Genomic DNA, 72,089 nt, shown 5'->3' on the forward strand with positions numbered 1-72,089 from the left:
CCCACTTTATTCCCCCCAGCGTTGGGAACCCAAGCCGAGGGGAAACAAACTAAGAAATATGACAGAATGACAGAAAGAGAAGACGTGGGAAGAGGCTGACGTTTTCCTTGAGTGTGAGAGAGAGAGAGAGAGAGAGAGAGAGAGAGAGAGAGAGAGAGAGAGAGAGAGAGAGAGAGAGAGAGAGAGAGAGATTTATGCTTATTTGTGCTTTGTCGTACGATGGTGTCACGCTGAAGATATGTGAGCCAGTATAGCTTGTAGATTGGCTATTTGTTTGGAGAGCCTGCTGTTTTCTGTGTCTGTTTTCTACGTTATAGTTAGCAGGGGAACAGAACAGTGTGTAACCAGAAACACCGGCGAGCAAGTGATGTTCTTTTCTCTCTTCACCGCTGGGGATCCACTCAGCACGAATGTTTGGTTTAGACATCTCCTATGTATACTGTATCTCCTCCTATCTCCTCAAGTCCTCATGCAATGATTTGTCAAGCTTTGCATCACTGATTTTGATGTTTAGACCTGAGTAATCAAGTGTGTTCGATCGCAGCACACCTAAAAGCAGCATTGCTGAGGAAAGTCTCATTAAATGTGCAGCAGGTGGCTTACTGACAGCTTATGCCTGATGTATTGGTGTGCACCGAAAATAGCCCATCTTCAAGCTCACAAGGTATTGCATTGCAACACGCAGTGAGCTTGTAGATCGGCTACTTCTGATGTGCAATATCAGGATAGTATATAGGTTGGTACATCAGGCTTTAGTGTATGTAGGCTACTGCATGAGTTTTTCTGAAGGCAAACGTGTGTGGCCCAGTGACAGCAAGTGTGTCTTTGATTGGGAAAATCATGTAATTCAGGCCACACTGATGAGAGTGAAATTTACTAATAATAATAATTAACTGTAGTGCTTTTCGAGTGCTCTACAAAAGCATAACATGGAAGAGATAAACCCAGACACACTGTCCTCTTCTAGAGTGCACTGTTTTCAAGGTCTGAATGCAACTATCGTTTTATTATAGTCTATAATTGTCTCCACCAGCCGAAGGCTTGGGGGAGAGTATGTTTTCCCCTTCGTCCGTCCGTCCGTCCGTCCGTCCGTGCGTCCGTCCGTCCGTCCGTCCGTCCGTCCGTGTGTCTGTCCGTGTGTCCTCACAGTTTGTGTGCAGCTAATCTCAGTCGCCGTTGGCCCGGTCGCTGCCAAAGTGAGCACACACATTCCCTGGATGCCAATCTAGAACCTCTGCCCTAAATTTTTCAAATGGGCCTTTTCTAGCGCCACCTAGTGGCCGATGTTCACAAAACACATTTCTGTGCACTACTCTTACAGATTTTGTCAAAAAATCCTACAAATCGGTAGGCAGCATCTCGATAGTCATGTGATCGACACAGATCTGTCCGATTTTGCATATTCCATCCGGATTGGCTAAGATTGGCTTCCAAATTTTGTAGGATTGAGCCGTTTTGAACAAAATGCCTCAAATCCCAAACGCAAAGTGCAATTATCATGAAATCGCGCACACACGTTCCCACTAGGCCGAGGAAGAAAAGCCACTTATTTTTTTTTAAATCAGCCTCATGGTGGCGCTATAACAGGCCGATTTGTGGTTTTACCTATAACTCCACCGATTAGTTTCAAACTTTGTAAGCGCACTCCCTAGAGGCTAAGGATAAACCTTTGCCCTGCATTTTTCACACCAGCCTTTTATAGCGCCACCTTTGGACCGACTTATGTAAAACACATTTTTGGATATTACTCCTTGAGATTTTATCCCTGCATTTTTCACACCAGCCTTTTATAGCGCCACCTTTGGACCGACTTATGTAAAACACATTTTTGGATATTACTCCTTGAGATTTTATCCAAAAATCACGCAAATCGGTACACAGTATCTCTATAGTCATGTGATCAAGTCCGATCCGTCTGATATTTCATATTCCATCCTGATTGGCTAATATTAGCTTCCAAAGTTTGCAGGATTGCTCCGTTTTTGAACAAAATGCTTCAAATCATCAACGCAGCTTGCGATTACCGTGAAATTTGCCACACATATTCCCACTAGGTCAAGGAACAAAAGCTACCTTTTTCACATTGGCCTGTTATAGCGCCACCAGCAGGTAGCCTTTAGCAAAACAAATTTTTGGAACACAATGCTTCAAATCATGCATGCAGCGTCCGATTTCCATGAAAGATCTATGGTGAAGAACATATGCCACCCTTTTTACATTGGCCTATTATACAGCACCACCAGGACACACAGCCTGGTGGAGACCTGTGCTCGGAAGAGCACTGCTTCTAGTTTTATTTGTTTCCATCTTCATGCATTAAAACATTTGGAACTGAGGTTTTGTTCAAATAAGAACCTGTAGGCTATAGGCTGAAACATGGAACTTGAAGTGTCTTGAAGGTAAACATTTGACAGGTCATGATGAAACTATAATGCACTGAATACTTTTGGTCATACTGCATTTGAACTGAAATAAATTGCTTTTTAACTTTTTCTTGATATGGGTTTTAATCCCCCGTGCAATGAGAAGCTCTGTTGCATGCAATAAATCATCATTCAAGCAAATGTTTTCCCCTCGCAGCCTGCCTCAGTAATGTCTGCATGCTCCCTGAGGAGAACACATGTGGAATTCTGTTGCACAGGGAACACTCCTGCAGCAGCAGTTAAGTGGCTAATCTCAGCACACTTTTAGCCAATGTGCATTTGCTGCCATCTAGTGGGCAGCAGAATCATTGCTCCTTTGGATTAAATGTATGTTCTGTACTATAGGGGTCACTATAGGGTCATTTTTCACTCTTCCACAAGCTTTGTTTATTCATCCTTGAAAGGTCTCTTTCTATTACTGTGGGAACTAAACTGCCGTTACCAACACAACCACCAGATGTCAGTAGTTGCACATATACATAGTAAAATGCAGTGTCACAGTTCAAATGTATCTACAACCAAGTACATTATCCCATTGTTGTTGTTTACAGTTTACAGTTTAGGCATTTAGCAGACGCTTTTAATCCAAAGCGACTGACAATGCTTTCTAGCAGCAAGAAAGGGGATAATGACAGTCAACAACAATGATGCAATAAATCAAAAAATCTTCTTTCCAAAAAGGGTTCTATATCCACTTTCTTTACCCCATTAAATGTACAGTGTTTATGCACGCTTCCAGTAGTAGCTGTCTCATTCCTTAGTTCCTTAGTCAACGTTGTTGTATAAATATTGTCGAGGTACATTTAATTTGCACTGGCATGCTATTGTCAACCTCAGGCTGATAGTAAACAGAACACACATGTGAAGACAGAGAAGGGGGAGGCATTTAGGCCCGAGTCAGACGTGAGAGACCTGGAAATTGGCTTTCCACTCTTCATCCACTCGATCAGCAGCAGTAGGAGGAGACAGGTAACGGCTGACTCATGAAAATCTGTATTGAACTGGATTATTCATAAGGCAGTAGGTATGTGCGTCCTATCAGATTGTAAGATCGTGCATCTTGCATGCACAGTAGTCTATGATCCATGCCCCTTTAGATTCAGAAGTATTCGTCTGAGGTGCGTGTGTGTGTGTGTGTGTGTGTGTGTGTGTGTGTGTGTGTGTGTGTGTGTGTGTGTGTGTGTGTGTGTGTGTGTGTGTGTGTGTGTGTGTGTGTGTGTGTGTGTGTGTGTGTGTGCGTGTGCCCTCTTGTATTAGTATACTTTGTGAAGGCCAAATGTCCCCACAAGTATAGTATTATCATACAAGAAAGATTGTTGTTTTATGTTAAAAGAACAAATAGGTGTACAAGTAGAACAAGATTCAAGTTAGGATTAAGCACTCAGGGGCTGGGGTAAGAGTTATGGCCTGTTTATACTTAGTTGGTGTATGGCTGATCTACAGACATGGAGATCTGCAATTTTTGGCTATTTTTGATGCTGTCCTAAAATTGTGATGTCTTCACAAGTATAGTAAAACAAAAGTGTGTGTGCGTGCGACCGTGCGTGCATGCATGTGTGCGTGCGTGCGTGTGTGTGTGTGAGAGAGAGATGGAAGTGCATATGTGCGCGTGCACATGCTTGTGTATGTGCGCGTGCACATGCTTGTGTATGTGCGCGTGCACGCATGTGGGGGAGCTCCTCAGGACTCAGGAGCTCCTGTGTTCTCATGGGCCGTCCGTTGCACGGGTTACACCTCTCCGTCTCTCTCTCTCTCTCTCTCTCTCTCTCTCTCTCTCTCGTTTCACTGCCCTCCCCTCCACCCCTCCCTCCTTCCTCCACACACAGAGTGGATTCCTCTTGGTCAGTGCACAGAGCCCCCCATCCATCCATCCATCCCTCCATCCATCCTTCCTTCCCCCACCCTCCTTTCGGGACAGCTTCACCCCACAGTCCCGCTCCACACCGGCCGGGAGAGGAGCAGAGGATCGGGCAGAAGGAGGTGAAGAGAGAAAAGAGGATTTTTTTGTGCACCGAGGAGAGAGGTAGAGGAGAGAGAGAGAGACCATGGCTGCGCTCTCTGCCTTGTTGAAGAGCTGGGTGATTCTGCAGACCCTCTGCCTGGCCCTGGCCCAAGTGGTGAGTGGAGACGCCTAGGTTTGGGGACAGGTCTAGTCGCTCTTAGCTGCTGTTTTCTGGGGTTCTGTGGTGATGGTGAGGCCCCTGGAGTGAGTCAGCAGATACTGGATGTTGTATTAGTGGGAGAGTTGTCCAGTGAGAGTGATATCCTACTGTTTGATTCAGGTGTTGAATTAGCATTACAGGTGTTGTACGAGAGGTGGCTTGATTGTGTGCATGTCTAGAGAAAGGATGATCTGTTTTGTTGTTATGGATTGAAGATGCAACAAAACTGTCTTGCTGGAGGACAAACTCGCATCGTGTGAGGAGTACCTTGATGAATATCTTGTGAAGTTTTGACTGAGGATCGCCTGTTCTTTCCTGGATTACTTTGTGCCTTGAAGACTGAATTAAAGTTATGGATGTTCCTCCTTTTTTCTTGGATTTAATCAAGACATCGGCCATGACAGAGTTGGATATGGGCCAGCCAACACACGTGCACGTGTAAGCGCATGCATGTGTGTGTTACACGCGAGCGCGCACGCACACACGCACGCACGCACGCACGCACGCACGCACGCACGCACGCACGCACACACACACACACACACACACACACACACACACACACACAAACAAACTTTTCTCCTGCCTGTGAAAGGCCTTATTCAAAGAGAAGCACACAAAGAATGTCTGCCCTAGCTGGAGAGTCGAGCATCACACCTAACTGCTACCCAGTGGAGTCCACCAGTTTCTGCCCTATCAAGGATTACTTTTTATTTTTTATTTTTTGGCCTAATTGAAGAGCAGATTGAGGATTCTTTATTTAGGCCGGACGGACGGACGGACTGGCTGATCAACTCATACGGGTCATATTTCCCTCCTAGGGGGTTGATGTGGGTTGAAAGGCCCATGGAGGAAGTGGGGCAGGGTGGGTAAACACTGTCAGTCCCATGACATCCCCCACCCCCACCCCTCCACAGTCCTCTGCCTTCACTCCTCCAAAACCTGCTCTCTTTGTGGGATTATGTATTAAAGCCCTCGGTTTACATGTTATCATCTTTTTCCCCATTTCCAGTGCTTGCAATGCTTTCATGGACCTTCAAGGATGTTTTATGACAAAACCTGAACTCTCACACAGTCAAATAATGGATTCAAACCATGCTGCATTCCTTTGATGTGGATACTTTAAATAAAAGAACTACTAGCTTCTTACCATCTCATTTATTAATTTTATTGCTTTCTAGGTCTATTGATATCCAGGTATCCCCCTCATGTTTCTGTGGAAATAAACATGAGTTTATTAGTGTACATGTTCTTAGTTCCAATTTATCATTTACCATCATGCTAGATACAAAATAAATTGCCATTCAGCGTATTCAGAAGCCAAAATTATTATTTTGTCTCTGTCCGGTGTCCAAAATTGTTAGTATTCAGGATTCACATTCAAAAGTTGCAGATCTACAAGATCAAAACGCACTGCTTCGTGCTGCTTTTCGAGCTTGCAGATCTGCTACTTTTGTGTGACGCTATAGTTTGATCAAGTAGCATGTTCATTTACAAAAAAAAAAAAAGAAAGTTTGAATAAGAGGTTTCTTCCCGACAGCAACGATTTGTTATGTATTTAATCCTTTACATTAATATTCTTTCTTTCTTTCTTTCTTTCTTTCTTTCTTTCTTTCTTTAGAGGGGTCCACCTGGACCACAGGGCCAGCCCGGTCCATCAGGCCCTTCAGGTACCCCCGGGTCCGACGGCATTGATGTGAGTGCACACACACACACACACACACACACACACGCTCCACCAGGCTCCAACAGGTTGTCACAAAGACCATCATTGTACAACAGAAATAGCAAAGCAGCGGTGCTCTGCAGTACCGCAGTCTTGCCACCAGAGGGCAATGTGCATGAAAACATGCTGGCACAAAAGAGCACTTGTTCCCAGCTAAGAGAGGGGGCTTTGAGGAAAGGGGCTTCTGCTCCTTCCTGAGAGGCGCTGGGGCTAATGTCGCAGTAATGTGATACATTTAAGATATTCTTAGGTTAACCAGAGGCAGGTTTTATAAACATGCTGGGCACAGAGTCTGCAGTGCTGGGCCAGTGTAGGAAACAAACTGCATAGCAAAATCCTCAGCTTTGACTTAAAGTTATACTATGTAACTTTTTTTATAAAACATATCTTAAAATTGTCCTAACTATTAAATCGCTAAAGTTTTAGAACCCCCACTCTGTTAATTTCAGCTCCCAAAGCCTTTTCTTTGTATGTGTTCTACTGAGCCCTGGTGGCCGTGACCGGGGCTGTTTTTCCCGGCAAAATTACGTCATATGCATCATTCTGTACACGTGTCTCCCTACCGGCCAATCAAAGCCCAGATCATACACTGCTGAGCTCTTTAGGAAGTACACTGCAGTGTTTACACTGGGCTAGGAGTCTAGCATGTAACTCCCCAACCGAGGCTCGTAGAGGGAAACGAAAGACCTCTATGGATAGGTCTCGGCGAGGCGAGGCGGACGCGGTGGTCTGAATGCCCGGTCCGCGGCGAAAAACGGCCGAAAAAAGCAGACGCGACCGCGGTTTGCTCTACTGCTACTGACCACTAGTTGAGCAACTTACACAGTATAGCTTTAACTCTGAACAGTGTAAACATTGACCCTCATCGGTCAATGTATTTCACTCTTAAAGTTAAATTAACACTGCAGAATTTGCAGTGTGACATAGCAGGGAAAAAAAGTTTTTTCTTTTAGACTTATGTCAATTTTAGTTACAGTAGGCCCATTACATTTGATCATCTTTTTTGGCGACTTCAAACATGGCATGGAGTTCTACCCGAGGCTCAGAACTTCACTCAAATATCTAACCATTTGCAATTAAATGATCAATCAATCAATCAATCAATCAATCAATCAATCAATCAAAAATGATATCGCATTTACAGTAACTATGTGATTACATCATGATAAATGACTGTAGGCCTATATACACTCCTTTGCCATCTCACTGGCACTGTCACTATATGACTGAATTCATGGGTTGCATTTGTAGTCCTAAACCGGCCATATTGAGGACCAACACAGGTGTTCAATTTGTCTGATTGGCATAGAACCAATGTCAAAACACCTGTGTTGGTCCTCAAAATGGCTGGTATAGGACTACAAATGCAACCCATGACTATATACAGTATGTTACAGTTAGATTGGGTAACTCCATTAGATCGTGGTAAGAGCACTCGTTTTGTCGTTCACCACACACCCCTAACACCACCTGGATCAATTCACTTTGATGGTCTCTTATCAGCGCACCTGTGTAATTCTGCGTATTCACCATGAGATGGCGACAACAGCCATTCACTTGTGTAGTCGCTGACGTCACTCGTTTGCGACCACTCTTTCTTTGTTTATCTACTAGCCTAGCTCAGCTGTGTTTAGCCATTAGCTTACTATGCCTAACTCTAACCCTAACCCTAACCTTAATCTCAGTAAAACTATGCCTAACCCTAACCCTAACCTCCGTGGGGTGAGGCGCTATCATTCCTGCCGACGCTACTTTGTCGTTGTCGTTGTTGTGGATCAAAGCGACCGCTTGTTTCGCCGCGCCGCACGACGAGCACTCCGGTTCTCGATCTAACTGTTTCTCGATCTAGCGGTGACATATATATCTGTGAATATATTCCCACACATGGATTGGGGCCATCCTATGAATGTTCTTCATAGGGGGAGGGGTTTCAAGGCCCTCCCCCAGTATCTCAGTCTCACCCCCCTGTGATGCCCCTGCCTGCTTGCCACTCTTCCCTACACCAGTTCGCTCCCCCCTTCCCTCGCCTCCCCATTCGTCTTCCCCGTCTGTCACCATACAAAAACATGACACCGTCACGATGCAAGATGTAATTGTAAAGTAAATCATTGTGATTAACAAATTAAATGTGTTTTTGCCATTGAACATTGGAACAACATTCATAAGAATTTAACTTTTACAGAGTGAAAAGCATGAACCAAATGGACCCGTAAGGTGGTCTTTGCAAATGGAGAATGGGGGGAGCTAAGCTAACTGGTGTAGGGAAGAGTGGCAAGCCCCCTGCCCACCATGCTCCACTAAGATATTCTTCCTTTACCCACCTGCTATAGCATAGCATGCTTTCCAAAGTCTACCCGTGATGGAATCATATATGTAGGCTGAATAACACACTGTATCTGCTTTATGCTGCTGGGAATCACTATTTATTACTTGCGCCAGCAGAGCGTGCAAGTACTGCGTTCGGCTGCATATGTACAGTATGTCGGTGTCTGTCAGGACCAGCATTTCTAGCAACGTCATTATTAACAGCCAATGAGGGACCAGCATTCCTGGTGATGCCAGTGGTGATGTCTCTGGCATCGCCAGTGGTGATGCCAGTGGTGAGCGCATCTCGTGGTGCACTCTGCTGGCTACTTGTGCACAAGGCGAAGTTGGCACCTCGACAGAGTGCAGTTCTAGTTACTTGCGCAAGCAGAGCGCGCAAGTACTGTAATCGGCTGCGTATGTATGTAGGTATCCGACTTTTTTGAAGACTGTAGCCCTGAAATGGCTGGGATTCTGAGAATGTATGTTGCCTATGTATGTATAGGTGTCTCCCTACAGCCATTGAGGAACCAGTATTCCTGGTGATGATGTCAGCAGAGTTTGGTATATAAGAGTGTTCTTGGTAATGTCTTCATTAACAGCCAATGAGGCCAGCAGGGCACACCTTGTGGCACGCTCTGCTTGTGCACAAATTGGCCATGGCCATGTGTGGCCTACTTGTGCGTGAGGCGCAAGTTGGCACCTCGATAGTTGTTTCAGTTCTAGTTATTATTTGTATTGTTTTCTATGAGAACATAAAATGGAATCCAGCCAATCTAATTAATGTCCAAAATCCACCTACCGCCTTGTCAGAACTATATTCACTGATTTCTTTTTTATCTGTAAAGGTGCTATAAATTATATATTTTTCTTAAAACAAAACATTGTTGTTTTTTTGCTAAAAAGTTAAAGCTATGTATTCTGAGATAGTAATAATTGCTGTGTTTGTTCAGTAACAGGGGTCTCTTCGCTTCTTTCTCCAGCTCTTTAATACACAGACAATACTTATTCAGTTGGGTCATCAGTTTAATCTAATGAGGAGAGTAACCATTTATCAGCTTAAATGTTATAGTGTTTCAATTGTATTTTTATCTGCTCATCTTTTTTGTTTTTCATTGCTTCCAATTTCACTAGTTTATCATATAAACTTTATAAAGTATATGTTTTTCCTCATGATTGGTTGTATTTGTATTTGTAAAATGTATTTGCTGTTTACTTAAGAGCTGGAGAGACAGAGAGACCCCATGCTCGTGAACAACAACTAGCAATGGTTACAGTGGGAATACAAGAGCTATTTTAAACTTATTTTAACAAAGAAAATATCACTTACACCCCCCCTAGAGGGAAAGAGGGGGAAATAAATAATACTTTTTATATTTAATTGGAATGCACTAACCTCACCAACTCATATTCAGATTCTGATTGTTTGCATTTGGAGAGTTGATCTTTGAACGTCTCAAGCTTCAGATAACCTTGAACAGTGTTTAATTTATTTATAGAGCTCATTTAAAAAAACATCCAAGGTCAACCAAAGTGCAGATCAGAACACAAGGCAACAATAATAAAATAAAACAGAATAAAATACAAGCAAAACATTACACTGGGCAAGGGCATAGAGAGCCAGGCATGTAGCTGTAATCAAAGGCCAGCGAAGCGAAATAGATCTTTAAAGATTTGTTTTTTGGGGCTTGTATGCCTTTATTTGATATGACAGTAGACTAACAGGAAATGGGGGGAGAGGTGGGGAGTGACACCGGGCAAAGGTCGTTCGGATCGGGAATCGAACCGGCATCACTGTCAAGCATCAATGCCTATGTGGCAATGCCTATGTGGTATGCGCCTGGACCAGTAGGCCAGCAGGCGCCCCACGAAATAGATCTTTAATAAAGATTTAAAAACTTCTATGGACTGGGAAGCTCTGATATGGAGAGGCAGGCTTTTCCAGAGCCTGGGGGCAGCCACCGCAAGGCTCGGTCACCTCTGCTTTCTAACAGACTTACGTACCACCAGCAGCAGCTGTTGGCAGAGCTCTGGATGGGGTATGGTTTGTGTAGAAAAAACGGAATGCGGGGAAGCCAGCCCATTAATGGTTACAGCTCTGCAACTTTGTGGTGAAAACAACTGACCGTGTGTGTATGTCTGTCCGTATCAGTACAGCCTCAACAGCTGCAATACCGCTGGGTGACCAACCTTCAAGTGGCGCTGTAGAGCATCCTTGAAGTGTTTGAAGTGATGCTGTGTACTATGGTATAGGCCAAGGTATTGCTCTCTCCCACTAGGTGGGATTTTAGTTGAGCCAACTATTTTACCCGCTGTTTTTCCCTGCCCAATTTAGCCGTTGTGCGAATTAATTCCTACCCACATATTTCTGTGTTGCCCCCTACTGACTGACTTGCCATTGAGGAGCCCCCACCGGGAGGACATAGCGCCTCCCTCCATCCTATGCTTCCTATTCAACACCCCCCACTGACAGGCAACGCACCAGAGACTGCCTCCCTGCCCGACATACCTAGCCTGGAAACCAGACGAATCTGCCAGTGCAAAATATTTGCAGATTTGGTGGCCCTGCTCGGTTATGATTGGATTTCCCTGCCCCCTAAGTTGTGGTGCATCAATCAGGGCCCAGTATGCAAATATGTGGCCAACCTTCATATGGTTTATCACCAGAGGCATTTTTTTTATTCGCCTCTTGGAAATGCAGGTTCCACACAGAGAATCCAGACTAATACAGTACACAGTGATATTAGTCTGGCTATGCCAGGTTACGACATGCGTTTACCTCATCCGAACACAGTCAATTGTGTTCCTATAGACACTTGGCCAAACTGGATGAACCTGGACTGGGCTGGCACATTACCTCTGGGCCACACAAGCACACCTCAACTTCATGGATTTTATATTAACCACTTTCAACCTGGTATCCCATATTTTGCAAACATTTTACTTTTATTTGATGGTGTGCCTTCTCAGAGTCTAGAGCAGTGTCTGTCTGTCTGTGTATACTACATGCAAACATTATAAAGAAGATTAGGTGAATGAACATTTAGTAAGCCATTTGAGTTCACTATTAACTGCCTCGATCTAATGTTTACATCTGTACCTGTTTCTTCTTAGGGAGAGAAAGGGCCTCCCGGATCGCCTGGCCCCCCCGTAAGTCCTTTCTGAACTGTGTGTGGACTGGAGTATGAAATATTGTTTGGTACTGTATAAGAACTTACATTTCCTATACCTGTGTGTGTTGTGTTGTTTATGACCACAGCATATGTTTGACTGCAGGGAGCAAAAGGAGATGCTGGAGAAGCAGGTCCCGATGGTGCTCCAGGAGAGAACGGCATTGATGTATGTCCCTCGACAGTGTGTGTGTGTGTGTGTGTGTGTGTGGAAGGTTTCATATAGTAGAAGTGTAGAACTGACAGGTGTGTGTGCGAGCGAGCGCGCGCGCACGTGTGTGTGTGTGTGTGTGCGTGCATGCATTTGTACCGTGCCAATTTGCTGAGCTGTGGAAGGTACTGCAGATAGACGTAGGTGTAGAAGTGACAGCTGGGATGTTCACTATGTCAGCATCTCAGCCTTTTCTTTGGGTCTTCCAATAACACATAGCCCATATCAGATTCTCAGAACAGCCTTCACCCAGCCTGGACAGAGACAAACCTACTGCACGTTGCTGAGGAGATTACAGAAACGCTAGAGAGAAATTATTTACAAGAGGAAAGATAAATTGTGACACATAGACGGAGGCTTGGTAGGATACACAAGGAAAGGTTATAGACACTGTGCGTGCACGCGAGCGTGTGTGCGCACGTGCATGCATGCATGCATGGTATGCAGCATAATATGGAGATAATGGATACCCAGTTAATGATACCCAACACAGTGCTTGATCCTCAGCAACTTTAATATGGCAGAAATGCTATTGTAACTTGCTTCAGCACTGACCATAATGGGTTCAAGTCTCAGAGTGTCACAATCACATGCCCACACGCACACACACACAGACGCGCGCACACAGAAATTCTTGAGGGATTTAAAGTGTAAATCCGTCCTGGAATTTCAATCTCTTTTTCCCCCCTAATTACTTGCAAGAAATGTGTCTGCTTCAATTAAGGGCTTATTAGCCATATTGTACTCTGAATTCAGGTCATACAGAGCTTGTACTGTAGCTGCAGCTGATATCTTGTTTTGTTTTCTGTGGCATCTTTTATAGTGACTCTAACTCTGTTCTTTGCCTGTTTCCCTCTGTCTCTAGGGTTTAATTGGAGCAAAGGGTGATATCGGTCCTATCGGGAGCGCTGGGCCTAAGGCAAGTGTCTTATATGACTATGTGATCCAAACCCCGGTCCATCTAATGCAGTGGTTCTCAAAACCTTTTCATTTCAAGGATCCCCATCACTTTGAGAGCATACAAATTGAACCTTAAATGTTACCATGGACTCTTACGGGGTCCATTAAATGGACATTTGTACACTTTATATTTGGAACCTCTTCAAGGAACCCTAATGAGAACCACTGATCTCGTCTGTCTGTCTGTCCATCCGTCTAGTCCTAACACTTATCTTTTATATATCTAAAATATATCTAAATATCTAAACTTATCTTTTATCTAAAATATGAACCCTTGTTGTAAAAAAAAACAAAGTTGTCCTTTAATGTGCAACACAGTTTTCTCACTCAACAGTAAACAAAGCAACATAAAGTTTAAGTGTATAGCACATTTCTAACGTGACAATTTAAGGACTTTTTAATACCTCTGAAATGATAAATAAAACACATCAAATATTAGAGGCAGACATAGTGAAAATAGCCGATCTGCATGCTCACAACGCCTCGCAACGCAAGGCGTTGTGAGCATGTAGATCTGCTATTTTCACAATAGAACAAAATGAAATGAGGGGTGGGGGGTCCCTAGTAAAAATATGATTATTTTTGGGGTCGCTGCCTGAAAAGGTTGAGAACCACTGGTCTAGTCTACATTCTTGTTAATTGGTCAATTGGAATTGAACTCTCACCTTTGCCACAGGCCTGTTAATCACATGAACCCTAGTGTCCTCATCCTGGGCATGTCATAATTGAACATTTGACAAAATAGGCAATCATTCGAAAATAGGTGAACAAAATAGCAGATCTACAGGCTTGTAGACACGCTAATTTGGCTATTTGGTGGGCAACAAAGTTTATAGGGTTTATAGTTAAACCCATAATCACACTAAATAAACAAGGCTGCTACAATATTTGCCATGAGCAGTTCCGTCACCACAATGGCTGGCACTTATATCTTATATACAGTAAGTGTCCTTGAATGCTATTCTCCTGGTATTACCATAGTTAGAACTGTCTGTTTCCATTTACAGGGCGGGCCTGGACCAACTGGAGAGCCTGGGCCTCCTGTGAGTACACAAAGCATGATTTAATATGTGACATGTTATTTTATGTACAGTATATGTTGTACAAACTCCTAGCCAGGCACCATGATGTTTTAGCCATTACGAGACCTAGATAGATAGATAGATAGATAGATAGATAGATACCTTTATTATCCCAAGGGGGAAATTTAGTTGTCCAGTAGTAGCACAGCAGTATACAGTTATTTAGAAAGTTACAGAGACGTAAGAAAGATAGATAAGAGGGAAAAAAACAAAAAAAACAAAGACAAGAGCAGTACAGTACCAATAAGGAGAAGGTGCATCAATAGAGGGGGGCGAATAATATATAAGTATATATACATAAAGTGTCTTGCAAAAGAGACCATAGCAGTCAATGCTAGTTAGTGCAAACAAGTATCTCACTGTCATTGTTAAACAAAGCAAAAATACTCAGAAACTACCAACACTAACAACCTAATAGTGCAGTGTCAAAAATCAGTGCGAAAAAACGAAGAAACTAGGAAGCGTGTCACCGCAAGGCGCACCTGAGCACTCTTCCTGGAAGGTCCTTAGAGTTCAAAGTCAATACAGCAATTGTTCCTTAGAGTCAATACAGCAATGGTTCCGAAGTCTAAGTTAGGAAGGGAGACCTTTTCAAGCGTCCGTTATGTGTCTCGTTGTACAGCTTAAGGGCAGCCGGTACAAAAGATTTTCCTAATCTCTCACATCTCCGTACTGGGTAGGTAAAGCGGTCGTTTCCTCTCTTACTCCAGTAACTGGTGATCTCTAGATGGAGGGGGTGGGAGGAGTTCTCCAAGATGGAATCTAGCTTCTTCCCAGTGCGCACCCTGGTTACTTCCTCCACCCCCTGCAGAGAGGACCCAACGACAGAGCCAGCTTTCTTCACCAGTCTGTTTAGGTTAAACGTGTCACCTGCTCTGTTGTTGCCACCCCAGCATGTTATGCCAAAAAAGAGGACACTTGCCATGACAGACTGATAGAACATCTGTAGCATCCTATTGCACACCCCAAACGATCTCAGTCTTCTCAGGAGGAACAGCCTGCTTTTCCCCTTGCTGTGAATCGCCTGCGCGTTGTCCGACCAGTCCAGTGAACTATTCAGGTGTACTCCGAGGAATTTGTAGTTATCCACGAGCTCAACCACCTCACCGTTAATGGTGCTTGGCACCGGGGGGACTCTCTTGGAGGTGCGGAAGTCCACCACCATCTCCTTAGTCTTGCTTGCGTTGAGCTTGAGATGGTTGTCCTCGCTCCACTGCACAAAGTCCCTAACCACACCATCGTGCTCAGCCGTGTTGTCACCGGAGATCTTGCTGATCACTACGGTATCATCTGAGAACTTCTGCAGATGACAGGTCTTGGAGTTGAAGCGGAAGTCCGATGTATAGAGAGTGAACAGGAAGGGTGAGAGCACAGTTCCTTGAGGGGCCCCCGTGTTGCTCACCAGCACATCGGACCGACAGCCCTGCAGTCTCACAGACTGTGGTCTTTCTGAAAGGTAGTCTGTGATCCATGCCACAAAGCCCTTGTCCACCCCCATCAGCGTAAGCTTCTCCGCAAGCAGAGACGGTTGGATAGTGTTGAAAGCACTGGAGAAGTCAAAAAACATAATTCTGACTGTGCTGCCCAGATCTTCCAGATGGGTGAGAGACTTATGGAGCATGTAGGTGATGGCGTCATCAACCCCAATATCAGCCTGGTAGGCAAACTGAAGGGGGTCCAGGTGATCACTGACCGCCGGTCTCAGTAGGTTCAGAACCAGCCGTTCAAAGACCTTCATGACCTGTGATGTCAGGGCGACTGGTCTGTAATCATTGAGGACCGAGGGACGGGTCTTCTTAGGCACTGGGACAATGCAGGAGGACTTCCACAGCTGTGGTATCTTCCCCGTCCTCAGGGAGAGGTTGAAGAGATGCGTGAGGGGGACAGCAAGCTGCTCCGCGCAAGCCTTAAGCACCTTAGAGTTGATGTTATCAGGTCCCACTGCTTTCCTGGTGTTGACTTTTCCGAGTTGGCGCCTCACTTGCTCGGTGGTGAGAAACAGGACCTAACAGTATTGACATGATATTGTTTCAATCTTATGTTATTGACTACGAACCTGACCTGAAGAGCAACTGCAGATACATACAAGATTCATCAGAGGTGTTTTAGACATTCAAAATGAATTTTGAATATCGAAAACATTACCTGGCCATTATTTGAAAATGTGGAAACATGTGAACCATGTTCTATTTCTGTTGAATGGGAAGACCCATTCATGGGAAGAATCCCATTCAACAGACAGAATCAGAATCATCTTTATTGTTACATCACATGTTTACAGGTGTAAAACACAGTTTTGTGCAAGCTCCATAGTTTGTGATTGTTTCCAGAAAGAGAAAGACCATTGCGACTATTTACACATAGCATATCCATCCAAACATTATGTACCCAGCCTCTCCATTCTCCATATAGGATTCTGTAGAAATGAAATGAAATCAGACCATTTTGTTGCCAACACCTGGAACACAGAATATGAAATAATAAGGCACAAAACAGATGAAAATGGTACAATACAGAATAGATGAATTCGTTTTAGCCAATCTAATCTTTCATTGTCACGAGCATAGCCTGGTTCCCTAACAAATATGCTGCAAGGACAGCTGTTCTCTGAACTAAACTCCTTCCCTGAGTTCCAATTCTCCATGCTTGAATGGATGACCAGCTGTGCCCTCTATTGGTTTGAGTCTGGCATACATTTTATAGTGACAAACACAAGCCATTGTCTGTTCATCCTATAGAAGCAAGAACAATTGCGGTTGTCATCTGCTTCTTTGAAATTTAGCTTTAGTTTAGTTTAATTTCATAGCTTTAAATGGGGCTGTTATATTTGTGCATTATCATGCTGACGGCATCACACTTGTGCTAACAATGCTGCCTTTGCCACCGGTCAACTGCAGTTCATCCCCTTTAGCACTAGGTGGTGCTGTGTGTTCATTTATGGGACACCGACCAAACTGCTCAGCCATTATGATTGAAGCCACCCAATGACACGGTTGAGTGAAACACTATTAGTTAAAGCCTTTTAACAGGCGGTCTGTCTGTTGGGTGTACTTATTCATCAAGCTGCCTCACAGCACAGAAACAGGAGAGAGGCTCTTGTCTTGTATCGTGCTACGGTGACTTCCGAGGAGGCTTACTGACTTAATGACTTTGTGGAATATAAATTCAAAGCAGATACCCATCAAACATCAAATGATGACTTGTTCTGTGTCGCTGTTTGACTTGCATGAACATGTTTGTCTTTGTCATGAATATGTGTGCACACAGTGCACACATATTACCGAAGTTCCTCTGAGCTACTTTTGTCCCATATATTAGCCATCCCAATCTGGGATTTTGTAATTGTTTTATCCTTATTATCATGGGTTTTAAGTAGGCCTATATGTGGATTATAAGCCTATTCACATTTTGCCAATTTTACCACATTTCATAGTGTTGTCTATAGCATTTTCTTTCTTTCTTTCTTTCTTTCTTTCTTTCTTTCTTTCTTTCTTTCTTTCTTTCTTTCTATTAATTTATTAATTCATTAATTTGTTCCCTTTTTTTGGGTGGGCATGTCTACATTTGTACACACAATGTACCAAAAGAAGGAGAATTCAACCAGTCTGCAGTCTGGCAATGAGCCATTATACTGAACCTGAATCTAGTTATTATTGTGTTTACAAAAATTACAATTGATAATTCATTAGACTGGTTTCAGTTACAGTTTAGGTCCGTATCTGACACATTTAATATCCAGAGAGACTCGCAATAGAAATGCAACCAAAGCACAACAAGCTTCAATTTGCAAACAGTAATAAGAAATGCACGGTCAAAAAATATTATGATCCCTTGCGACTATGATTCCTGTAATCATAGAGAATCACAGGAATACTTTATTTCAGTTTTCTACGGAGACGAGGGTATAGGGCAGCATTTGATAAAGGGAGGAATAAGTTTCAATATTTGAGGAATAAAGCAATGTAACCTCTCTGACCTTGTGCTCTTTACACAGGGACCTGGGCTTCCTGGACTGGCTGTAAGTGGTTTGTATGCTATAATTCCTTTATCATTTGATGACTTTCCTTGGAGATATTAGAATAACTTGATGGAATATGTGCGGGTAGGGATTAAGGATGCAGTATGAAAATACCTAGATGACATTCTCTCTCTCTCTCTCTCTCTCTCTCTCTCTCTCTCTCTCTCTCTCTCTCTCTCTCTCTCTCTCTCTCTCTCTCTCTCTTTCTCTTTTTAGGGTGCTCCTGGTCCGATCGGTCTACCTGGTGAGATTGGAGCAATAGGGGCCAAGGTACTGTAAAAATATTGTTTAAATTGTCTCCACACTGTAGTTTTTGATAATTAATCATAATAATGAATTGGAAACAGTTACAGCTAATACACTTCCAAACTTCATCATGAATAACATGTTTTTCCCCTGCTTCTTCCAGGGTGATATGGGATCACATGGAGCTGCAGGACTTCCTGGGCCCCCTGGCAAGCCAGTAAGTGTCAACCCAACACTACACTTAATTTCTGATCCCTGACATCTGATTCTTGTGATAAAAGCATAATGTCGTTGTCGGGTGGAAACCGTGTATGTCCAAAACCATTGCCTTTATCATTTTAAATAGAATAGTGATTGTAGCCGATCTACAAGCACAACGCCTCGCGGTGCGAGGCATTGTGTGCTTGTAGATCTGCTATTTCACTACCTTCGTCTTGTGTGATGAAGACTGAAGCAGGGCTTTACTTTACGAAAAAACCTACACATTTGAAACTTGGAGATACAAGTTATCTCCAAGAGCGACAATATCTCACTAGAGCCCATGGCGCACAGGTCCATCACCTCTAGATTTGAAATGCAACCTGTGTTAGATGAATACTGTAAGCATGCATTTCATGGAAGATCTTTCAGCCCAGGGGTCATGCATATTAGTAGGCCAAAAATAAAATAGGGCTGGGCGGCCACCAAGTGGAGAGAGCGCAGTGGCACCGCACCACAGAGCAGAGAGACATCACATGATTGGCCCACTGGCTTGTCGATCATATGAGTGCCGGCCTAGCAGCCCTATCACAGGCTACTGTGGCCCAGGAGTCCCACCCAAACATATAACAGCTGATACAACAAGCCCAAGACATGTCGCTGCCTCGGTGTGTTGTGGGCTTGTAGATGTTCAGTTCGCGCCAGTCTGGGCCAAGATGCCAGGGCCGATTTGAAGTCCCAGTCCAGCCCTCAGCCGATCAGATCTAGTATATTATGTTAAACTTGCCATAAGCTTCACATATTACCTTGTACAGATGCATAGAATATGCCCACTTTCAAACTACTATAACAGTGCAGGATAGCGGGGGGAAAGCCAGCCGGCATAGTGGATGCTCTCCCTCTTCCTCTCGCAACTGGGTTAAGGTTAACACTGGTGAATGCTAACCTGGTGAAATGCCAACCTGCTGGTGAATGCTAACCTGGTGAATGTTAAAACTGGTTGGACCAACGGTGCTTAACCCAGTTGCTTTTTTGATACTCTCGGACTGAAAGACCTGCAAAAAATACTCTCCCCTCCAGCCACAGGGGAAGGAGTGGTGGTGGAATATCACATCACACTTCTGAACCGTACACCATCTAAGTCTATTTTCAATGCTGTATGTTGTGTACACATCCTGTGTGCATCCCTGCCTCCCTCCAGGAAAGGATGGGTTAGGGGTGAGGGAGGGGGGGTGGGGGTCGACTTCATTGAGAGTGATGCTCCCTGCCCAGGGGAGTGTATTTGTTTAGCTTTAGTGCTGTCCTTGGGTAAATAAACTCCCATTAGATCACTGGGCTGTCTCAACTGACTGTGGCTGGGATACATCAGCTTGCATACACATACTTTACTTTCTAACTCAATCTATAAACAGAGGAGATAGCGGCGGAGAGAGAGAGAGAGAGAGAGAGAGAGAGAGAGAGAGAGAGAGAGAGAGAGAGAGAGAGATAGAGAGATGGAGGGAGAGATAAAGGGTGTGCCTCTGTGTATGAGAGAGAGAGAGAGAGATTGCTGTCTCAGCTACGCAGTACAGCCTATGTGTTTACTAACTCTGACAATGTAACTCCATGTACCCAGTCAGAATGCTATCTATCTATCTATCTATCTATCTATCTATCTATCTATCTGTCTATCTGTCTATCCGTCTGTCTGTCTGTCAATCGATAATGTCTGTCTATGCGCATAGATTTCTGTCTGAGTATCTACTGTAGGCTACATACCCTGTCGAAGTATCTCCTAGACATGTCTGTCTGTCTGTCTGTCTATCTATATGTGGCCGTCTGTCAATACTGTCTATGTACAGTATCTGTATGCCTATACAGTATTACATACAGTATGTCTGTCCTTACAGTATGTCTTTCCAGCTTCCTGTCTGTACAAGTATCTACTGCAGGGTTCCCCAATTAGTTTTCCCCAAGGGCCGCATTATGTCTAGGGTACCAAGCCGAGGGCCACAGCATTGCGGAGGGCGATGGCGGCGTTCCCGCTACTCCAGCGACAGTTCAGATATACTAGTGTTTTTGCTGCTCTTATACCAAGATTATTATAATTATTATTGGTTGTGGCACTAATAATTTAGCCCTGGGATTCTTAAATCCTGTGTTGAGTGTCACACCACTGCACTTCTTAAAGTTGAAACAAAATAATTATTAGCCAGTCTGCTTGAAAAGTAGGCCTAGGCATCTGTATAACAGCAGCCAGTTGACAGTGCAAAGACATAATTGCACTCCTTTGATGCGTTAACGAGCGGCCGTCAACTTCTTATTAGCATCAGCTGGACACAGACGCACACAAACCTTCCCTCTGCAGTGCTCTAAAAGTGACTGTAGTCCGTCTCATTTCTCTCCAAAAGCCCTTGAATATTGAAAATGATTAAGGATTACTGTGATTATGGTAAGCTTACGTTTCATATCGCACTGACCATACCTGTAACTTTCACTAGTCCCCCCAAAAAATGTATATATATATTTTGACGGGTTGGTGGGGGCCAGACAGAACCCTGCCCCCGTGGGCCGCAAATGGCCCGCAGGCCGCCTATTGGGGAACCCTGATCTACTGTATAATGTTTATCTTTCTATCTACTGTAATGTATATCTGTCTGTCTGACTCTGTCTATACTATCTATCTCTATTTACTATTTATGTCTGTTAATCTGTGTCTGTCTGTCTGTCTGTCTGTCTGTCTGTCTGTCTGTATATGTATGTATGTATCTCTATGTCTGTAGAGAGTCTATAGTGATATATAGACACTGTCTACTGATAGACAGCGTGGGGTTGTCTGCATACCCACCCCTGTCTCTTTGATTTCTAGGGTCCCCCTGGCAAGTTCCTGGGCGGTGAAGAGGGCAGTGCCGACTTCCAGGTAACACAAGCATCCCCTCTCTCCTTGCCCGTCTGATCTGACATCATTGGAAGTTCTGCGCAGTTTATTGCTTTCTGATCTGACATCCATTTCCCTTCACAGTGTCCATTAAACTGTCCAGCGGGAGCCAAGGGCCCTCAGGGAATACAGGGAGTCAAGGTGAGCGGTCTAGTTTCGTTGTGAAGTCAGTTTCTGGACAAATGAACAGGCCAACGATTTATCGTTGTCTGATGTATTGTTTATTGTTATGACAAAGCTTTATTGTCTCGGTGGTTGTTCTTTTCCTTCCAGGGACACAAAGGACGTGCTGGCATTCTGGGAGACTCCGGTAGCATTGGATCAACTGTGAGTGGAACAGTCTCACCATTTATTCCTATGTATCTTTAACCACATGAGTACTAACATCCCTGTGCGGGGCAGGTCATCATAGGTGAATGTTCTGCAAAGATAGGCAAAAAGCCAGCTTACAGCACATTGAGACATGTTTTTTCTTTAGATTTGTTTTGGGGCTTTTATGCCTTTATTGATAGGACAGTAGACTGACAGAAAATGGGGAGAGAGATGGGGAGTGACACGCAGCAAAGGTCGTTGGGATCGGGACTCGAACCCGTGACACGCTGTCTGGCATCATAGCCTATGGGGTATGTGCCTGGACCGGTAGGCTAGCGGGGCACCCCATTGCGACGTGTTTTGGTCATGTAGATCGGCTTCTTTCAGCAAAAAGATTTGGTGTGGAGTGAAAAAGGAGGGGGCCAAATACAGTATCATCAGTACATTTCGAGATAAACAAATGAATGCATGCAATAAGTAGTCTGCATGCGCACAAGTTTTCGCATACACACATGCATTCGCACACACACAATACACACACACACACACACACACACACACACACACACACACATGTGCGCGCTCGCGTACACGCAGGGATTAGCGCTAATGAACCACCCGCCTCCCGAGGCACATGACTGGCACTAATCTGGCTGTGATTAGTCAGGCCCGGGCCTGACCTACAAACAGCGTGCGGGGAGCCAGATCAAAGCGGCAGTGAAGTGTCAGGTACATGAAGGGCACATGAGAGAGTGAGGGTTAGCGCTGGCCCCTCACCTTACTGTACTGCGGACAGATAATGAGCACACAGTGGCCTCTGAGAGAGCACTTCCTTAAAGGAGTGATGACACCGGCCGAAATGTAACATTATGGTACAGTGGGTCACGTGGTCTTTGTTGAAACGGTTTGGAAAGGGGGTGGAGCCAGCTGTTGCTGCCGACAGGCCCATCAACAGTAGCTGTATGGGCCTGTCGGCAGCAACACAGAGCCCCCAGTGATAGGCTGTTGATTGTACTGCATCATTTGATTGGATAATTTAACATGGGGGTACATGACATCATTAAAAAAAATGCTAATTTGATAGCCATAATTAGCTGTTTTGGCCGTGTCACGCCCCCTTTAAGCAAGGAGCTGGTCTCTGATCTCTGATAGCCATACACTGACTCTACATGGACAAACACAGATAAACACTGAATGCACCAAATTAAATTAATCTCTCCTCCAAGCCAGTGTTTCAGAGGAACGGCTTGGCTTAAAGTCTCTCTCTCTCTCTCTCTCTCTCTCTCTCTCTCTCTCTCTCTCTCTCTCTCTCTCTCTCTCTTTCTCTCTCTCTCTCTCTCTCTCTCTCTCTCTTTATCTCTCTCGTTATTATCTTTCCCCTCGTCTCAGCTGGTTGTTTTGAGGTGTTCATCGTCTTGCAAGCTGTTCAAGTTAAAACACAGATAATTATAGCCCATTCATTCATTTGATGAACATACTTACCTGCTACCTCTTTTTATGTGAGCCATCATGAGTGTATTCCACCAATAGCACGCGCTACATCTCCATTATGTCATGGTCATACATGCGCTTAAACAGAACCTGCACTGAATGATGTTTTGCCTTGTTGCACAGCAACACAGCAGCCTCCTATACATTGCTCATACTGTACTGAATGTTATATAGCTCCACTAGGCTGCACCTGCTCTACAGCCACGGGCGCACAATGAGAATGACTGATCAACCTGCTTTTGTCTCTCCCTTCCGCAGGGCGTCAAGGGAGAAACCGGCATCTCTGGGGAGCAGGGCATCCCAGGACCTCCGGTATGCTGATGATGAATCTCCAGGAAGTTTTGCAGACAGTAGAACCTAGCTCACTACTAGTAGCAACGGCTGGAAAATGCAGAAAGCCAATATTGTGTTGTTTCGCCTATATAGCTTTTACTGACGGAATTGACTTGTTAAACCTTCGCAGCCCCAGGCTGCTGAACCTGCAGTTTGTAACTTTGTTTTCCTTTACCTTCTCTGACCTCCATCTCAGGGGCCAATGGGCTTGAGGGGCTACCCGGGAATGATGGGACCCAAGGGGGAGGCGGTGAGTGCCATCAGTCTGTTTTGTACTTGTTTTTTTTATCACATTTTCTCCATCCCTAGCACACCTTCCAAATGCTCCTCCATTCCTCTTTTGGAAATGAAGAACAGCCGTTGCTCTCCTCCCTCCTAGGTGAATGCCAAGAAGGGCTGAGCTAGGCCTGGCCCCTCTATACAAACATTATCCATTACCAGCAATGGGGACATATGGAAATGATGCTAACACAAATCTCTCCCCCACCCTAATGAGTCGGGGGTTGTCTGGGTGCACGGTGCCTCCATCTGTAGTTAATGATCCGCGGTAGCCATCCGTCTTACTGTTAACATTAGCCGCGTTAGCCAAGTTAGCAGCCAGGCTCGGCGCCAACGCAAGAGTAGCTGGCTCTTTGTGTACCTCCCATTAGCAAAGTGAGTTAAGCGCTAATTACCCCTTTATCACAGTGAATTGTGGCCCCACCGTGAGTTAGCATCCTCCTTAGATCCCAAGTGATTGATTTGACTTTTTTGTTGTTGTTGTTGTTGTTTCCCCTTAGGGGCCCCGTGGTTACAAGGGCATTGGAGGACCTGTTGGCATTCCCGGGCCACCAGTAAGTACTGGCACACGCACACACACACTAGGGCATTAACAAAAAAGTTGACAAGTCGACTCAGTCGACTTCATTACACAAGTTGACTCCCACCAGAGAAAGTTGAAAAAAATAAAAAAAACTTTCTATTGTGACAATAGCCGATCTACATGCTCACAACGCCTCGCGTTGCAAGGCGTTGTGAGCATATAGATCGGTTATTTTCACAATTTCTGCCTCTATATATTTGACAATTTGGACAATGTTTAATTTGTCATTTTAGAGGTATTAAAAAGTCAATTAGCACTTTAGAAATGTGCAGATACCCTCTATACACTTAAACTTTATCTTTGTTTGTTTACATTTGAGTGAGAAAACAATGTTTCGCATTAAGTTAATCATCTGGGGACCTCCAAAAATAATTGGGGGGTCGTGTGTGATGTGATGACGTCATCAAACGATAAAGTCGACTTTAACTCAACTGAGTCGAGTCGACTTGCAAAAATCACAAGTCGTTAATGCCCTAACACACACACACACACACACACACACACACACACACACACACACACACACACACACACACACGCACACACACACACACACACACACACACACACACGCACACACACACACACACACACACACACACACACACACACACACAATGGCTGCTCTAATTGTCTCTCTCTCGTCTACAGGGTGAGGAGGGTCCTCAGGGACCACCGGGAGAAGCGGGAGATAAGGGAGATCTCGTAAGTACAAGACAAATAAAAAACCCTCTTTCAAGTACTATACAGCCAATATATATATTCTTCAAGGTTATTCTGTATGAAGTGGGCTAGGCAGCAGCAAACCCTAACAATAACTTATGTCTCGGCACTTGAAACGATGATGATAATGATCACGATGATGACCGTGCTCATGATGGCGATAACGATGATGAGTTGTCTGGTGTTTCCGCAGGGCAACAGAGGTATCCAGGGCCCTCAGGGTGCTGTTGGCAAGAAGGGAGAGAACGTAAGTCAACACACACACTTAGGGCAAAACACAAACTCCTGGCAAATACGCACTCGCCGCAAATACACACTTACTGCAAATTGTCACTGTCAGGTGGAAACCTTGTATCGCCGAAACCGTTACGTTTCAGGAAAAGGGGAGGGGAAGTGCCTACCGTATGTTCCAATGGATTTAATGTAGCTTTAGTCACCAATATTATGTTAATATTTGTTCAGTATACTGTATATAAAACCCACAGACACACCTAATCACTTTTCACTTAATATAAAAATATATAAAACAATACAAATGGTAATGGTCTAAACGCTAGGAGCTTGTAGACGGGCTGTTTTTGATGCTTTTGTTTTTCTACTTTATTAAAGCCCCTTTTCGACTGCAGCTTTAGCACCACACCACACCACACCACACCACACCACACCACACCACAACACAACGCACCACATACAAATATCTACATTTTCTATTACACAAAGGTACCCCTATCGGTAACAAACAAATTGACCCTTTTAACTGTGATTATAATACAATATAATTTGTATTACAACTATCCTAATTATAATTCACTATAATGGATTATAACTGTGATTATAATACACTATAAAGTATTACTATATTACTATGATAATAATACACTATACAAGATTATAACAGTGATTATAACACAATAGAATCTTTTATCATGTAATGCAACTAGTATATCCTGGTGGTCTAAATGAAAAGTCAGTGAGTGATCAGTCATTATGAAGTGTTTGCCCCTGTTGGGCCTAGCTCAGACCTACTCTTGATTGAATACCTTTTAGTACCACGTTTAGTACCACTTTCACACCACTCTACCCAGGTCCTTGTAGTGGAAAACCTGGCACAAGTGGGCAGTGTGGAGTGGTGTGGTGTTGGGCCATGTCAGTGGAAAAGGGGCTTAAGTGTAGGGCATTCATTTATGAAAAGAACAATATGGAGATGCAAGGTTTCTGCCCGACGGCAATGAAATGCACACTCATTGCTCGCAGCAAAGGTTTGGCAAATACGGCCCATTGCATCCATCTGCCTGTTTTTGTTCCTCAGGGCCTGCCTGGTATTGATGGAAAAGATGGTACTCCTGGCGTCCCAGGGATCAAGGCAAGTCTGTTTTATTTTTCCAACTCGATGACAGTGACGGTAACAATGATGAGTTGCTTTCATCCCGGCTAAATGACTGTGTTGTTCTTCCTGCAGGGAGCCCCTGGGCAGTCTGGAAGGCCTGGTCCTGCCGGTCACCAGGGAGCAGCAGTGAGTATTAATTAGTTTATTTTTTCCTAATTATTTTCATTTCAAAAGATAATAAAAAAATCGCAAAAAAACTAAAAACATTCTTGCATTAAAAAAAAGAAGATTTCCAAAAACGATTTCAAGAATAAAATTAAGATAAATTCCATAAATTCCACAAGTAACCTTTAAGCTGAAGTTCATGGAGCAACGCGTTGTGAGCTTGTAGATCTATTTTCACTTGTTGGGTCCTAGGGAGACAACAAATTTCTCTTTTTGAGGTCACAGGCTAAAAAGTTTGGGAACCACTGCTTTAGACCTAACACTCGCATGACTGAGCCTGATTTTGAGATTTAGATTTGTTCAGTCATGCGTGTGATTTATTAAGCCCACTTGGTAAATTGGGAGCAGTAGGGGTCTATGTGCCTCCCTTGCTCAGAGACACATAGACCGGGGCTGGGAGGCGAACCAGTGACCTTTGGTTTACTGTACCAGATGACCCCTCTATAGCGTGTGTGTCTGTGTGTGTGCACACACGGCCCATGTGGTTGTGCATGCGTGCATTCGTTCCCGTGTGTATGCATGCATACACATGTGTTCCCAGACGATACATGGACGATATTTGTTCATTCATGGCAATACCATACGTTTCAATTCAATGATTTTAAATCGATATACTGTATTAGGGGTGTAACGATACATTTAATAGCTATACGATACGCATCACGATACATGGTTGACGATACGATACATGGACGATATTGGTTCATTCATGGCAATACCATACGTTTCAATTCAATGATTTAAAATCGATATAGTAACTATTAAGTATTTAGCAAAGAAATTAAATATGTGTGAAACGTGTCAATAGTGCAGGTTTTTTAAGGCCATTCATTTTTACCATAGGGTTTTTCATTATCAGCCACAAAGTCGTAGCAATTCAATGTACACTTACCACTAGGCTGGTGGTTGTAAAATGGTTCTATATGCTCCTGTAGAACCCCTGAGTGTGTATGCAATCACTCTAGTTTTGGTAAAAACATGTTTTAATAAAGATCGCACAGAGAAGAACTGCATTACCCATGCTGCTAAAACTATACATCCGGTGAAATCGACGTCTGTGATTGGTGGAGATTCTTCTTCTTTTGTATATCTTGCGGTTGCCGCGAAAATAGCTACTGCCCCCTGTCTGCCCGGCAGATTATTGCACTTCAGCAGAACTCCGTGGGCGAGTGTCTTTCTTTTACAAATATGATGCACTGTGTTAAAGATGACGATAAGAGCGTCCACAGAGATGACAATCACTACATGTCAGGCCATATGCTGGCCTGGATAACTAAACTGAGGGTGATTTAAGGGATATATTTCAGGAAACAAGTGTCATTCGCAATGCATTCTGGGAGTGTAGTTTCAGCAATTTTGAAAATAATGATGTACACAGTCTTGTACCCTGCCCTTTTTTCAGCTTTCTAATTAATTGTTGCATTCAAAAACATTTGAATATTATCATGATTCCTCACCAGCCGAGGTGGCTTTGTCCAAGGCTTAAAAACGTTTAAATAAATACTTTATGAAATGTCTATGGAAGAAATGAATGGGGAAAACGCTTCCGACACCAGAGTGAAGACGGGGTGGGGCTTCAACTGCGATGCTCTATTATTATGGATATAAATAAGTAAACACTGTGATTCTCTAGCAAATACATGGACATTATGGACACATATGGACAAACCTGCACCTATGAACACAGAGATTACACACATTCATTGTTAGACCAAGAGTAGCTATATGGAATGGAATTAGAAAAAAATGTAACTTTTTTATTTTCCCTCTTAAAATGGCTAAATACAAGGCAAAATACTTAGTTTCCATAAAATCGATTATTTGCATTGCAAAACGATTCGATACCGATTATCTGCATTGTAAAACGATATGATACAAAACTGTACAAAATTTGGCTTTTGCTTTTTGGATCATTAAAATTAAAATAGATTTTTCGATTCAGTTACTATATCGTTACACCCCTATACTGTATATATAGATCACCCCTAGAGGTTGTTTGTTGTGACGATTGTTTAACCAGCATCTCCGTCCCCACATGCAAACAAGCCTCGTCTGCATGGTCTCATTGTCACCCAGACCACGTAAGAGGTCAGACTGCAGAGCGCCACTATTCACCAGAGCCAGCAGAGAGAGAGAGAGAGAGAGAGAGAGAGAGAGAGAGAGAGAGAGAGAGAGAGAGAGAGAGAGAGAGAGGGGCAGGGAGAACACAGCCAACAGAGCCTGTACATTTTTGCCTGGGTTTGGGTTTGTTTTCTGGGCACTCATCCAGCTTAACAATGACCTCCTCACCCGAGCTGTTTTAGAATTTAAACCACCTTGAAATAGCTCTCTCCCTCCCACCGCGAGCCATTTATCACCATCAAACCAGGTTGTATATGAGAGTATATAGGTACGTGTGCTTGTGCGCACACTTCCTGTGTGTGTGTGTGTGTGTCTGTGTCTGTGTGCGTGTGCATGTGTGTGTTTACGTGCCGTTGACCAAGGGGTAATGGAGCATGACTAGCACACTCGTGCACACTCATGCTCCATGATTGTCACTGCAGTGACACGGCTGCAGACTCACAACACCGTAACTTAGCATGCTATTTATCCTGCTGCCCTGTGGCAAAGCTCTTAGACACACACACACACACACACACACACACACACACACACACACACACACACACACACACACACACACACACACACACACACACGTACAGTAAATACATACATTCAGGCTTCAGTCTACCACTGTAAGGTAATATTTCAAGCTACAGTATATGACAAGGTCTGCCACATTAAACCTGTTATCCTCCTTTAGGTGTAATTGATATATACTGTGCTCATGCACACGCACGCACGCACGCACGCACACACACACGTACGCACACCAACACACACACACACACACACACACACACACACACACACACACACACACACACACACACACACACACACACACACACACACAGTAATTGCCATGCATGCACATCCATTTTCTTAATATTTTCGCATTAGTTTAGTTAGTAGTAGTTAATAAATAGTGAATTGCACTTTAAACACTGAATACAATACAGGATTAAAAGTTCAATACTGAGAGCATTTCAACATTCTGTTTATTCTCTTCTTAATTCTTATTCTGCTCATTCTGTCTTTAGGGTTTGCCTGGAAGCCCGGGAACAAAGGGTGGACCTGGAGCTACGGTGAGCCTTTGGCCGACTCCTTAGACCATGAGGTGGCATTACAGCTTTTATTGCTTTTTCACTGGGTTTACAACATCTTGTTCTTCCCTCTTAACTCTTCAGGGAGAGGGTGGACCTAGAGGTCATGTTGGCTCAGCCGGTGCCCCAGGACCTTTGGTAAGAGACTCAAAGAGGCAGAGAAATGTACGAGTTACGGCTCCATACTCCAGAGAAGGTGAACAGCAGTTCGCCGCGTGTTGTTTTCTAAAGCCAGAAAACTACAACATTATGCCATTAGCCGTGGTGAAGAGCGCTTCGCCGCAAACGCCGACACTTGTTCCTGCTTTTACTTTCCAACATCACCCCATCACCCCCATCACCTAAAAAAGAGAGGAGCGACTCACTTCACCCCTAGTATGACTGAGCTGGATGGATGGAGAGCCAGACCACTGATACTTTCAACATTTCCTAAGCAATTTCATAAACTTACATTAAAGGAGTAATTCACCCCCTAAATTACTTTTTTTTCCTATTGATTACTCATGCCATGGAGACTTGAGTTCAATAATATATTTTTAGTCTTTTTGTTGCATTCCTAAAACAATAATATACCCCCATTGATTCCGGATGGGGACCCAAATGCATTTGGGTCCCCATCCGGAATCAATGGGGGAAAATTTATTGTAATAAATGTTTTGTCTTAAAGAGGTGGTGCCATGATTCCCCCCCCCCCCCCCCTCTAAAACATGATTATCAGGTATTATGATTATACTAGGAGGAAGATTTTTTCCAAAAAAGTATACAGAAAGAGTTCAAATTGGGTTTTTATGTGGCCACGGTCATTTTGGGGGTGAACTACTCCTTTAAGATTACGATTAAAGTTTATAGTTGAAAGCAAAACAGAAAATAAATCAAATAAAAAATAATAACCGCTGTCCTGTTTCTCCTAGGGCGAGCCCGGTCTTCCTGGTGAGGCTGGTATGGAGGGTGTTCCTGGACCCAAGGTAGGGCATCTAAAATGCTCCGCAGGTTGCAGATTTGACCAAATATTGTCATATATAACATGAATCGACATCTCGTGTCATCAACAATGGCAAAGCTGCAAAACAAGGATAGTCATTTTGACGTTGTTTCTCTCTCTTCCCTGTAGGGTGACAGAGGTCAGAGAGGACCAGTTGGGCCACAGGGAATCGTGGGCAAGGCTGTAAGTTATTTGACATATTATTTGTACACTAATTTGCATGTGTGTGTGACTGTGTATCTACTGTATATGTATTATATAAACTTGTATACCAGAATCAGAACCTGTTGCATACATAATAATTCCTTTTCCACCTGGCGTCGTAACAAACTTATATAGGGCTTACTTTAAGTGCTTAATAATGGGTATACTGTGACAAAACGGTTACCGGGTAGAGCATTACAACATTACAACATGGTTCATTATTGTGCATAATCTGTTCTCAGTGTCCATTCTTCCTGATTTCTCCTGACAGGGAATCAAGGGAGAGAGAGGACCCATGGGTGTTCCAGGTGCTCAGGGCCTCACCGGAACCAAGGGTGACAAGGTTGGTGTGTGTGTGTGTGTGTGTGTGTGTGTGTGTGTGTGTGTGTGTGTGTCTTCCTGATAACTAGAGCAGGGGTCTTCAAGGACCCCTTAGCTGAGAGAGAGATTTTAGAGCTGTGTGTGTGTGTGTGTGTGTGTGTGTGTGTGTGTGTGTGTGTGTGTGTGTGTGTGTGTGTGTGTGTGTGTGTGTGTGTGTGTGTGTGTGTGTGTGTGTGTGTGTGTGTGTGTGTGTGTGTGTATTCATTTATATGTATGTTGCGGGCATGTCCATTCCTATTGATTGCAGGTATTGACTCAGTTTCATACCTTTATCCATTGGGGGCAGTGTTTACCCATAAATATATCCCCCATAAATTCACAGAGCATCACTGAATGTGCATGGGGGCAGCATAAGCAATATAAATGATAATCTTACAGTCATCATCTCTCATGTTTTAGAGACGAAAGTGCATCTTTCTCACTTTGTGGTCTCTGGCAACACAGGCTTTGAATCAATATTGTGTCCTTGCCTTTTCGTGTGACTTTGTATTATAGATTACAGATTATTTCTGACTCTCAACCCATCTCTCTTCCCAGGGCTTCCAAGGAAAAGTCGGTGGAAAGGGCGACTTTGTGAGTAGCGACATTTCATGCATCTCAATTCTGTTTAAGTCGGTCAGGTGTTGTTGTTAAGGTCAACACACCTGTCCTTAACCGACCACACGTGTGTCCTTATCTGACCAGACCACACCTGTCTTTAACGGGATATTTCACTTTCAAAAAAACTTTTGGTAATTTTATCATCTAATCAGGCTTTTATGAATACCCTGAACAGTTTTTAATTAGCTTGATTGAATATTTAGATATTTGATGTAAATGTTACCAGGCCCTCCAGGCCCAGGGCCTCTCCCCACGCACACCCATTGTAACTTCAAACTTCATTTTAACCATGATACATTCATTAAAAACACCCATTCTTTTTTCTGGTGACTCATACTACCCTCCTAATACGTGTTTTTTCAATAACTTTTTTCATTTATTTTTAATAATAGTTTTTTTGTATTTCATTTTTTTCCATTTTTCCAAATAATTATTAAAAATAAATGGGTGTTTTTAATGAATCTATCATGGTTAAAATGGAGTTTGAAGTTACAATGGGTGTGTATGTGGAGAGAAGCTCTTCCACTGCTCCCTGTTGAAAGTGGAATATCCCTTTAACTTAAAGGAGAATACCACCCATTTTCAACTTTGAACTGTCATTAATATACCTTAGAGTTGTTGTGTGGAAATTAGAACTCCCTCCCTCCCTTCTGTGTTGCCTAGAATTAGAGGATTGATTGTCGGGGTCATGTGATCAGTGACATCATGAAGATGTACTCTTTGGCTTGCAGAGTTGGTACTTAAAGTACATTTTGATACCAAAACTTTTGTACTTTTACTCAAGTAAATTCCAGACTCCTACATTGATCTGCAATGTAGGTGTGTGGTCAGTTAAAGACAGTTCCGTGGTCAGTTAAAGGGGAATACCACTAATTTTCAACTTTGAACTATGTCATTAATTTTCATAACTCGTTATGCAAAGTCTTTTGAAAATAAACGATCTACAAGCTCATAAGATGCGACGCATTGTGTGCTTGTGGATTGGCTATTTTCAAATGGCCGAAATGTATATAAGGCTCAAGTGGTTAATGTAATGTTTTCTTGAAATAATAATAAAAATCTACAAAGTAATTATTAACCAAAGTTTTCAAGTAATTTTAGTGGAGTAAAAGTATAATAATATTTGTACTGAAAATTGGAAATACTCAAGTAAAGTAAAATAAATAAAACTTAAAGGAGTAGTTCACCTCTTTTCAACATCATTCATATAATAGGTCCTCACTAATGTTCATGATAAAATGTCAATTTTTTTTTCTACTCAGTCCAAGTCTCCTAGGAGAGCTGTGGGAAGTTCAGAATCCATCGTCTTGTGACATCATCATTTTCCAAAAAATAAATAAATTAATCAATATTTTTGAAAAAAATATTTAGATTTGTATTATCGCGAGAACAATGGCTTCCACTTTAAAATTGCAACTTTTCAGGAATAGAAAGCCTGCAGTTTCTATAAGCTGGATTGGCAATCGATGATGTCACAAGACGATGGGTTTCTGACCTGCCCACAGCCCTCCTCTGAGAAAAAATAAAAAAATATATAAAAAAAAGCTATTTTTGAGTGAGGACCAATCATATGAACATAGGTTGAAAAGTGGTGGAGTACCCCTTTAAGTACAGTACTGAGTACTTTCCACCACTGCTGATCTGCCCTTAAATGACCACACACCTGTCTTTAACCCTTCTCTTTCCCTGTCTGTGCATTAGGGTGATCCCGGTGTTGAGGGATTGGCTGGGGAGAAAGGTGAACTGGTGAGACACACAGGACACTTTTAATTCATTCTTACAGTATATATGTACAACTGTAGTCAACTGGAAATCAATCGCTGCGCAATTCATCTGCATCCAATTACGGCAATGCAGTTACAATGATTTAACAGAACAGAACAGAACATCCTGTACAGTGTATATCGCCACTGTCGGGCAGAAACCTTGTATCTCCAAGTTTCAAATTTGTACATTTTTTTGCAAAGTAAAACACTACTTCATCATACAAGGCCATCGCACAAAAGTAGTGAAAACAGCAGATCTACAAGCACACAACGCCTCGCGGTGCGAGGCGTTGTGTGCTTGTAGATCGGCTGTTTTCACTAGTTTAAATCATTTTTAAAATGATACATACAAAACAAACGGTTTTGGACATACAAGGTTTCCACCCGACAACGACGATATGCAAGGCAGTGAAAAGGTGTCCTCATCATAACCCAGATGGTGAATGGACCTTTTAGAGTACAGTAAGATCAGTGATACATGGTGGGTCTTTGATGTACAGTAGCTGTGAGACACTTGTCTCACTGTGTATAATATTGTATAATATTCAGTGTATAATATTCCCCTTTTTATGATGTTGAAGCGAATTCCAAATCAACGAGTAAAGTTGGTTTGGCACTTTGGCAGTAAATGATTGAATGTTGAAAGTGCCCGTGATAAAAGTACAAATGTTTCTCCTCCCTCTTTTTCAGGGTTTGGGTGGTGAACCCGGTCCCAAAGGACAGGTGAGCACAGTTTGAAAGATGTTGAGAAGTACCTTTCAAAAGAAAAAGCATGGCGTTGTCTTGCCTTAGATAAAGCAAGGATGGGTACAAGAACTATGGATCCTTCCTTATGCCCGTCCTTGCACTATTAGTCCCTCCTTTCCTCCTGTTCTTTCTTCCTCCCTTCTCTATTCCTTCCTTCCCTTGGATGTTCTACACAGTATTATAATGGCTTTCCTTAATTACAGTAGATGAGCCGTGACGTGATTGAAGCGAAACCTTTGGAATGAGGCTTACTGTTTGTCTGTGTACTGCATGTGTTTATGTCACTCTGTCTGCAATGAGTTACTATACTCCATATCAGTGGTTTTCAACCTATTTCATATCAAGGTCCATTATTCATTCCGCATTTTTTGAGCAACGGACCACCGTTTGATGAGATTTTGCCTCTCAGACCCAAAACGTACAGTATTCTGTTATTGTTGGATAATATTTTGTCCGCAAAAAATGTTTGTTATTGTTGTAGGACAGACAACAGGCAAACGTTGATCAAAATAACAATTCTTCTACATTATCTAGTGTAGACCTTTTGTTTATTTAATATTAATTTAACTCTTGAGTGCGTAAAATGACGTCGTTCTTACCCTCTATTTTCTTTTCAGTACACCCTTCTCTCTATCGCCTTATCTCTAAATGTACTTTTCCTTTATGGTCTCAAAAGTCCATCAAACTGTTATCCCTCTTTCTCTGTCTCTCTCTCCTCCTCTGTCTCTCTCTGAATCTCTCTCTCTCTCTCTCTCTGGCCGCTTCTCCACAGCAAGGAGTGCGGGGTGATCCTGGACACAACGGCCCCACGGGAGACTCTGGTAAACCAGGAGACCAGGGGCCAGCCGGTCTACCCGGCCCAAGAGGACTCAACGGAGAGAGAGGCGTACCAGGCATGCCAGGCATCCAGGGATCAGCGGTGAGTTTGGACGACCTCTACCCCCATACGCCCATATATAGGCAGGATCATGGCCGCGTCATTCTTGACGCAGAAATAACCATAAACAAACCCCATATGCCCATATATAGGCAGGACCATGGCCACGTCACTCTGACTCAGACATAACCATAAACAAACCCCATTAGTTCGGCTGTTCGATGCTGCAGAGATTTTGTGACTCCCCGAACCAAACCGAAATAAATTCGGCTCTAATGTGGAGTATGCATCGGTCCTTTGGCAGGGCCACTCTGACTCAGACATAATCATAAACAAACCTCATACGCCCATATATAGGCATGTGGAGATCCAGCTGTCCAGAGCCACAGATCTGACCGTTATGCACAAAATATGGTCATGCAAATATACACAGGGTATGGGCATATACTAATTACATCAGATCTTTATATTTGGGCACAAAAGGGACATATAGGTACTCTGACAAAGCACCCGACCCTATGACTAAGACATATCGGTCGTGTCGGCATAAGTAGGTGTGAGGGAACGCGTAGTAGCCTGCACTCTAGATGATACTGTTCTAGCAAACCCCCAGAACGTACAATGGTGTTGCCTGCCGTAAATAGCCGATCTGCAAGCTCATAAGTTGTCACGGATGCAATACATTGTGAGCTTGTAGATATGTTACTTCCAGCGGTGGACCAAGTGGTGGACAAAGAACTTAACCCCAGTACTTGAGTCAAAGCAATATTCAACAAATTCAATAATAGATTAGAACAGAACAGAATAGAATAGGCTTTTTCACTTAAATATGTCTCAAGCCCAGAAATGTAATGCCGTCAAAAGTACAATATTTGTCATTGAAATGTAGTCGAGTAAAAGTCGTGAGTATTCAAAAATACTCAAATAAAGTATTTATTGTTAATTTGCTTATTTAAAAACAACAAATTAGTAACAACAGCATAATGATGGGTTGTGCAGGTGAGATTTAGAAAACCCTGGGGTTGTTATACTCACCTCATTTAACAACAACAATACACTAGAAATGTAATCAGAAAAAATAAAAAGCAAAACGAAATTATTTGGTAACATAACACCATTCATATCCATGTATCAACATGGATATGAATGGTATGAATGAAAAAAGTTGAAATAGTTGAAAAGGTGTACATGTATGTGCAAGTACAGTCCTTGAGTTAATGTAAATGTCCTTGCTATCTACCACTGGTGACACCGTTGTATGATGTAGCGTAAATTAAATGTTCGAAAAATGACAGCGTTCCAGTCTGTTCGAGATGCTCATCCCTGTTATCTTCTCTCCTCAGGGCCGAGATGCGTCAGACCAGCATATTATAGAAGTGGTGCTGAAGATGCTGCAGGGTGAGCAACACGACCATCCCAATATCCATCTTTGATGTCAATTAGTCAGATTTGATGAGCTCATCAAACCCACTTTAATCTTCCCAAGCAATCACGTTGGCCCTCATCAAAAGCCATTTCCTCCAAATCATTTTCCCACTGTAAAATAATGTGCCCGCCGTCTCTTCCTTTTTCTCAGAGAGGCTAGCGTTAGTGGCAGTGAGCGCCAAGAGGGCAGCTCTCGGAGGAGCGGGTGTCATGGGACCTCCTGGACCCCCTGGGCCACCGGGGGCCCCTGGCGCCCAGGGACCGCACGGCCTCACCGGAGCTCGTGGCATCCCCGGGATGTTCGGAGGACCAGGGCAGATCGGAAACACCGGACTCAAAGGTAGATATGTGCGTGCTTGACGAAGATACTAGAGCATTGACATGACATTGGCAGCTGGAGTGGAGTGGTGGGTAGCAAGGCTGTTTTGGAATCGGACAAAAAATAAAAGTACTCATTATGCATAATGTCCCATTTCAAGTTTTCAGATGTGTAAAAAAGTTTTGAAAATAGCAGATCTACAAGCTCACAATGTAGAACGGCTATTTTCAAATTGCCGAAATGTATAGAGGGTTGAAGTGGGTAATGTATGTTTTGTAAAAAAAAAAAAAAAGAATGTAGGGGAGTAAAAGTACAATATTTGGATCCGAGATGTAGAGGAGTAGAAGTAAAAGTATTTAAAATTAGAAATACTCAAGTAAAGTACAAATACCTCAAAATGTTATTAAGTACAGTACTTAAGTAAATGTACTTAGTTACTTGACACTACTGGCGGCCATCAGCTGAGTACTGCCTTTCCCCTCTCCTGTCTTGCGTGTGAGAGGTCATAAATTGTCAGGTTTAAGCATGCATGTCCTTTCCCCCTCCCCAGGAAAGAGAGGACTGAAGGGTGACAGAGGAGATCCTGGCAAACCACACCCAGGAGCACCTGGACCTCCAGGAATACCAGGTAAGATCTATGCACTCCCACAACTCTATGATTCAAATCATCAAATCCGAATAAAAAGTCAAATTAATTGGATCTCGGCTTGGGATCCACATAGGAACGGCGTGGATCTCAGACTTTAGACTGGTGTGACTGTGACCTCTGTCATTTTTTATATTGTCAAGACGTACGATTCCAGATTCCGTTATAAAGTTAAATTTGATATTTCAGAAAGTTTGAACATTTAATAACAAACACCACTGAAGCAGTTGCCTGGCGTTGCCAGCCTCTATCACACACTTCGTTTTGGGAAGAGTCTGGGATTTCAGGAAGAGTTTTCATTTCTGGGGTTTGCCCCAAACCACGTGCCCCAAGCTTACAGAAACCACGTGCCCCAAGCATACAACCCTGATTGGCCAACCCTTGAAGCTGTTTGAGGAAATAGAATCTCAATGGATTGGTGCCAGACCGTACTACAACACCACTACTGCCAGGGGGTGTTGTTGTATTTGGTCTGGTTTATTAACCAGGTAACTGAAGCAGCAGTTTGCCAGATTAGTTCCAACAAGCAACACAGATACACACACACAAACTCGTAGACAAGTAGACAAGTAGCCACTTGCAGAGCCACGCCGTAAAAAGGAAATGGCAGGTTCATGAGACAATATACCACAGAGGGCAGGACAAAAACAGAAACTACGAAATTTGTCTTTTTCAGCGACAATAAACCGCCATACTAATGCCACAGGGGGTGGGCGGAGCTGCTCAAAGGCATTTTAATAGCATCATTAACTTCAGTCAACAGATGGCCATGGTGCTTGAGCATATAGGAAGCAAATGTAATAGATAGTACACACAAAGCTGCATGGGCGCAGATATGTGTGTAGGCATGTGAGGCATGCATCATTCCAATCCAGAATGGCATTTTTACAATTTGCTCTGTCATCTTCTCTGGCCATGATTGATCTTAAATTAATACTCCGTAATATGAATATTGCTGTTATTAGCTTTCTGAAGGCCAATGAACTTACATAGTAATTAGTCATACAGTGAGTGGAAATACCAAATCCCATACACACTCCATACTAAAAATCATTACATTAAATCGCTGTGTCTTAACGTCGGGTCTGGGGACCTCCACTGGACCAAATCAACTCTTACTGTAACTCCCAGACTGGGGATCCCACACATGAAAAAGTTTGAGAAACACAGCATTAAAACCTTTTTCCCTCTGCAGGTCCAGCTGGCATCGACGGCGTGGCTCGCAATGGCAGACACGGTGAGGGGGGACCTCAGGGCTCGGCCGGAGAGGCCGGTCTCCCGGGTAAGGCGGGTCCAACAGGTCTCCCCGGGTTCTGCGAGGCGGCAATGTGTCTGGCCGCATCGGCCTACACCTCCCCGAGACTACAGGAGGCTGGGAGGATCAAAGGATAAAGGGGAGGACCTTCCCTTTATCCGACACCTGCGGACAAGAGAGCGAGAAAGAGAGAGAAATAGAGAGATCAAGGGAGTTATGGAGAGAGAGAGAGAGAGAGAGAGAGAGAGACACCACTCTTTTTGGTTGGACAACATCGAGAGTGAGGGGTGGGGGTCATTAACGATGACTGACGTTGCCCCCCCCCCATCCCCGAAAAACAGACATTCTGATTCTTACTGGTTCTGTTGACCGGTGGGACATACTCTGATATTAAAAATCTCCACATCACCATGACAACAGCAGCCCACAGCCACCTGCATTCACGAGCCCTGCTATCGGATTGGATCATGTCAGTGTCAGTCACCTCTAAAACCCCCACCCCTCCCAGAGGATTGAGAAAGGGGGGCAGGACTTACCATATAATTGCATTCCCTTTTCAATAACGGCAATAGTATTTATGGGCTGAGAGGAACAGAAAACTAACTTTGTACTAAGGTACCCATTCTTTTACCATGGTCACTTGGAATGATATGGTTTTATATTTGAAATGTGTTGAAGTTAAAATGTCCCTGCCTATCTTGTGACATCGCACCAGCTGCCTTAAAAGTGTACAAAAAGGAACAATAAATGATTGCAAACCAACTTTCCACCCAGTACTGTACTGTACCTCTATAAGACGTACTATTGAATGCAATGGCTTCTTCTGTAAGCTTAAGTGAAATCCCTGTTATTACCTCATGTGTGTACATTACTCCCCTCTTTCTACCCAAGTCTGATTTTAGAAACTAACGACTAGCTTTTTATCTTTTCCTCTTGTTGCCTGGCAACAGCATATCCCGATGGGCACTCCCATCTCCCACAATGCAGTGCTGTAAATCTTTTTGTAAATGTGTGTTGATTATTATGTAGAGGAAGGAATGGGTTATGATATGCACCGACAAAAACCCCGTGTTAATGAATTCAATCAGTAATAAAAAAAGGTCTCTAAAGAAGTTGCTTCCAAAACCAATCAGTCACAGTAAGAATGTGTGTCCTATGCCACTGTCAACTTTCCACAGGGTTTCAACTCTTTTATACGATAATTACGGATTGTATTCATTAACAGAAGTTATTTATTGTTCTTTATATGATTCATCTGTAAAGATTTTTTTCTTTTTTTTTTGTCATTGTTTTTTTTTTTCTTTTTTTTTTCCTGGTTGTTCAGGTCAACCCAAATCAATAAAGAGGAACCTTTTGTAAAATCTAATGTTCTTCTGTATCATATGGGGAATGGAAGAAAAAAAAACTCTGGCTCGCAATAATTTCATTTCTCCTGTCCAAACTCTTTGGCCATATCCATCCTATTATCTTCTGCTGCCTGTAATAAAATCTCCTACTCCCAAAGCTGCAGAGGCTCAGCTTTTGTCCGACTTTCTTTCTCTGCCAGGGCCAAAAGTTCCAACAGTAGACTTTGGTTCCTGAGATTTTCCATCATAATGTCTGCTCAAACGAGAATAGATATGGCTCTCTAATTGCGATTATTACATTTCGTAATGACGGAACACATGTCATGCCATTGAGGAGTATGTTCGGATATTGATTAATTCGCGGTTCTATGCCATTGAGGAGTATGTTCGGACATTATACTTTTTATATTAATATTTTATATCATATCGCGGTCTACTGTACCCGCTGGTGTGCAGGAACTTCATTTTCCATGTTGCTTTGGGCGATGGTGACGTCATTAAGCCACGCCGGCGTCATTGCTTCCCAGTCCAGCCCGCGTGATATCTAAATGTAGCGACAATCGGGCAAGTCCCGGAAAAGACGTGCTGTGATTGGCCAGGTGTCATTTGAATGGCAGCCTCGCGAGACCCCTCCCCTACACGAGGCTTTTCCTTTTCTACTTATACAGACTGAAAGCCATTCCCAGCAGTGGCCTAGTGGAGTAGTCACTTTGTTTCCAATCCATGCACCCCGGGCAAAAAAAGTTGATGCAAAAAAAGTTAGACCAAGGCACTCTTGAGGGACAGTTAAAAAGCCTTTATTTTAGGGCTAATGCATAGCAAGAAATATAAAAAAGCACCCATGCACCCCGGGTTTGCATCTTGCTCATGCTACTTTTTTCCGCCACCGTGGAAACTTTTTTATGTGCTGTTAATAGTACATTTTGACCAGGGGACTGCTTCTGCGTCCGAAAGCGGCTCAAAGGGACTGTAGTGCTTTGGACTGTTGCATGCAAGTCTTTCATCCAATCACACACTGGCAGGGTGGGGCATGCCCGATTGTCGCTACAAAAAAATATCACACGTCTAGCCCTTGCAGATGAACAGCATTTTCTCATAATCTCCAGATTGCGGCGATCGGCCCGAAACGCTCTTTTTTACCAGGCTCTATCTAAGCGGAGGATGTTAGCGGTAGCAATGTTTCACCTCAGAGTGAAAAAAGACAAGAAAAAAAGACCTATGGACTGAAGTGTCATCATCAACGTGCACACGTGTCACTTCCTGTGGACCGGAGAAATAGGGCAAATCTATGAAAAACCCTGGCAGTGGCTCCATCTCGTGTCGCCAAATAGATGGCACAGAATGTGAGTTATGTTTTTTCACACTTTTAAAACATGACCTGGTAGGGCTGCACGATATGGACACAATTCCATATTTCAGTATTTATGCCAAATATTTCAATATCAATACGATATACGACATTACCGTCCACATTTCATATTCAATATTTTAAGTGTTGCAACAGTGAAAACTAAGCATTATTCAAAAAACGGCATAATAACAAGCTAATATCACTCTGGATTTTAAGTGCTATAGGTTTCCCACAATGATTGTGGGCTGATATTGTCATTATTTATCTATCAGGCAATCAGTCAACAGTTCTCCTCAAAACTTCGGTTCCTTTCTACTCCTACATACTTAGACAGAAAATGAAAATAAAACATCAATGTGTTCAGCTTACAGTGGCGAAGTGTGCTATTACTTTTTACAGCAATTTACGGCCAAATGGTGGCACTGTAGGAAGCTGCACTGTAGGAAGCCTTCGAAAGTGCAAACTTTGAACAGGTATAGCCCATGCTGTGTTTTAGGTACAGCCATGAAACCTGTATACACGTATGCGTCTCCTCATGCCGAACAACTTTTTACGCTCTGCTTTTGACCTCTGACCTTTAGGTCTCCCACCATTTTGAATTATATGAAAAACAGTAAAAATATATCTCCTCCTGGGATTTTTGCGTTACGCACACAACACTTTTTTCACATGAACTTTGGACCAATACGATCAACCAGATTTTTTTTAAAGTGAAACATTATTTTTTAATAATTCACTCAATATTGCAGTTTTATGCAAGTTATTCTTTTGCCTCTAAATCATACATGTATCATCAATCATACACATAGATTTTAAGTCTTAAGTGCGATAACTCGGAAACCAATAGGTTTTAAGCGCCTGTCTCTTAGTATGTTGTATAGCTCTTCGAGACGAACGTGTGGATGTGAAATTAATTCATTTTTTTCAGATTGTCTTCAAAACCCCCAAAATTACATAGTAAGGCGTCAAAACATAGATTTTAAGTTTTAAATTTCCGATTTCCGGTTTCTTTCTTTTGCTATGTTGTATAGCTCGTCGAGACGAACGTGTGGATGTGTGACACATTGCTGTGCGACCCCTGGAACCCTACTTTTTTTCGACAAATGCAATCCTAGATTTTTCAAAGTGCGATAACTCGGAAACCAATAGGTTTAAGCGCCTGTCTCTTAATATGTTGTATAGCTCTTCGAGACGAACGCGTGGATATGAAATGTATTCATTTTTTTCAGATTGTCTTCAAAACCCCTAAAATTACATAAGACTATATATAGGAAGGCGTCAAAACATAGATTTTAAGTCTTACATTTTCGATAGTTTCTTTCTTTTGCTATGTTGTATAGCTCGTCGAGACGAATGTATGGATGTGTGACACATTGCTGTGCGACCCCTGGAACCCTACTTTTTTTCGACAAATGCAATCCTAGATTTTTCAAAGTGCGATAACTCGGAAACCAATAGGTTTTAAGCGCCTGTCTCTTAGTATGTTGTATAGCTCTTCGAGACGAACGCGTGGATATGAAATGTATTCATTTTTTTCAGATTTTCTTCAAAACCCCAAAAATTACGTCAAAACATAGATTTTAAGTCTTAAATTTCCGATAGTTTCTTTCTTTTGCTATGTTGTATAGCTCGTTGAGACGAACGTGTGGATGTGTGACATATTGCTGTGCGACCCCTAGAACCCTACTTTTTTTCGACAAATGCAATCCTAGATTTTTCAAAGTGCGATAACTCGGAAACCAATAGGTTTTAAACGCCTGTCTCTTAGTATGTTGTATAGCTCTTCGAGATGAACGCGTGGATACGAAAATTATTCATTTTTTTCAGATTGTCTTCAAAACCCCTAACATTACATAAGACTATAGTAAGGCGTCAAAACATAGATTTTAAGTCTTAAATTTCCGATAGTGTCGTTCTTTTGCTATGTTGTCTAGCTCGTCAAGACGAACGTGTGGATGTGTGACACATTGCTGTGCGACCCCTGGAACCCTACTTTTTTTCGACAAATGCAATCCTAGATTTTTCAAAGTGCGATAACTCGGAAACCAATAGGTTTTAAACGCCTGTCTCTTAGTAGGCCTATGTTGTATAGCTCTTCGAGACGAACGTGTGGATATGAAATTAATTCATTTTTTTCAGATTGTCTTCAAAACCCCTAAAATTACATAAGACTATAGTAAGGCGTCAAAACATAGATTTTAAGTCTTAAATTTCAGATAGTTTCTTTCTTTTGCTATGTTGTATAGCTCGTCGAGACGAACGTGTGGATGTGTGACACATTGCTGTGCGACCCCTGGAACCCTACTTTTTTTCGACAAATGCAATCCTAGATTTTTAAAAGTGCGATAACTCGTAAACCAATATAGGTTTTAAGCGCCTGTCTCTTAGTATGTTGTATAGCTCTTCGAGACGAACGCGTGGATATGAAATGTATTCATTTTTTTCAGATTGTCTTCAAAACCCCCAAAATTACATAAGACTAGTAAGGTGTCAAAACATAGATTTTAAGTCTTACATTTCCGATAGTTTCTTTCTTTTGCTATGTTGCTATAGCTCGTCGAGATGAACATGTGGATGTGTGACACATTGCTGTGCGACCCCTGGAACCCTACCTTTTTCGACAAATGCTAATGCTAACAAATGCTAATGCTAACAAATACTAATGCTAAAAATGCTAATGCTAACACCAACCGCTACAAAAGATTGCACACACTTAGCGAGCTGCAGGCACACTTAAAATTTCTCCTTAATTCTAAATCTAATCCTCGATTTCTCAAAGTGCGATAACTCGGAAACCAATAGGTTTCAAGCGCCCGTCTTTTAGTATGTTGTATAGTTCGTCGAGACGAATGTGTGGATATGAGTTTAATTCATTTTCTTCAGATTGTCTTTTATTACATAAGATTGCACACATTGCACACACTTAGCGAGCTGCAGGCACACTTAAAATTTCTCCTTAATTATAAATCTAACCCTAGATTGTTCAAATTGCGATAACTCGGAAACCAATAGGTTTTAAGTGCCCATGTAGTATGTTGTATAGCTCGCCAAGACGAGCATTTTCTCACCATCAGTTGATTCTTCATATCCATATGAGTCAAACCGTTAGATCATTTGTTTATGTTTGGAACACAGTTCTTATATGACGCGATATGAAAAAAGTCTATGGGAATTCAGAATGGGGGGGAAAACTGTGAACCAGGTAGGATGGGTAAATGACCTCAGACTTCACTTTTCTATAGCATACTAGGTAGTTTTGGAGCTTACATTATACGTACCCGCATGTTCAACCGCACATACTGTATACATACATACACACACACACACACCTTAACTGAACAAAACAATTTTTTTCTGCTTCTGCTTTCAACATTTATTTGTTTCCCGATGTGTTTCATGAGCAAAAACAATATGATGAGTTGGATGTAAATGACTAGCAAACAGCAGTACACAGTACAGAGGTTACATGATGAACAACATTGACATTTCAAGGTTTATTTTCCGACAACAGAATCCTAGTAGACATACCAGTAACTAGTAAGTAGCAATACATGTCGTTATGGTTCATCTTTACTGCGTAATCCAACAACTGTTTGGATTAAACGTTAACATTACCATGGGTGCCCTCGGTAGAAATAGAATGAGTGAGTGCTATCATTCGTAGTGATAGGAAAAGATCAAAAACCCTACAGATGGTAAGCTTTAAATCTCTGTATAACTCCAATAAGAAAAGTATCCCATAAAAAAAGGATAACTCATGTAAACTCAGGTACTGTGTCACATCACAAGATGAAAGGCCCGTGTTTATGGTGGTTTGCAGTGGTCGTGATAGTGTTTTCTTTTCTTTCGTAAAAAGGCTTAGTGGTCACACAGCATGTTCGTTATAAGAAAGTTACAGTACAAGTGGTACTCAGCTTAATATTGTTAAAATAACCAGCCAGGGTGAGGCAGACAGATGTCTCAAAGCCAATACATCGGGGTTCAGACAGGCTTTTCCGAACAATAGTTCTGAGACCGCCCATCATAAGTTCGGAATGACGTCAATTTGTAGTTACTGTACATCACCTCCCTTTCCGAAGAAAAGTTTGGATGTTGGAAGTAGCATGTAATGGCCTTAATACAGCTAAACACTAAAATATTCTGTTAATTTGACTCAAAAAGTAGATGCCGTAAGCTTCCATCTGGGTCCATTTGTACACTCTCTATGAGTTAAATTAACAGATGATTTTACTCTGTACTGCTGGAATACAAAATGAAATGAGATGTTTCCAAATGGCTGCATTTACAATGTGGATTGAAGGGGGGAGGGAGTTATGACAGTCAATAATGAAATTCGGCGGCATAATTATAAAAACCAATATGCTTTCTCACACAAAAGCAATTTTCTCTCATAAATTATTTGCCCCTTTTCGTGAACACATTATTCCACTAAAAGCTTTATAGACCTTATAAAAAAATCTCCCTTTGGCATTTCTTGTTGCTGTTACTTTATAACCTATGACCATAAAAGCCATGCTAATGCCTCCAAATCTTACAAAAAAATAATAGTAAAAAAAAAAGCCACTATACATATGTATAAATATGTACAAAACAGGCACAACAGGCACTCGGTGAAAGAGGGAATGAGCATAGGTTTCATGGAGTGATTCAATCTGTTTCTAACAGAAAAATAGATTCTCTCTCTCAAAAAGAAAAATCACATCTAAAAGCTGGGTTACACCCCAAGCAGAGAGACAGACCATTACAAATGCATGGGATGCGCTGCGAATGAGATGTTTGAGTGAAAAGATCAAAGATATGAGTGGTGGGAGCAAAGTGCTACCATAATGATATGCATTCATTTTCTACAACCTGACACAGGAAATAAGGAATCCCGAGATGGCAGAATGAGTCAAGAAGAAAGAGCTCCCCTTTAAAAGTTTACCTTTTAACAAGCCCTTGTGGTTAAATTGCACAAGAGGTGTGGAAAGCAGTGATGAGTAGTAGGAATGCAAAGCTTGGTTTACATTTACAGTACGTGTGTGAGTCGTGTCGCTCAACGAAAACAGCCAGGCTTTATAAGATAAGAATGGTTTGGTGTAACAAAGAGATAGAGATAGTCAATGGGATGAAAGGATTGCCCAGGCATGTCCGCTGATAGCCATGGCGGGTAGATCTATACCAGTGGTTCTCAAAGTAGGGTCCAGGGACACACAGGATTCCTTGAGGGGGTTCCAAAGGGACCTATACAGGTCTGTAACTCTGACAGTGTACGGGTCCATTTGGTTCTATTTGTACACTCAAGAGTTATGGGGGTCTTTGAAATAATAAAAAAAAAGTTAGAATGCTGGTCCAGCAGAACTTCACGTTGTAACTTGGTCCCTATGGGCTTGTGTTGCTTCCGTCTTCTCCTGAGTCCTGTTGCTTCATTCCTCTCTCATCCAATCCCTCTGTCCATGCATTCATCTACCATGGGCCCTTGACCGGTGGGCCCTTGGGGTTGTACTCTACTGGATGGCTCTGACAGTCATTGGGATTACAGCGGCCGTCCTTCCCCTTCGACCCGGGATGTCCAGCGGGACCTGGGATGCCAGGGACACCCTGTTGGCCAACAGATCCAGGGGGTCCCATCTTACCATAGCCTGGGGGACCTGGCATACCTGGAGAGAGGAGGAGTGATATAGTCAAAGGAAGACACTTACTGACTAGGGATGTGCATAGTTGAGTAGCTCATCACCAGAGGACCTCAGTGTCCTATATTATCGTTCTTGAATGGATTTGTCTGAATCTCCTAAACATATAATACCTTTTCAGGAAGGAGGGAATTTGACCTTGACGTTTGACCACCAATTCACACCATATGTCACATATTAGAGATGTGTTTCATGGCCTTGTGTTTGGTGATGCAGGCATAGTGACACACATAAGGCATGTGTACTTAGACAAATAGACAGCCTCATTACAATAGCTTTGCTATCACTTCCAAAGTAATAATAATAAAAAATCTGAATGAGATTTCCATACCTGGTGCTCCCGGAGGTCCTATATCTCCCATCTCCCCAACGCCCTTATCTCCTTTAGCACCGGCAGGCCCTCTCATTCCTGTAAACAGAGGAGCTTGGTTTATTTATGCCCACACACTTGATCACCGCACGTCGCCGTACGTCTCACTTATGTCGGGCACAATGGTTGTCGCTGAGACATGAAGGACTGCCTCACCGGGGGGTCCTTGGGCTCCCGGGCGGCCTTCTCTGCCAATCTGTCCCGGGAGACCAGGTGCACCTGTAGACCCTGGTCTACCCGGATTTCCGTCCTTCCCTGGGGACCCAGGCCTTCCGGGAGATGCTACCGACTCTGGCTGCTGCATGCGGGATAGGTAGTAGGCCATTCTCTCTGAGGAGGGAACGTGTACAAGCAGAGTTGTGAGGAGGACACACAAAGTGGTGTCCCAGATGAGAAGTAGAATAACAAATGTGTGACCTCAAACGAAGGAGAAATGCCGCATGGCTCCGACTTGGTAGCTGTTGCATTATGGATATAGAATATACAGTGGTATACAGTGGTATTATTGCTCTGATAATTGCTTTGCTTGTATGAAGTCGTCACAGATGTTTTTTGTCTTTTTTTTGTAGTGAAAATAGCTGCTCTTTCCCTATATCTTACATAGTAATAATAATGGGCTTTATTAATGCATTATTAAAATTAATGCACTTTGCATTCGTGAAAATCTCAAAGTGCTACAATAAGCTCCAATGTGAGAACATTGTGACAGCTTGTGTTGTTGAGCTATATTCTGTATTTCTGAAAAATGCTATAGGGAGCCAGGTTGGCATTTTTTTTTAATGTCCAAAAAAGCTGCAAAAACTGTTTTACTGACCCTAACCCTAACCCTGAAAATAAAAAAGTGACGGAATACCCATCGGCTATAAATAGAACCAAATGGACCCTTACGGGTTCCATTTGTACACTCTGAGGTTCCATTTGGAAGGAAACCCCGTGACCCCACTTTGAGAACCACTGGTGCACACTTTACTCACCATCAAAGATCTTGATGACCTGCTGGCGAATAAAGCTCTTGATGTCATCATAATTGACCACAGCCTAAACAGTGAGAAAAGTAATGGAAAGAATATTCAGTTAATGAAAAAATATATAATATAGAAGCTAGATCATCAAACTTGTGCACCTGTGCTAACCACTTTTCGAAAAATGTCAAAATGCTAATCTACAGACTCACACGATGTGTCACGTTGTGTCGACAGATGCTAGGTTCATTGTTTACCTGGTATCCTAGTTTCTTGAGGCACTACAGTGTACATTGCACTATTTATGTGGACATTTTCTTTAGTTTAAGTCCCTCTGGATAAGAGCATCTGTTGTAAAACTGTACATTTGTACGTTGTGTGTATTTTTTTGAACATTGAAAGACTATGAAAGCCAGGATGCTGTGCTTTACAATTTATACATTTAGCAGACACTTAACCAGAGCGACTTCCAATAAGTATATTGTACATATATACGTACGTACGTATAGTACATATCTACCAATGCAGAGAGATAGACACAGTGCCTCAAGAAACTAGGATCCCAGGTAAACCAAGAACCTACCATGATCTGCCTAAACAATATACTATCCAAATAATCTGTACTGTACATTGAGACAGTAGGATGCCAGTTAAACAATGAGCATAGAATCTGTTTAAAGGACAAATTAGTTCTTTTTTTTTACAATAAGGGTTCATATTTTAGATTGTGATTAGAGAAAAGAAAATATGAGTGTTAAAATGTTTTCATTGACTGCTTTCTATCGTTTTAGCGATTTTAGTATTTTGATTTACAGTAGTTGGGGGCATGCATATAAGTGGCTAAATATGTATTTTTAGACACAATAAGCCGTCAATTTCTTTGTTACTATTTACACCAGCCCCCATAAGTCGCATCTGCCCATGAAAGATTGAGGTGCATCTTGGGAATGGGCTTATTGTGTCTAAAAATACATATTTAGCCATGTGCATGCCCCATGAGTTGGCTTTAGGTGTGATGTGGTATCTTACATCATTCCCAGGTATGCCTGAAGGACCGGGGCCCCCGGCTGGGCCAGGTGAGCCCGAGCTGCCCCTCTCCCCGCGGGGTCCGACTGGTCCGATCATGGGCTGTGCGTCCTTGGCATGGTAGCCTCCACCGCCGCCTGGGGGTCCTGGTCTGCCTCTCTCCCCTGGAGATCCCCTCTGACCTGCAGCACCTGGCTCTCCCTGGGCCCCACGGGAGACAGAGACAGAGAGAGTGAGAGACAGGGTGTTATGCTTAAGTAAACAAGACTTAGCAATCCAATAATAGCGATGGTAAGTTACAATGTGTGCAGTCTGTGAACGAAGCTACACAAATCACAATGTGGAGCTGCTCTATAAAGGCTGGACTGCTTGTGTGCATGTCAGCTATAGTGTGGAAACGCAATCCTCATAAATACTTAATTGAAGTACAAAACAGCTTCACAAGAACAACGTTGGTGAGGTGCCTATTTTGTTTCTACTTTTACAATGCGCTGACTGTCTGCGTGTCTCTCTGTGTTGTCTGTGCGTTCGTCTATTTCCGAATCTAATGTCACAAACTACTGGACCAATCAGCCGCAAATTAGGCCTGGGGCCAATTCTGATATCTTCACAAATTGGTACCACCCAAGGTGACCGTACATTTTTTACATTTTTGACTTCCTACATGTCTCTGGTTTACATTTTGGTATGATAACCCTTTCTGAGACCCAGCTTAATTGATGTTATCAGCCGCTAGAGTCGGTCTCCCATCGACTTTCTATACAGGAGGAAAATACCCAGAAAACCTTTTTTTTCTGGGTATTTAAGTAGGATGTGAGGTGTCTAACTAGGGGTTTGTCATGATGCTGAATCCATTGCAAGCATTTGTTTTGCACAAAAAACATTCCTTGGGCTACAAATGGCCCCAGAAAACGCCCACAAAACTGATGAAACTGATGAAAAGTGATGACTCATCACTTTTCATCCCTTAACCATCGCTTTCTGGGGCCATTTGTAGCCCAAGGAATGTTTTTTGTGCAAAACAAATGCTTGCAATGGATTCAGCATCATGACAAACCCCTAGTTAGACACCTCACATCCTACTTAAATACCCAGAAAAAAAAGGTTTTCTGGGTATTTTCCTCCTGTATAGAAAGTCGATGGGAGACCGACTCTAGCGGCTGATAACATCAATTGAGCTGGGTCTCAGAAAGGGTTATCATACCAAAATGTAAACTAGAGACATGTAGGAAGTCAAAAATGTACGGTCACCTTGGGTGGTACCAATTTGTGAAGATATCAGAATTGGCCACAGGCCTAAATGTCTTGCGCACACTTCCAGTAGGCCAGAGAAGTACCCATTTTTCATGTATGTTTTGTACTTTTTGAAAGTCAGAGGGGCTCTGATGGGGCTGCAATCTTGATCAGATTTGGAGACAAAAGTCTTAGATACATCATAGATAGACAACTTGAATTCTGTGATCCACATTGGAGCCACCCATTCCCATGTGGATCCAGAGATCCACTTGATTCGATTTCTTATTCTTTATTTTATTTTTTATTTTTTACCTGCAGAGATTATCAACACTCTACAAGTCAACAATCAGCTTTTCATTCAGTTTCATGGATATGGTTTCACTTTCTGTGCCAGGAGAGCCACGTGTAGCACATTAACCACACCAAATCCGAGCCTAAAGGTAACTCCTTCTGTCCCAGGCGTGATGGTCCCTGTGCCAACTGTGTCCCTTTAGTCTCTACCCTGTTCAGGCTGTGTCTGTTACATGCCACAAAGCACAAAGCAGCGTGATTGGTCTACTCTGAACGGAACAGTCACATGCATTCAGACATTGTTCTGTAAAAAGAACATTTACATATACAGTACGTGTAACTTTGTGCTGGATGTGTGTTCTCTAACTAAAGTGGTTCTCAAAGTGGGGTTGAGGGGGTTCAAAATGCAGATGGACCCTTAGAGCTCTGCATCTGAACCTATACAAATGGATCAGTGCAGGTCCATTTGGTTCCAGTAGTATACTCTCAGAGTTATAGGGGACTTGGGGGTCCTTGAAATTCTCAAAAATGTTTGAGAACCACTGCTGTAGCTGAAATAAGTTCTTCTCTCACTCCAGAATCACTTCAGTTTATAAAAAAAAAGAAAAGAGAGAAAACCATTGTTTCAGAAAGGGCCCAGGCGCTTTAACGCAGCCCTCAGCTACATCTGTATCCCGGCTCACTCCTCCATCCAGTTTGTGTAAATACACTCCAAAAACGCTTCTACTACAGTGGCGACACCGGTGATTTATCGAGGACAGAGCAGGCCATAATGGACGTCTAATGTTTACATGTCACCGGTGGACAAAGTGGCTTCTGAAAGAACAGAGGACGGGAGAAGAATGCAGCGGTCCATTCTCGTCTCGTCTCCTCTTGTTCTCCTCTTCCGTGTCGCTAAAAGCCCTGACAATGACATCCTGTCAGCGTGACAAATAGCCTCATCTAGCGTTGCTCCTCATGCTTAACGGCATTATCCCGGAGCCGGAGAATAACTCTATCATTATAACCACCTACTATAAGCGGCCTGCCTGCCTGCCAAGGAGGTCCTATGAGGCTAGATAGACTGAGAGCTAGGCTAGCAGGTGAGTCGCTATGAGGCTAGCAGTTTGACGGGCTGGGGGGGTTGGTGGTGTGGGGTGAGGGAGAGGGAAGTGGTACCAGGGGGATGGTATGGTACCCCTTCCCTCTGAGTGGCTGACAGTGGTGGACAAAAAAGTTCGACAACCCCAGTAGGTGAAAGTTGCTCTTTGAAACGTGAAAGTTATTCTGTCAACGTACTGGAGCACTGGCTTTAAACTAAAAATACTTAAAAAAGTACACATTTCAAAGTGTGTTTCAAAGTCAAACACATTCTCACACACATATTTCAAAGTGTGTTTCAAAGTCAAACACATTCTCACACACATTAACACTTGTGATAAGGATTACCGCGGTGCAGCGCCACGGCCCCGTTATCACGTCCAGGGATGTGTTAAGTGGTTACCATGGTAACCAGGTAAACAGGTGCTGCTGCTGCTGCGGCGGCAGCTGCTGAGCGAAAAAACGTTGAATCCCATGATGCATCTCGAACTCTGCTGCTGCCGACTTCCCTTTCCTCATCCACATCCATTCTATCTGGGTTTGGTAAAATGGCCTTTTCCTCCCTTTGTTTTCCCACTATATCTACTGTAACTCATGCATCGCCGTGGTTGTATTTTTTCTTCTCTGTGTGAAAGACAAGACGTTGAATGGCCGTGAACGGGCGCCGCCACCGAAACTCAGGTAAAAAACAATAGGAAATTAAGATACATGGCAGTCAATCTACATTAGTTATGGCAAAACTATGGCAGCCCAAGTGTTAATAGTAGTGAAAATAGCAGCACGACAAGCTCACATCATGGCACGTTGCAAGCTTGTAGATCTGCTATTTCCCCCAATTGCATGGTTTGAAATCGGCTCAAGTGGTTAATTCATTCAACATACTTTTTGCCTTCATATAAATGTAGTGGAAGGAAAGTAATGTACAGTACAGAAAGTATCCAAAGATACATATACTGAAGTACACGGTACTCAAAAAAACTTACAGTATCTAAGTACACTACTCAAGTAAATGTACTTTGTTCATGTCCAGCACTGGGTAGCAGAGGGGAAGTCATGGGGTCACTGAACTGATGACTGTGTTAAGGGAGTGTGCTGAGCAAGCAGGGAATAAGACACAGGCAAGCTAGCGTGTTCAGCGCTGACTGATGGGGCAAGCGTAGCTCCCCGAGCTACAACAGACAATACAACGTTCTGTGTCTGTGTGTAGTTGTGACGCTTAACTTGACATGCAAGTGTGCACCGGCCGCTGAGATGCCATGTCAACTTGTACTGTATATCTAGTATTTTTGGTGCGACACACACACACACTCACGCACGCACGCACGCACGCACGCACGCACGCACGCACGCACGCACACGCACGCACACACACAAGCTGTTCGTACCTTCTGACCCAGCTGTCCATTCTCCCCTGCTGTGCCCGCGGCTCCCTGTTGAAACAAAGTGGTCAGACTCACTCAGCAGAAGAACAACGAGGCCATAGAAGAATCATTGCTGGGCAATGAAAATGAGGAAATTGATATTTGGAACCAAAAAACGACTTTATAAAGTCTTGCTTCAAAGAGACAAAGAGGTTAGAGACGAGGTTAATGAATAATTGAAAAGCTTTTTTTTTCTCCCCTCATTATTTTTCTTATACTGTATATCAACAAATCAATTCAAAAATATTTAATTGACTAAATCAATTAGTATAATTAACCACATAACCCTGTATTATACTTTGTTATACAATAGTGGCATAGTGAAAATAGCCGTTGAAAACGTCGCATTGAAACGTTTTGTGAGCTTTGGGCTGCTATTTTCGGCCCCAAAAAAAGTTAATTAATTGTAACAAAAGTTTAGAATAATTGTGATAATGATTTGAAGTCATATCGCCCAGCCCTATACTCTCCACCAATGTTCTGCACTTTATGGATGACAAAGGTCACCACCATCCAGTTAGTACTCACATCATTACCGTCTTTACCATCAGTGCCCGGCTCTCCCTGCAACACAGAGGGGACAGAGTTACAGGAGAACATGTTAGTTGGTTGCTTGGTCAAATGGATGACAACCAGACTGTGGTTGGGGGGGTCTCACACACCATCGGGCCCTGGTGTCCATGAGGTCCTGGGGGTCCTCCCATCCCAGGCAAACCCCTCTCTCCTGCCTGGCCTTGGTCGCCCTTGGTACCCTAGTGAGAGAGAGATGAGGGGAAGGGAGACAAAGAGGTTAGAGACGAGATATTGTCGTTGTCAGGTGGAAACCTTGTATGTCCAAAACCGTTCGTTTTGTATTTATCATTTTAAATATGATATAAACTAGTGAAAACAGCCGATCTTCAAGCACACAATGCCTCGCAGCTTGAAGATCTGCTGTTTTCCCTAGTTTTGTGCGACGATCTTGTGTTATGAAGCGGGGCTTTACTTTACGAAAAAACGTACAAATTCGAAACTTGGAGATACGAGGGTTCTGCCCGACAGTGACAATATATGGGAGAGAGACATCAGAATGCAATAGCAATACTTCTCCAGTATTTCAACTTGATATGCAAAAACACACATGCATGCACACAGACGTACACAACACAACACGCGCGCGCGCACGCACACACACACACACACACACACACACACACACACACACACACACACACACACACGCACACATGCACACACGCACACACACACACACACACACAATATATGGGTGCAAATTATGGGGAAGGAGGTTGAGTGTGGACGTAGGGAGGGAGATCAGACCCCTTGCAAATGAGACTTGAACTCCGGTGCTCTGAAATCTCCATGCAAATTATTCTCATGGCAAAAGCTTTAAAGATTAAATGGGTTGCTTGAGCTCCGAGTACTCTCAGTTTATAATACAATTTCACACACCCCTAAGACAGGGCATGCCATTCATTTTTACATCTTTTCAGAATACTACCAAGAGACCCAACTTTTCAGATTTTATGGTAAATCATGTTTTGGGGTGAGTGCTTCGGCACAACTGCCAATCAGAAGGGCTACCGGACAATCACAGCACGTGTTTTCCGGCCTAACTTGGGCAGGTTACTTGACAGGACATGCGTTAACATTGAATCACCCAAAGGAGTGGCTGATAGCGGCCTACCAGAGCCTAGTAGGCCAGTAGGGAGCAACTGGACCATAGCTATGCAATGATAACAGCCCCAGTCAATGAGATGAGAACGTGGGTATCGGTTGGAATGGTACTGTATAGGCAAGAAATCATTTCACTTTTCTTAATTAGGAGCTACTCCTAATCCTGATTGTAGAGAGAGAGAGTACTAAGTATTTACTGTTTTTTTCTTTTTACTTGTGTCAGCAGAGTGCGCAAGTACTGCGTTCGGTGCTGTCCGTTTCTGGCTGTCTGTTTCCGGCCGACAGTACAAAGGCAGGGCCTTTAGCCAATGAGGACTCGAACCCACGATGCGCTGTCAGGCTAAGAGCCTACATGTAAATGCCCGGTTTAAGTGCTGTTGTACTGTAGTAGTACTGTTGAAACACACTTGTTTTGTACGCACTTTGTTTTATGATGGTTTATATTGTTTTGCATTCTGTGTAGGTTTTTGCGACCATAGGTCGCATTTACTATCAAACCCTGCACAAAGTGTAAGTCCGTCCGTCCGTCAGTCCGTCAGTCAGTCTGTCTGTCACACCTCACACGTCACACTCTTGCCCTGCTCATATCTCCGCAACCGTTGCCCCGATCCATGCCAAATTTTGCACACACCTTCCTTACCTGCCAAACTACAACCCCCGGAGCTCCAGGGACCTCCAGGTCCCTGGGGGACCCCCAGATGTAAAAAATGACCAAATGTGCTAAACTGACCAAATGACCACCCCCACGGGGCAGCTCACGGGGAATTCCCGGGGACCACCCACTCCTGGTGCTCCAGAACGGATGCAAAAGTGGTGGCGCCCCCAGTGGAGGACCCCCTACACTGCAGCTCACATAAAATGCCGTAACTCCGGCTAGGAGCGACCGGGACAGCCGGGGCCGGTACCTATTCGTCCGCCTTGCCGGCGCGGAGACCCCACCCCCATTTCTCACATGGCCCTCTTCTAGCGCCACCATGAGGCCGATTCTTGCAAAACACATTTTTGGACACTGCTCCTACAATTTTTGCCCTAAAATCACGCAAATCGGTACACAGTATGTCTACACTCATCCCATCAACATGAATCTCTCCCATATAGCGCCACCTCCAGGCCGATTTTTAAAAACACATTTTTGGACACTGCTCCTACAGATTTTGCCCTAAAATCACGAAAATCACTACACAGTATGTCTACACTCATGTCATCAACATGGATCAGGAAGATTTTGGCAAAACACATTTTGGCCCTATTTGTGGAGATCAGTGACCTACGGTCGCTTATCTCCCGATTAGGGAGTGTTACTGGTAGTATCATTCTTATTATGGTGCTTGGTTTTGATGTGGTGTGACTTGTCTGCTCAATGTACAGCACCATGTAACTATGTTTTTGAAAGGCACTTTATAGATAAATTGTTGTTACAAATACTTGACAGGCCATCTGTCTTTGTTGTCATTGGGGATTGAAAACATCATACTGAAAAATCATCCTTTTCAAACACATTCAACGATAACTACCGCAGCATACAGAGCTGAGTCATAGCGGCAATCTCTGATCAGGGCTAGTTTGATCATTATAATTATACATGCAATAATTATTGCATTCGGTGAAATGCATTAACCCATTAAGACCTGAGGCTGATTCTACAACTGTGAGCTTGTATCAACAAAGTGACGCGCTGTGAGCTTGTATATGTCCTATTTTTGAATATCCAACGCCAAAAATCTAAAATGGCAGAACCGGTTTTAATGGATTAATGCAAATGAAGGTCGTTTGTCAGCTTGCACGCATGTAACAATTTTAATGCATGGAATGGAAATATGAATCCCATTTCTGTATACAATTACATCCTGTGGCAAGCTTTGTTAAATGAGCTATATTTCATGTTATTGCACTACATTAGAATCAGTGTGTGCATTGATAATGGCAACATGTATCATTCTGAGCAAAAGGTCTAAAATAAAAGGAAATTGGACATTTTGTAGCAATAATGCACAATATCTGTGCATTATTACAGAAAGCAGCATGACATGGTGTGAATGATGAATTCTTGATTGCTGCATTCATCTTATAGCGATATTAGGATTTTTAAATATCCTGTATATCCTATATCTGTTGTGGGGCTAATGTTCATGCTAATTAGGAGCTCAAAGGTTTATCCCACTGGGACAAAAGCCATAAGTGTGAAAACTACAACAATAATGTTTTTTAGCTGTATATCATCACTGTCAGGCAGAAAACTTGTACCTCCAAGTTTTCAAATGTGTATGTTTTTTGGTAAATTAAAGTCCTACTTGATCACACAAAAGTGTCACACAAAATTAACAGATTAGCAGATCTACAAGCGAGGTGTTGTGTGCTTGTAGATACAGTAGTTTCACTATTTTAAATAATTTTCGTTTTTTAAATAATAACAAAAAAAGGAAGGTTTTGGACATACAAGGTTTCCACGTGCACCCGACAACAACAATATACCACTGGGGGACTCCGGTATATAGCGTTTAACTGGTTTACAATTCTGAATCAAGTTGCCATAGACCTGCCTGCCAGGCAGATGTTTGCATCAGGGGAATTGTGTAGGATCACAGAAAAAGGCCAAAACAGACAGAAAGGGGAATTTCCCCTGTTGATATGAAATACAGGATTGGCATCATATATAGATGTTTCTATAGACCAGTGTTTCCCTAACATAGGGTTGTTGTGACCCATTTTGTAGTACCTACAGTACTTTCATGGGTCGCAAGTAAATATCCTGTTTGATAATCATCCACAATTCACTGAATTGAACTGAAAAGCTGTCCACTTGACCTGTGTTGTCAATTTCTGAGCTAAAAAGACCAATACAAGTTAACAATTTGCATCCAGACACTGCTCTTCAGATGCATGATCTTATGCATTTGTTTGAGTGAAAATGGTAACAAGTCATGTTAAGAATTTCAAGTGAATCATGGACACGACATGAACAAAAACGGTACATTTTAGCAGCATAATAAGAAAACGTTTAAAGGCACTGTAGCAGGGAGTCAAAGCTCACACAGCGGTACATTGGCTGGCCTTACTTCACCCCCATTATAGACTGACAGAAAGCCTCGCCCCCAAAATAAGATATTGAGGTGAACAACCAGCTAGCTCAACCAGGCTTTTGTTGGTGTTGAGGAAAATGTTCTGCCGAGACCATGATTCACATCGCAAAGCTGATACTGGGCGCCTAAGCCCTGAATCAGTGTCGGGCCATTATCGCCTGTCTCCGCTGTACACATAGTGGACCTCGATTAGACACGTAAGGACTCCGCTTCTTATTTAGCACGGCTTGTGACTGTTTTCACTCGATAAATGCTTGTTCGGACACGGGACAGGAGAGCGGAGCACATTATGTCCTCCTGGAAGTACCATTATGGGGCTAATGAAAAGCAAACAAGATGACAGAGCGGACGGAGAGCAGGTGACGTGGAGAGGTCAGTGAGGAAATGAGGCTGTGTTTGATTACGGTGTGCTGGAGTGCCAGGTGAGAGGGCACCTTTTGGGAACGCTTTATAAACTGCACTATATGTTACCCACCTAGCACACCTTGAGTGTTGCTTCTAAAAAGGGAGATAATGGAGTCACAAAACTGCAGTCCCCCCACCCACCCCCAGTCCCCAATCATCATCGATTGCATTTCTGCTTTCTACTGTGGGTAGTCAGAGAATATAAAGGGAAAGAGAAAACAATGTACAGTACAGTAACTCAAGTGGAATGAGATGTGCACATCTAAACACTTTTGTGTTTGTGTTTGTGCTTGTTGGAGTATGGGATCCAAAGATCATTCTCTATACATTTTCATCAATTGAAATCTTTGACGATCTTCAACAGAGTGTAGTCTCGTCTCTCTGATGAAGGTTGGTGAAATTCCAAGAACAAGATGGATCCCATACCAGGTCATAAAGTACACATAGTGTAGGCTCTGAACACAGACTAGTAGTCTCTAGTATAGTATAGTATAGTCTCTATACTAGTAGTATGAGGCAAAGCAGCTCAGAGAGAAACTAGCAGACACTGAAATTAAAATGACATCACAGCTGTCTAGCTCTCATCGGGGACCTTCTTCTGACAGCCAGCAGCTCTGACTCTACAGGCAGAAACAACATGACCTAACTAATGCCAGTGGAGTGGTTCTGCCTGCATCTTGGACAAGTAAACAGCTGCTTTGGAATGACACGTTTGCAGTGTTTATACGAGTTGGCATGACAGTCAGATTAGTAAGGGCAAGGAGGATGTTTAAGCCTGATTTACACTCCATTGTGCGGCGTGTGCAAAAAATAGCCACTCTAGAAGCTGTGGCATGTTGTGAGACACATTGGACATTTTCAGTCCGGCACACCAGTGCACGACGTTGTACAATAAGTTAAAGGTGCAGTAATTGATCATTTTGTTTGACTCAAGTGCTAGATGGCTATATATTTTGATAGTAATTATTGCTGCCACTTGCCTAATGCACAGAGATTCAACTGAGCATAGCAGCTGTGAGCGATAGCTTCTTGCTTTCTAGGAATGTACATTCGGTTTTCAGTAACAGGGGTCTCCCTGCCTCTCCAGCTTTTCAGTAAACAACCAATTAACTACAGGATACAGGGTAAACAAGTGAAATTGGAAGTGATGAAGCAAATAAATGAGCAGACAAAATTGGAACTGGAACACTATAAAACCTGATTGAGTGAAATTTGCGACCCCTCACGAAATGTTCTGTTTAATTAAAGAGTTGGAGAGACGGGTTACTCGTTACTGAATAAACTCTCTATAGCAGTGATGATCACTAACAGAATATATACTGTAAAGCTGTAAACTTTTAAACGATAAATGTTTTGATTTAACTAAAGCATATCACTTACTTTACACCTCCTTTAAGCCGTGTTTGCTGCACCTTTGTGAAACATCTTTACTGTGCACGTGTCGTATGAACGCAGTTAAGTAGGCTGAGGTGAAGCACTGGTTCATTGTCCTGCTTAATTTATAGTCATTATAGTCACTTTGGAAAGTCTCCAAGATAATTCATTTATTGATTGTCGTTCTTCTGGTCAATGAAGTGTAGAGTACAGTACGTCCACAAAATGGTGTCGAGAATTACGGTGTTTTCGCTTCAGTAAATACATTACATGTGCACGCACACACACATACGCACGCACGCACACACAGAAGCTTGGGTACACTTTCCCATGCAAGACTCATTAAAAAAATTATCTTGACATCTCTCTCACCACTCCTGCCGGGCCAGGCGGTCCTGGGGGTCCAACCGGTCCAGCGGGACCCTGTTATGGAGAGAAAACAACACAGATACACCAATTATTATACAGCCTCCCGTAGCGGGAAAAAAAACACATCACAATATCGACCTGGCGCGACCCAGACGGAGAGAGAGAGAGTGAGAGAGGTCGAAGGTGGTGAACTCACAACATGTCCGGAGGGTCCGGGCCTTCCCTGAGGTCCTGGGGGGCCGGGGTCGCCCTGGAGAGGTCAGAGAGGTCACATGTTAGAGATTGACCTAAGAGGTCTGCTGGGTACGATGGCTGTGTGCCGTGCATCATGTCTGGATGTACTAATACTCTCTAGATGATGTGCAATCAGGGGCGTCAAGGGGGGGGGGGGGGGGGAGTGGGACTGAGTTACTCGGGCCCAAGGTGGAGGGCCCTTAATTATTTTATACTTTAGCTATTGAAACATAGCTAGCACTCTGTGCCGCGCTGTGAGCTTGTATATCTGCTATTTTTTAAAGTCGTGAGAATGTGTGCAAATCTTTGAATATATATATTTTTAAGTGAACATTTGTAACTCAAATTTTGCTTCTGGGGGGGGTCCCTGGAACTAGATATTTTGAGATGGAGGCCAAATACATATCATTTTGGGGGTCCTTGACATGAAAAAGTTTTAGCACCACTGACATAGAAACATAGGTTTTTCAAAAAACCTTAGAAGGATTTGAAATATTCAAAGACTCGCACACATTTTCACGATTTTTCAAAAATAGCAGATCTACAAGCTTGCAGCGCAGCGAGCTTATAGTATATCTGCTATTTTCCAATAGTTAAAGCACAAAATAATGCGTAATAATGCATTCCCAGTGGGTTAAACCCCCTCCCCTATGAAGAACATTCATGGGGGCCCCGCAGTGAATCCTTGTACCCAGGGCCCAGGATTTGGTGCGACACCCCTGGGTGCAATGTAACACAAAAGGTCCTCCTCACCTCCATTCCTGCTCTGCCTGCTGGTCCTGGGGGGCCGACAGGTCCCAGGTCGCCCTGGTGGGGGGAGAGGGGGAGGGTGGGGGATAATGAAAATAAGTAGGATATGGGAATAATGAAAAGATGATGGATTAGATTAGGTAAGTTATTGACTTCTGCAGTATAATAAGTTTCCTCCACAGTATGTCAATTTTAACAATGTAATAGCTTTCATCTTGTGTCGATTTTAACAATGTAAGGGGAAATCTATTTCCAAAATATCCTCTCAATTGCTCCCTTGCTTGCATTTTCAGCCTTGGCCTTGAAAAATGGAGCAAGACTAGAGATAACTAATGTCAGCAAATAACAACAGGAGAAAGGAATTAGATCGATGGCAAGAAAGACATTCAACATCAGTGTTAGGGAAAGCGCCATCAGTTGTCTCCCTTGCAGTAGCTAAAACAATAGCTGAAACAATGTAAACAAAGCCGTAAAAGGTCTTATTTGGGATGTTCCTTTTTGGGCAGGATGTTTAACCGGCCTGTGCTGCACTATATTTGTGTTGTCTGTACTTGTCATGTTACTATTTTTGTCTAAATAAATGATTCAATCAATCAATAAATAGGGATATAATGACTGCCCAATACACAAAACAGAAACAGAAATATAATTATGTATGTCGATGGCACCGTTCAAATTTTGTTCTCTCCACACACTTACGTATACAGCAGTGGTTCTCAAAGTGGATTTCAGGGACTCTCTAGGTTCCTTTATGGGGGTCTAAATTGACCCTTAGAAGTCTGTAACTTTGACAGTGTACAAACGGAACAAAATGGACCCGTTACATTGTCAAAGTATAGGGGAGACCTTCAAATGTCAAAGTTTGAGAACCACTGATATCCAGTATGTTGCAATATGTGTGTTTGTCTGCACACCCAGATATCGTCGTTGTCGGGTGGAAAACTTGTATCTCCAAGTTTCAAATTTGTACATTCTTTCGCAAAGTAAAGCGCTCCTTCATCATACATCACAAACGTAGTGAAAACAGCTGATCTACAAGCACACAACGCCTTGCGGTGCGAGGCCTTGTGTGCTTATAGATCGGCTGTTTTCACTAGTTTAAATCATTTTTAAAAATGATAAATACAAGGTTTTCACCCGACAACAACGATATACATGTAGACAGACAGAGAGGCAGACTCTGTCTCTCCCAGTCTTTGAACGGAGGCCCTCATTCATAGCCCTCTGCAAGCAGCGATAGTGGTCCGCTAACCTTTTGTCCAGGGAAGCCGACGTGGCCCTTCAGCCCTTTGAATCCCTGTGGAAGTAGACCAAAGAGAATAACATTGGCACTCTGTCAGAATCCACAGAGTACACAGACCGCCAAAAGAGCTGACACATGCGTCTTTGAAATCTCCTATTTTGATTGGAACACCTGCTCTCGGGGCGACTGCACAGCGAGATACACAGAGAAAAGCCAGATACGGCGGGGACTCTGGGAGGGAGACGAATCGATTCCTTTCTTCCTTGAAACGAGAGTCTGGTGTGTGAATATCACTATTTATGTGCTGTATGAGAGAGACAGGATGGAGATGCGGGGGGAAATGATACTTAAATACTAAGTTGGAGCAAGACGTCTGGAATCGTCAATGACTTTCAAATGAGGTCAGATTACTAGCGATGCAATGGTGGCAACACTGCTAAGTCATAAGTACTGTACTGTAGAGATTTTCATGGGTCCCCCGATTCAGGGGAAAAAAAACTACAGGACCCGAGACCGTGTTTTATCATAATCATCTCGGTAGAGCTAAAAGCATGACGTTCTAGGATGATTACACTGACCTGGGATCAGATTACTGCAGCGCAACAGTTCAGTGAGAGCGGAGAGCACACAGACGCAAAACAAAATACAGTATAGTCTACCTCATGAAATTAAAATGTGGTGTATGCAATCATGCATGGATTCCTTCCTAGCAGATCTACAAGCTCACAACGCCTCGCGTTGCGAGGCGTTGTGAGCTTGTAGATCGGCTATTTTCGGCAAAGAGGTTTGGGGTAGAGGGGAAAAAAGACTAAGTACAGAGTGAAAGGTAAAGTTTATTAAGTATTGGCGGTTCAAGTGGTTAAATGTCTGAAAACACAAATTGACGTGAATCCAAAATACATTCATGATTGTGCTGTCAAACGATTAAACTATATGGAATCTATGAAAAGGTTGTGGGGGTCCCTGCTTCATCTCTCTCTCAACTAAGGGGTCCTTGGCCTGAAAACGTTGAAGACCCCTGCATTAGGGTTTGGGTCTGTCATTCTGGGCATGTGAAGAGCTCTACTTTACAGTATGTGCTAAGGTACATTGTAGGTACTTTAGCTTAGCACACGTACAAGGTACAATGTTAAGCACTTACACCACATATACTTAGTTTTCCTCTCCCCCAGGGCTCTATCCTTTTCCCTCTACACCAAATATCTTCTCAAAAAATTGCTGATGTACAAGTTCACAACACATTGTGAGCTTGTTGGAGCGGTTAACGGGAGAGGGGAATGTGTTTACTGTACTGTACAGGAAATTGTTAATTAAAAACCCATTTAGGCCTAGAGTTATTGAATGCTTTAACCAGTGAAAAATAGCAGATATACAAGCTCACAGCGCTGCACCGAGTGCCGCGCTGCGAGCTTGTAGATCTGCTATTTTTGAAAAAGTCGTGAAAATGTGTGCAAATCTTTGAATGTATGTATTTTCAAAGCGAACGTTTGTAACTCAAATTTTGCTTCTGGGTGGTCCCTGGAACTAGATATTTTGAGATGAGGGTCCGTGGCCAAATACATATCATTTTGGGGGTCCTTCACGTGAAAAGGTTTGAGCACCACTGACATAGTAGTCTCTCAAGAACAGACTAACTGAGCTCCAGTTAAGTGAAAAGGACCTTTTCTTTGACGGTGGCTATAGCCAGATTGCTGACATAGAAACATAGGTTTTTTCCAAAAGTCTTAGAAGGATTCAAAAGACACTTATAGAATCGGGTCAAAATTCTAATTTTCACGATTTTTCAAAAATAGCAGATAATAAAATATTGCCATAATGTCATAATGTGTTCAGGCCTAAATGGGTTAAGAGACAACTCTAGAGTAGAGGATCAAAAAGAATATTATACTTGTTTCTCCGTACACAATTTCTAAGTTAATTGAACTAAATATTCTAAATTAAACATATTTAGTCAAACACGATGATTTGCATAGTAGTTTGTGGTGCAGAGATCCGCTTTGTACTCGCGTAAGTCTGATTTCACATAGCAATTTAATTAGCACTATCCCTACTGGACTATCCTCCACAACCAAAACAAAGGGAGTGAAAAAGAATTATGGCGGAAGTGTTGAGTGAATGTGAGAAGTTACCCTAAAGGCAGTCTATTTAACTTCATTTCTCTACGCATCGCCTTAATTTGATGATTCTAAAATGGAAGCACAATGCATCCGTTAAATAACTGAGGAAAGCTCATTTTGTTGTTCTGCCTTTGGAAGACTTTAGATGTGAGGCTGAGTTTAATCATAAAAATGTGCTCAAATGCATCCATTCTAATTTAAAGGTCAGAGTGGGTCATGTGCTTGTCATTTCACTTGACAAACAAGCATGTGTTGTGTGATGTAATATGACAATACGGCTGTCACAATTATTACATAATCGTCTAATCGTAATTATTTGACATAATCGCAATTATTTTGTCATAATTGTCATAATCGTTTACATGTTGAAAAATGTTCGTATTTTCAAACATTTCAAAAATAGTGGAAATAGCGGATCTACAAGTAGATGGGCTATTTCCACTATCAATGTTCTTTTTCAAGTATAAAGTTGTCAAATATGTCAGTAATTTCTTTGTTTATTTCGGTTACGTGTCATATCTGCCATGTGCAAATTCAAAGCCTCCAAGCCAAACAGAAATGTAATTGTCAACGACAGAAACCCAATTAAATCGTCAATCGCAATTATTTGAGTGACAATTAATCGTCATGTAATATGTCATAATCGTGACAGCCCTATATCACAAAGCAATCCTGCATAATATGCCATGTCCGACTGTCATTTTCTATCATACAGTTTTGACCTTATTGGAAAAGAGACACCCAAACGGGTCAAAGGTCATACTCACAGGGATACCTCTGGGTCCTGCTGGCCCTGGAGGGCCCGCCTCTCCCTGACAGAGACAAAACAAAACAGACAGACGTTTCACCACAAAAATAATGAACTTTGTGTGAGCCCGTGTGTGTGTGTGCCCAGGGGCGGTTTTTATAAACTGGGGGCTCCCCACAAAGGTAGTAAAAGAGGCCCCCCCCCCATGAGCGCGCGTGAAAAATAGATATGCGTGAAAAAAAACAGTGCGTGCGAAGTGCAGGAATTAAAAATGCCACCCTCCAACTCAATACCTATTCTGAAAAAGTGATGATTTAGCATGACAAGACGATGAACTTGACAAGACAATGAAGAGCAGAGGCAGAGGAAGCCTATTTGTTGTCATTATGGTTGGTTTTAAATACCTAACCACAATCATTTTGGATCTATTTGATTAATTTAAGAAGAGTACAGTAAGGTAGCCTATATAGAGTAGGCCTATATGTATATTTTTATACAGGACATATTTGATGCAGGACAATAATTATTTAAATAACAATAAGGGAATATCAGTGAATAATAATACTTTAAAATTATATTTTAATTATTAATTATTTAATTTAATTATTATTTTTCAAAATTTTGATAAAATTAAAGCTGCAAGCAGCAATGACCGGGCCCTCGCAGCTCTACCCACGTCACAAGGGGCAACAGCCAATCAGAAGAGGGGACAGGACTAAGTTAAACCAATTAAGGTGAAGGACTCTTGATGAAGTCATATGACACCAGCCACAAGTCTGTACGACAAACGGTTCATGAGATATAGAGGCACTTCCTGTTTGGCGAAGGGCACTTCCTGTTTGGCGAAGGAAGTGCCAATTAAGGTTAATAAGGACTCTTAATCAAGTCATATGACACCAGCCCCGAGTCTGTACGACAAACGGTTCATGAGATATAGAGGCACTTCCTGTTTGGTGAAGGGCACTTCCTGTTTGGCGAAGGAAGTTTGATCTCTGTGTGAAACCTATTGACTCCAGTGAGCAGTTGGTCAATTCTTTAAACAATCATAACTTTTGACAGGAATGGGCTAGAGACTTACTTTTTTTTTCTAAATGCTCAGAATAATGAGCCCAGCAGGGGGCCCCCTCTGCATTGGGGCTCTACGCAGTTGCGTAGTCTGCGTAGAGCAAATGCCCGCCCCTGTGTGTGCCCGTGTGCGCGTGCGTGTGTGCGTGCGTATGTGCGTGTGCGTGCTTGAATGTGTATGAAACAACTTTTACCCTTAACCCTGGTTTCCCATCCTTTCCGTCCAGTCCTTCAATTCCTGGAGGCCCCTGTCACGGCAAACAAAGAGGAGGTAATTTCATTTCATTTTATTTGTTTGTTTATTTGGTTTGGCGCGTATCGATATTTCGAGGTCCCGTTGTTTCGAAGGTCCCAGTAGTCCAAGGATAACCTGCCGACGCAGGTGAATGCTAACCTGGTGAATGCTAACCCAAAGCCTAAACCTAAAACTATCCTTTAGCTTAACCCTAACCGGACAACTGGGACCCGAAACAACGGGATATCGAAATATCGAGATTTTGCCTAATTTACTTCCCCTTTCATTTCTTTTACATATTCCACAAATGAAAAATCTTGTTATAATCTTATATACCTGCCCCTATGATCGAATGATAGATGATCTGTCCAATGGCTACCATCCAGTAGGCCTACATCACTACATACAGTATACCGTACCATAGAATGAACATACATCATGCAGACATCACACACAAACTCTGACTGGAACCAACTCTGTCATACATACCATCAGTCCCGGGGAGCCGGGACCACCTGGCGCTCCGCTTGGTCCCCGAGGACCCACGGCTCCATCGTTACCCTGGGAGAGAGACAGACACAGAGATAGGCACAGACACACAGAAAGTAGGGTATGACACTCAACTACACATGAGTGAAATCAACATGTACTTCAATGTAATTCTATCTTGCTACAGTACAACAACTACAACCACTAAAGCCCTCATAACCCCTTCCCCATATCCAATTTTCTCTTTTATGTTTGAACATTTTATCCTATTTTGACATTCCCAGAATAGCAGTGGTGGAAAAAGTACTCACATGTTTTCCTTAAGTAAAAGTATCAATACTGCAATGTAGAAGTACTCTGTGTGCTCACAATGCATCGCAAATGCTTGTAGATCAGCCAAAATGTAATAGGGCTGAAGTGGTTAATGTATATTTTGTAATAATAATCAAAACCTACAAAGTAACCAGTTACTAAAGTGTTCAAATAAATGTAGTGGAGTAAAAGTACAATATTTATCTCTGAGATGTAATGGAGTACAAGTAAAAGTACTGGAAATTGGAAATACTCAAGTACAAATACCTCAAAATGAGTACTTAGTACATAGTACATAGTTACTTTACACCACTGCAGAATAGAGAAACCAGTGCTAATGTGGTTAAAAATAGAAGTGAGCTACAAGAGTAATTCAAATTGCTATGGTTTGCTCTTACCTTTTCTGCCTTGGGCCCGGGGGGCCCCTCTCGTCCACTTTTCCCAGGAGCACCGGGGGGGCCCTGGGAACCGACAGACACGACAGCGAGCTCAGTGCAAATCCTTTAGCGCACCCGTTTCTCAAACAGCAATCTGTGCCAGATTAGACTAAATGACATGGTATAAAACCTTGACATTGCCATTGTAATGCAGATGAATAGGAACTCGAAGAATACTACAATTGGTTCCATTGATCCAAGCACAATCTATTGATCGTTTGTTAAAATGAGTATGCTCTGAAAACTGCACGTGGTCAAATGGGTGGGTTTCCAGATTAGAGAGATTGATCCAAAAAGGGTTGGGAACCGCTGTGCTAATGCAAGGGTTCCCAAACTTCTCAGGCCGGCCCCGATCCCCAGCAATAATAATTAATTTCATGATTTACTTAATTATTTGAACCCAACCCCCCACCCTGACAAGCACTTGGAATTCTAGGCATTACATTTAGTTTGAATCGATTCCACAGACAAATAGCGTGAAAATAGCCGAATTACAAGCTCTCAACACCTCGCACTGCGAGGCGTCGAGAGCTTGTAGATCGTCTGTTTTCACACTATTTGCCTCTTTCTTCCGTAATATTTGACCATTTGGTCTTAAAAGTCCTTAAATTGTCTTTTTAGAAACGTGCAGAGACCCTGTATGCACGTACAGTACAGTACAGTGCAGTACAGTACAGTACAGTACAGTACAGTACAGTACACTGTATGTTGATTTCTTTACTACTGAGTGAGAAAACAATCTTGCACATTAAGCTTATCATCCGGGGACCCCCAGTTTGGGAACCGCTGTGCTAATGGACAACTGACCTGTGGTCCTTGGAAGCCTGGTTGTCCTGGGTGTCCCTGTAGAGAGAAAAAGACAGTGGAGAGAGTTACGCCGGCTGCCTCTGAGCGTGTTCGGAGGACAGAATACAATTACTTCCACTCACCTGATCTCCTTTGGGTCCCGCCGGTCCTGCTGGGCCCGAGTCTCCTTTAGCGCCCTATAGGCAATGACAACGCACGAGCCAGGCAACAGAAGAGGTTATTGTAAAAGGAGGATATTATGTTAACTAGGTCAAGATGCAGCAAGACATACAGTACTGTACTATATTAGTGAGAGTAAGACACTGACCGCTAGCCCGGCTGGTCCCTGGTACCCTGCGTTGCCAGGTGGACCCTGTGGTAGGAGAGAGGAAAGGTCAGCCTATAGGAAGCACACTGGATGGAGATGTGTGACATATTAACCTCTGAAGCCCTATATACCAAGGAATCTCACATTGAAGGAAATGAAACTGACATTTTCTCTACCCTGCAATTCCTGCCAGCAGATTCGTCGGCCATTGGGTCACACCGGAAGTTCGGTGAAATAATATTGGATTCTATGAGAGTCGTCTGGACAGTATATGAACAAACACTATTTCTGAACGATAGAGACCTTTATGAAATACTCTGCACTGGAAAATAAAAGAAAACAAGTACCACATTGTTTTCTGCTGTGTTGCTTTTCGATGTATACACTGTATAGTTTTATAGCGGTATCTAAAGAGCACAAAGTACGTTTCTGAATAAATTATGCCAAGTATGCGAGACCATGCCAATTATCGCGAGGTCCTTCTAGCTGTGAGGCGACAGCACTACTGAATGCACCACGGTGATCCCTTACTAGGCCTGTCACAATTATTACATAAGCGTCTAATTGCAATTATTTGAGGTAATCGCAAATTATTTTGCATAATCGTCATAATCGTTTCCATGTTGAGAAATGTTAATTATAGTTTCAAACACTTTCAAAAAGTAGTGGAAATAGCTGATCTACAAGCTCACAATGCATCGCAACGCGACGTGTTGTGAGCTTTAGATCAGACATTTCCACTATCAATGTTCTTTTTCAACTATAAAGTTGTCATTTCTTTGTATATTTAAGTTATGTCATAATTGCCATGTGTAACTTCAAAGCCTAAAAGCCAAACAGAAATGTAATTGTCAACGGCAAATACACAATTAAATCATTGATCGCAATTATTTGAGTGACAATTAATCGTCATGTAAAATGTCATAATCGTCACAGCCCTATCCCTTACACACACTGTTTTGACACTTTTTGAAAACTTTCTCCCATGATGACATGCCCAGAACGGGGCTCCCAGGGGTGAACGTGGTTAACGTATTTAGGCCTGGGATTATTGAATGCTTTAACTATTGAAAAATAGCAGATATACAAGCTCACAGCGCGGCACCGAGTGCCGCGCTGTGAGCTTGTAGATCTGCTATTTTTGAAAAAGTCGTGAAAATGTGTGCAAATCTTTGAATATATGTATTTTCAAAGCGAACGTTTGTTTGTAACTCAAATGTTGCTTCTGGGGGGTCCTTGGAACGAAATATTTTGAGATGGGGGTCCGTGGCCAAATACATATCATTTTGGCGATCCTTCACACCAAAAAGTTTGAGAACCACTGACATCAGTAGTCTCTCAAGAACAGACTAACTGAGCTCCAGTTAAGTGAAAAGGATGGCTTGCCAGATTGCTGACATAGAAACATAGGTTTTTCAAAAAACTTAGAAGGATTCAAAAGACACTTATAGAATCGGGGTCACAATTTTTCAAAAATAGCAGATCTACAAGCTCGCAGCACGGCACTCGGTGCCGCGCTGTGAGCTTGTAGATCTGCTATTTTTCAATAGTTAAAGCATAAAATAATGATACGCAATAATGCGCACCCCGTCTAAATGGGTTTAATAATGGCACAATGACAGTGAGGCTCACCGACTCGCCCTTGGCCCCGGCGCTTCCTGGGTTTCCGCGCTCGCCTTTCATTCCCTGGCAGGAAACAAGTGGGCGGTTAATCAATGTCACTCCGCGTGTCCGTCCGTCCATCCATCATTACATCCAGCCCGCTCCCAACCATCCATCCATCCATCCATCCATCCATCCATCCATCCATCCATCCGTCTACAAACACTGCCAGGTTGTTGTCACCAGAGGTGGAAAAAGTTCTCACATTTCTTAATTACCGTAAGTAAAAGTATCAATACAATGCAATCTAGAAACCACACTCTGTTACAAGTAAATGTCCGTAATTCAACATTTACTTGAGTAAAAGTACTTAAAGTACCAAAAGTAAAAGTACTCATTAAGCAAGCATGCCCCATTTCGAGTTTTCAATAAATAAAAAATGCCTCAAAACTGTACTTACAGTAAGTGCAGTACTTGAGTCAATGTACTTATTACTTGTGGGGTGGGGGGTGTGACACTTACATGAAGTCCTGGGGGTCCCGGGAGTCCTGGATATCCGGAGGTCCCCGAAGGCCCCTGAGGTAGGGAGGTGTATGTCAATCAAACCGGGTGAAAAAAACGAATTTGTATTCCACATATGAGAATACACAACGTACACCCATGCACTGGATGAGCCCTACCTGTTCACCCTTCATTCCAGGTAGACCAGCGGTCCCTCTCTCACCCTGCTGACCCTGGAGGATGAGGAGCACCAGGAAGGATTAGGGAGAGATTGGACGGGAGACAGTGGTGTCAGTTCAGCAAAAGCTAAGGTATGGAATCATGACTGTTGTCATGCGCGCCGCGCGTGCATGACACCAGTCATGTTGCCATACCTTAGCAACAGGCTTGATGATGATGATTACTATCAGTGGATAGTATCATTTTATGATTTTAACTCATTTGCTGCCCCCTCCCGAGTTTCCAGAGCTATTCACGTTGT

At 42.8% G+C, this 72,089-nt stretch overlaps 2 protein-coding genes across 2 annotated transcripts in view; one reads left to right on the plus strand and one right to left on the minus strand.

The window, feature by feature from the left end:
* Positions 1-4,462: 4,462 nt before the first annotated feature.
* Positions 4,463-39,238, plus strand: col9a2 (procollagen, type IX, alpha 2; the record flags this gene model as incomplete). Its single annotated transcript, XM_080735833.1, has 32 exons — positions 4,463-4,540; positions 6,207-6,281; positions 11,730-11,765; positions 11,892-11,954; positions 12,862-12,915; positions 13,964-13,999; positions 18,033-18,056; positions 18,273-18,326; positions 18,466-18,519; positions 21,349-21,399; positions 21,502-21,558; positions 21,691-21,744; positions 23,479-23,532; positions 23,750-23,803; positions 24,333-24,386; positions 25,067-25,120; positions 25,332-25,385; positions 26,448-26,501; positions 26,598-26,651; positions 29,837-29,881; positions 29,984-30,037; positions 30,811-30,864; positions 31,011-31,064; positions 31,357-31,428; positions 32,004-32,039; positions 33,768-33,812; positions 34,523-34,555; positions 35,352-35,498; positions 36,800-36,854; positions 37,033-37,221; positions 37,751-37,828; positions 39,042-39,238. Exons 1-32 carry the CDS (start codon positions 4,469-4,471, stop codon positions 39,236-39,238), a joined length of 2,067 nt encoding a protein of 688 aa, XP_080591959.1. The 5' UTR covers positions 4,463-4,468.
* A 5,959-nt stretch (positions 39,239-45,197) lies between these two features.
* Positions 45,198-72,089, minus strand: part of col16a1 (collagen, type XVI, alpha 1) — a 153,210-nt gene continuing 126,318 nt past the window's right edge. The window contains exons 47-68 of the mRNA XM_080735516.1: positions 71,788-71,841; positions 71,630-71,683; positions 71,138-71,191; positions 69,506-69,550; positions 69,321-69,374; positions 69,199-69,234; positions 68,353-68,415; positions 67,643-67,714; positions 67,113-67,166; positions 65,873-65,917; positions 62,998-63,042; positions 61,749-61,802; positions 60,958-61,011; positions 60,765-60,815; positions 54,519-54,608; positions 54,385-54,420; positions 53,821-53,865; positions 49,832-50,029; positions 48,815-48,878; positions 47,997-48,170; positions 47,802-47,879; positions 45,198-47,437 (exon numbers count right to left, since the gene is read on the minus strand). Coding sequence (XP_080591642.1) covers positions 47,244-47,437; positions 47,802-47,879; positions 47,997-48,170; positions 48,815-48,878; positions 49,832-50,029; positions 53,821-53,865; positions 54,385-54,420; positions 54,519-54,608; positions 60,765-60,815; positions 60,958-61,011; positions 61,749-61,802; positions 62,998-63,042; positions 65,873-65,917; positions 67,113-67,166; positions 67,643-67,714; positions 68,353-68,415; positions 69,199-69,234; positions 69,321-69,374; positions 69,506-69,550; positions 71,138-71,191; positions 71,630-71,683; positions 71,788-71,841 — 1,614 coding nt within the window. The 3' untranslated portion in view covers positions 45,198-47,243. The remainder of the gene's footprint in view (positions 47,438-47,801; positions 47,880-47,996; positions 48,171-48,814; positions 48,879-49,831; positions 50,030-53,820; positions 53,866-54,384; positions 54,421-54,518; positions 54,609-60,764; positions 60,816-60,957; positions 61,012-61,748; positions 61,803-62,997; positions 63,043-65,872; positions 65,918-67,112; positions 67,167-67,642; positions 67,715-68,352; positions 68,416-69,198; positions 69,235-69,320; positions 69,375-69,505; positions 69,551-71,137; positions 71,192-71,629; positions 71,684-71,787; positions 71,842-72,089) is intronic.

The sequence above is a fragment of the Nannobrachium achirus genome (genome assembly GCF_963921795.1).
Source record: "Nannobrachium achirus genome assembly, chromosome: 10".
NCBI classification, from domain to species: domain Eukaryota; kingdom Metazoa; phylum Chordata; class Actinopteri; order Myctophiformes; family Myctophidae; genus Nannobrachium; species Nannobrachium achirus.